Source organism: Crassostrea angulata, chromosome 2 (genome assembly GCF_025612915.1).
Source record: "Crassostrea angulata isolate pt1a10 chromosome 2, ASM2561291v2, whole genome shotgun sequence".
NCBI classification, from domain to species: domain Eukaryota; kingdom Metazoa; phylum Mollusca; class Bivalvia; order Ostreida; family Ostreidae; genus Magallana; species Magallana angulata.
In genome coordinates, this window is record NC_069112.1 from 6,461,667 (window position 1) to 6,525,887 (window position 64,221).

The 64,221-nt window shown below is 33.4% G+C and overlaps 3 protein-coding genes across 7 annotated transcripts; 2 read left to right on the plus strand and 1 right to left on the minus strand.

Annotated features, from left to right (window-relative positions):
• Positions 1 to 1,324: 1,324 nt before the first annotated feature.
• LOC128171298 (uncharacterized) lies at positions 1,325 to 4,885 on the plus strand. Of its 2 annotated transcripts, none has more exons than XM_052837066.1 (5): positions 1,325 to 1,537; positions 3,218 to 3,342; positions 3,727 to 3,824; positions 4,254 to 4,479; positions 4,738 to 4,885. In XM_052837066.1, exons 1-5 carry the CDS (start codon positions 1,427 to 1,429, stop codon positions 4,790 to 4,792), a joined length of 615 nt encoding a protein of 204 aa, XP_052693026.1. In that variant the 5' UTR covers positions 1,325 to 1,426; the 3' UTR covers positions 4,793 to 4,885. The 2 variants fall into 2 exon arrangements, with proteins under 2 accessions (XP_052693026.1, XP_052693025.1); XM_052837065.1 differs by having other exon boundaries at positions 1,336 to 1,537; positions 4,254 to 4,475.
• Positions 4,886 to 17,850: 12,965 nt separating this feature from the next.
• LOC128171299 (acetylcholinesterase-like) lies at positions 17,851 to 37,585 on the minus strand. Of its 4 annotated transcripts, none has more exons than XM_052837067.1 (5): positions 37,358 to 37,585; positions 20,752 to 22,033; positions 19,854 to 20,112; positions 19,257 to 19,423; positions 17,851 to 18,152 (listed from the first exon to the last, which is right to left on the minus strand). In XM_052837067.1, exons 2-5 carry the CDS (start codon positions 22,010 to 22,012, stop codon positions 18,034 to 18,036), a joined length of 1,806 nt encoding a protein of 601 aa, XP_052693027.1. In that variant the 5' UTR covers positions 22,013 to 22,033; positions 37,358 to 37,585; the 3' UTR covers positions 17,851 to 18,033. The 4 variants fall into 4 exon arrangements, with proteins under 4 accessions (XP_052693027.1, XP_052693028.1, XP_052693029.1 ...); XM_052837068.1 differs by lacking the exon at positions 37,358 to 37,585 and adding an exon at positions 32,950 to 33,589; XM_052837069.1 differs by lacking the exon at positions 37,358 to 37,585 and adding an exon at positions 29,134 to 29,351.
• A 9,085-nt stretch (positions 37,586 to 46,670) lies between these two features.
• LOC128173166 (uncharacterized) lies at positions 46,671 to 48,397 on the plus strand. The gene is made up of 2 exons (XM_052838882.1): positions 46,671 to 47,525; positions 47,783 to 48,397. Exons 1-2 carry the CDS (start codon positions 46,785 to 46,787, stop codon positions 47,834 to 47,836), a joined length of 795 nt encoding a protein of 264 aa, XP_052694842.1. The 5' UTR covers positions 46,671 to 46,784; the 3' UTR covers positions 47,837 to 48,397.
• Positions 48,398 to 64,221: the final 15,824 nt, after the last annotated feature.

A 64,221-nucleotide genomic window follows, 5' to 3' on the forward strand; every position in this document is an offset into this window, starting at 1 on the left:
TTCCTGTCAATAGTTAGTAAAATGTTTTAAACATGTTTTCTGATTTTTTTCGAATATAAGATATTTTATATTTGCAATTTCGTTTATTTTCCTTCGCCTGATGTAGGTTTAATATATGGTAAAAACAAGTTTCCTAAAACTTATTAACTAAAAACTTGTTATAAAACAAATCATTGGTTTCTTTTTAGTTCCGTGTGAAGCAATCTATCTTTATAACCACTATGTAATAAAATTTCAACTTGAAAGATTTTAACAACTTAGCAATTTTTTTTCCGACGCAAAGCCAATACGTGAAAGTCAAATCTTTCCCAAATTGACTTTTCACCTTTGAAGTAGAAATTTCTTGTATATATTTTTAACAACTTTTCCGCAAATTTAATCAAACTAAGTCATAAATTAGTTTGAAGGACTTTGACGAACTTTTCAATTTCTTTCACGTTACCAAACGAGTTTGTAAGGCGGTCTATTTGTGAGGTGTCTCCTAACTTAATTTGACTCCACTGAATCTTACAATTTCTGAAATCAATTCACAAAACACTATGTAACACAACGGATGTAAGCCTTGTTAAACAGTCAGTCTTTCTCAAAAGAGGGGAAAACACATACAACAACTTCTTATTTCGGTGAAATGATTCGCTATTTATAGTAAACAATACTGCATGTGTATATCTGCTTGTCCTCTACGAAATTCCAGGGACAACGTGAGTGCAATAATGCTTAAATGTTTCGTTATTTTCGTAGAAAGAAATTTTAACAAAGGATTTTTTCACATTAAGTGTCGTCATATAGTTATAAAAATGTGATATATTTTGTTATATTATATGGGATATTTTCCCAATCGGTTGACAGTGCATCAAGATAATATTGCTTTCCTCGTAGATGTACATTGGTTCAAAGAATAGCAACGTTTATTAAACGGTATTTTACATATATTTTGTTTCGTACTTTATTCCTAGTGTGCTTTCATTTGCATTTTCCGCTGAAACACCATATTCTAAAAAATAATATTCGTTGCAACGTTTACAAACTGGATTATAAATATAACACCGTGCATGTAATACAATATTGAAATATCAACACATTAAATAAAATATGTGTCATTTAGTACGTATATAGAAACAGATTAATACACATGAAACCAAAAGAAAATCTAAATCAAATCAAATTCATCAGGAAAATCAAATTAGGAGTAGGCGTGTCATCACAGCATTAGGTAATAAGTGAGTGACATGCATATTTTATGTGAATAAATCAAACCCTGTTCCCAAAAAGACAATTCCTAGTTTTTGAGACGCCCCAACACATTGGTGGGATTTTAAATCTCCTGTATTGAAGAGACAACCCCCCACGCCACGAATACAATATAAAGAGAAGCCACCATCTCAACAGCATAGTAATCTTGAAGGTACTTGAACTTAAATCCAACATGTATGCTGCTATTGTGGTGTTCTTTGCGAGTATTGTGGGAGTTAATTCTTTGTCCATACACAAAAGATCATGCTCAGTAACCATTGACTCAGACTTTGCAGTTAATAAGGTAAGTTATATTTTGTTTTATATCTTTTTTTTTAATGTTTGAAAAGTTATATTGGTTTCCAACGTACATATGGATTGCAGCATCACTTGCAATTCTTATGAAACATTTTCCTTAAAGAAGATATGTAAAATGCAAAATTAAGAATTTACAATACCAGGCGGAGAGGGGATCTAACAGTGCTAATAAGATTCACATACAAACATAGTTGACATTTAGCAAGACCACTACAACCTAAATTTATAGAAGGTTCTAACCTGCAGCTTACACCGACTCTAAATTTATATGACATGGTTTTTCCAGTTTTAAATGTTGTCACCACCTGTTACACTAATACGATATTTTTTTTTACAACATTTGCTATTACCGTTCATGGCACCAGGAAGAAGGGTGTTATATAGCTTTATATATATTTTAAGTTTGCTATTTAAAACAGTTTGCAAAAGTATTCATAACTTCGCATTAATTTATTGTTGATAATTTTAACTGCATTATGAGACACCTTGAAGGATTACTTTTATCAAACTGAACTTAAATTGTTTGTAGTCTGAAATTAAAAGAGAACCACTATTGTTGATGAATTACGGCGTGTTTTAATCTTAACATCTGATGCGGCTTCACCTTAATGAATGTGTTCCAGACAGACAAAACAGTATAGTTCATTGTAATATGTAGCTAACACCTGTGTCGACACCATTCTGGATAACCCGCTTCTTGGACAAATATTTTAAATATTTTTTTTTTCGTTATTAAATTTGGCACACTATGTTTAGGATGATTTTGCAATAATTTTGTTTCTTGTAGAGAATCTTATTCTTATTTTAGATTTACACAACTTTACACTAACATTACTTTTGAAATTATCTAACTGGTGAAATACTACCTGTAACACATATCACGTTTAACTAAATTTTAATGCACGAAAAGGCAGAGACATTCGTTTAAAGTAGTTTTTATTCCTCATTTTACCCTTTTATTTTTAGCCATCCAAATTAAATTCGTTGCCACTAATTTGGATGATAAACTGTGTTGTTAATTTATTGAGTAAGAAATGCCTCCATTGAATATAATTGGTTGTGATGCATAAACCCTGCGTAATAAAGATGTTAAACAATCTTCGGATATCTCCTGCTGACATAAGATTTGTCTTTGCCTCATTTACTCCAAGTCTAATTGAATTATTGTACCCTTTTTCTGTGTGTGTGTGTGTGGCTTTCCACAGTAAAGAAGCGTTAATGCCTTTTTTCTCTATACTCATGAATGTCTTTGTCACAAAATCTGACATTTCTCTGGCAATCTTGTCGAAATGTTTAACATGGTATTTACCTGTGTCTTGTGTAAATATGAGTTTTTATGTCAAAGTATCGTCTCTAAAATACGGTATAGTCTTTTTATATGATTCTTCAGATTTTAAAATAAAAACAGTCGATACTGTTACCTTTAAGTACCTTGCTTAGTGATGCCATTTTAGAGTTATTTTAATATTTTTCATAATTCACACTGTAACAGTACATTTCTGTAAAAAAAAAGAAGAAAACACAAACGTTTATTGACCAAATCTTTATTGGCATTGGTCGAGTAATAGCATTCATCAAAACTTATGACAAATTATACTCCTTTATTCTTAGTTTCATTTAAACAAACGATGTATTAACTAATATGAACATTATACTCCTTTTTCAGTTTCTAGGTGACTGGTATATGCTTAAAAGAAAACCTACAGGCGCAAAGAAGATTTCTGTTGATAAGTATGCATGGCACGTAACAAAAGGAACCGGAAATACTCTCAACATTAGACAGACAGGAAGGTGAACACAGATACTCATTATTAGGCATTTTTTTTCTAAATTGCATGCTTTGCAAAAAAAGTTTTTAATCAAAGTTTAAATATTCCCTTTCTCTCAAAAAAAATGCTAGATAAACACTTATTACATAAATCTTAATTAAACTTGTAGCTTTATGTACAGAACAAAATATATTTCATCTATTTTCATATATTATTAGTGTAAGAAACATGCTAAATGGAATTCCCTTTAATTTCTGCTATCAAAAGACACAATGTAGTTCTTTTGGACGTATTACTATCATTATTTAGCTCCCATGCACACTAATAATACGATGTTATAACCAAATATATTTGTTGCTGATCGTTCATCCAAAACACGTTTTAAGAAGACATGATCTTTTTTCAGACTGACAATTGAGGGAGTTTACAGACCATGCTTCAACAAGACGGCAACTCTCACTCCGGGCGTTAATAATGGTGAATTTCTCTGGAGGTCGAACACAGGTAAACCTCTGTCACTAATTTATTTCTCAGGTTAAGAGTGCTTACTTTTGAAGAGGGTTATTAAATGCACAACTTTATTTGATCTTGATTCGTCAACGAGTTATTAAAAACAGACATTAATCCAAGGTCATCAATTAAAAGGTCATTTTTAGTATGAGTACAGTACAACGATATTTGGTTGTAATAAATAGCATCGCTACCAGGTTTAAAGCATACCAATACAGAAGATTCGCATTAGTTCTGAATAACAAGTTCCATCAAATTTTTTAAATCATTTGAAATGTAATCAATATCAACTGTGCATTACTTAAGACAATGAATCTCATTATTTATTAACAACAACACTTAACACAATCTAAGTAATGGTTGAAATGTTATCAGAACAATGCAATTAATAGAATTAACCATTTACTTGTTTTCCATTTCTAGCTGTTTCCAGGGCTGACATTGAGGTTATAAAGATAGACGAGGGTCTAGCCTATATTGACATGTGTGTCCCCAGTAAGTCCCGGGGGAAGTGCGGGAGTTTTGTGTTATCACGTGACGACAGTCCGAGCGAACAGGAAGTTCGGACGATGGACGCCGGCATCAACTCAGAACTGTGTGAAGATAGCTCCAAGTTTGAAAATCTAATAAAACCGGACGTCGAGAGTAAGTAATATTATTTCTGTTTTGTTAAAACTGCTACCTAATGCATTGCCTTTTCGCTTTAATTCTTTAATGTATAATATTATCTAAACAATAGTTTTTTTCTTATTTGCTGACTACTAAGCCTCTCGTATTTTTATTTGAAAATTTAGTTAACATATACTTAAAAAAAACTTACACTTGTGCATGTACTTTTTTCTACCTGACAATTAAACACACCTTTCACCTTAAATTAATATTTTGAGTTTTTTTTTTTTTTTTACAGTATGTCCATAGTTTGGAGCCTGACCCAATTGTTCACTGTCATCATAGGATTGTAAATAGTTTGTTTTATGACCATATCATGTTGTTCTTCATTCACTGTTTTGTTATTTATATTTTCTATTTATTATATTTAATAAATTCTTATTGATTGAAAAACTCGTTAGTGATTTTTGCAATGTTATTTAACAATATATACAAATTTTGTTAAGTATATGGAATTTGATAACGACCATATTTTATTCAAATGGTTTAAATTTTTTAATATCCACCTATTTTGCACCGTGTTCTGGGTTTTTTTTTAAACCGTAGAATGAAACGTGCATATCATGAGCTGACAATTAATTATAAAGTTAGTACAACTTATATCTGTTTGGGAAGTATCAGTGAAGTTAACATTCATACTAGTATTACGAGCGAATGTTTTTACAAAGCGCGAATTTGCTTGGCAGACTAAGTTTATTGTAATTCATCATTCCCATTATTAGCTCTTCTAAAACAATTTATCTTTATTTGCAATATTTTAATGAGGCATGATTATTAAGCTTTTGAAGTCTTGAAAGACGAATTGCATAAAAGACAGTCAGCAGGATTCACCTAGATTCGGTCTGATTAGTTTTAAGTGTATCAGTCTAGTTTTTAGTTTTGATTTTGACAATTGAACAAAGTACAGTATTCAATTGACAAATGAAGCATGCACAATTTCATTGATTTGGGATCAATCTGACAAAACACGTTTGAGAAATTAGCTAGCTTAGAGGTTTTACTATTTCAAAACCATGAAAGAGTAAAGCTTTACGAAACCATTCTTTTTTTTTATTCATTTTTATTTTTATTCATTTTTAATACAAATACATCTATACCATCATTCACACCACTCCACTCACACACAGATCGGGAAAGTAAATATTAAAATAATAAAATAATAATAGGGTCTTACTACACATTATGCCACGTCAAAGAGGCATACGCATCTTGACCATTTCTTTCGATGTAATATATTTTCCAACATTAGTTTCTCTAAAGAATAGTAATTTTGTAAATATTTCACAATATTCTCAAATGCAATATTAGCAGATTTTCTGGATTGACTAAAGATATGTCTCTTAACTAACATGATAATTAATGTTAACTTTATAGCTAAGTATTTTTTTTCTGGAACACCAACAATAACAGTTTTGGCATCAAATACAGTTCTTTCATCAGACTTTCTAAAAATCCAATCAGACATTAATAACCATATCTGAAAAATAGATGAACAATAAAAGAAGAGATGTGTAATTGTTTCTGGTTCTAAGAAAATATTGACCATGAAAGAGTAATTCTTTACCACACCATTTTTACTAAAGCAGTTACTTCTTACATATATTGGATGGCCGTGGTTAACTTTAGGCCTTGCTATGAAGAGCCCTGTATAGAGATAACAAAAAATAATCATATTATCAACCTAAAATAGTTGGATTCTTTCTGTTAGTTTATGGCCAGAAATATCATACACTGTGGAATCATCATTGTTCGTGGCTTTCATGGGTTATCCGTTACCCGTAACCTACATCCCCACGAACGTTCACACAATTATTTGTTTGATATTTAATGATATTATGATCCTGAGTACACTACCAACGAAATTACATCCCCAAGAACCAAGAACATTTTTGCTACCAACATTTACCCCAACGAATAAAAAAGATTCTACAGTATCAAAGATTTAAGCAGATCTGACCCTTGATTTGTAGAACACATAGTCTCCCCAATGTATCCCATGGCTGAAAAAATACTTTAAAATGTCTTTCAAAAGACAGCGGCCTGTTGAAATACCAGATGCGCGATGTTCTGCATTATTCATTCTACTTGTTTATAAGAGGTGTTGCAAAGTTATTCATTATTGATATTTATAAACGTCTACTTACATGATAACATGTTTTACGGTGCGACCGTTGGGGCGAGCGCAGCAGGTGATCAAAAATGAATTATGATAAATCAATAAAAATAAAAGTAGTGACGTAAAGTACACCTAAATGAAGAATGCAAAATAAAATAAATATACCAATTTTCCATAAATTTTATTATTCATAATTCATAAGATTTTTTATTTATTTATATACCAATCTGATTAAAATCAGATCTTAATAACGCTCCGAAATTCTGATAGTCGCTGAACAAAGTGTAGCGACATCAGAATTTGTCGGAGCGGATCAAAAATCTGATTTTGATCAGATTGTTTATATACTGGTCGCACGCCAGTATAGAATTTATCTCAGAATAAATGTTGTTGAATAATAAAGATTTTAACATAATGTTTTAACATAATATTTCCTCTTTTCTTGCAGCAGACATTTTTCTGAAACAAATAAAAATTGACTTATCACAGAATCCCCCCACCCCCGTTTAAAAAGAAATCAAATTTACGTATAAAAAAATTTGTTGATCACATAAGGAAAATGGATCCCCCGGTAGCATGTAATACCGTAAAAAGTATTGAAAATAAAGACACTTTTGAGCAGCTAAAGAGCTAAAGGCATACCACGCACTCCCCATTCTTCACCCCGATTAGAATTTTCCTGATTTTGAGAATTTTATTTTTCTTTTTGCTTGTGAAGATTTTTTGAATGATGTTGCCACGCCCCGTTTAAAAAAACGTTCCTGGAAATTACCGTAAATACAGTGAATAAAATAAATGTGAGCATTCATCCAAATGAGAGCAAGTTACAGCTGTTTCCTATCTCTGAAGAAATGTCTCGATTCGTTAGCTCTGCAAGATTTTGAGAAGATTTTGGTATTTATATTTCAGCAGATTTACAATAACTACTTAGAGTTGTTTCCCCTTATTGTGACGTCAAAGTTCACGTCGGTTAAGTGTAGTCTGTCTCTTTGAAAACACACTAGAAAAAACTACGCGAAAAATATTGATTGTTTACTTAAAAAGCATGATGTTCTGGAAATTACACAATTTATCTGTTTCTCAAAAGTTTTACTTTGATTCTCGCGAGATGGTATCCAGTCTCGCTAATAAACCATTTCCTTCAATATACATGGATATTTGTGGGTGCTTGAAACCAAACCATTACCTTCTGTGTCTAAATGGTGGTATAAAAGGGATCATAGCATAACTGACATCTCCTCTTTTGATGTTAACAATTGCATAGAAGTATGTTAATTCTTAAAATGTTACTATTTACAATGACGACCTAGTTTATCCAATAAAATCGATATCCTATTTTATGTAATCATAATGATCTTAATCTGTGCACCCTCCCCCATTCTTCAACGTCTAGTTTGTATGAACTTATTATTTTGTCATGTAAAATTTTGATTAAAGTTTGTTTTTAGAATTCTTATTAAACTTGAAAGGAACGATGCAGTACAAATGAAAGCAAAAGTGTAATTTGTAGAAGACATTTTCTTAATTTCATTTCTGAATGTTGAGCTTTTCTTTTATAACTGACAAACTATAAATACATAACCATTTTACGAAGAATGGACAGTTATGCAATAATAAGACTGTTGCACTGAAAACCCCTTTCAAAATAAGAAAGACTTGACATTGCCATGACCCCAATAAGAGAAGCATTTTACAAACGACAGGTTGGTCCAATCTAATACTTTGCGTCCGTTACTTCATAATTAGTACATAACCTATTTATTTTTTCCCTGAAATGTTACAAGGTAAAGATGTTATGAATTTGCACGCCATTTTTCATTTGTTTTTTTCTGGAACAAAAGAAAATGTTTTTGTTATACACCATGCACCTGTTGATCTGCAGCAACTGTCTGTCTTTAGAATTGGGTTAGTGTCAGGGTCTTCATGCATTAAATGAAAGTCAAAGACAATGTCAGACCAAACAATTACTGCTGTAGCATGTGGCGAATTATCAATTAACTTGGATTGGATTCAACGCTATTAACATCGTGCCGTTTGTGAAAGAATTTTCCATAATCAAGAGTATTATGTCAGTTGCAACATTCAAAGAACATATGACTTGATAATATAAATGTAAATCAATTGTAAATCTATCAACTAAATTCAGGAGTCTTACGCAGAGAAGGAATCCTCATAGATTACTAGCAATTGACATGTAGAGTGCTTAGTGCAATTCAAGGACGAATATTTGCAGATGGTATTTCTAAGTGCACGCATTCATACTGTACCGGTTTTTAGACATGAAATATTTTAATTATCATCAGTTGAAAAAGTAATACTTAAAGAAATTAGGGCCATCATCACATTTTTGCTGGTAATTGATGGTGGCAATATTAGCAAAGGCAAAAATCAACACAATAATGATAATGGAGATACTGCTAGCTTTAGGTGAATGATGAAAGAATTAAACAATTGTTTATAAAGTACTGGTATATACCTATAAAAAATTCAAAGCATAGATAAAAATGTGATGAAACTTTATTTAAAAAAATGACACCAGCACAGAATGTTTATAAAATATACGCAAAATACATTGAAAAAGTAATTATTCTTTTTTTTATTGTTACTTTTGGATGTTACAAAAATACGAAAATGGGATTTTCATCACACAGTTTCATATATTATTTTTCTAACATTTTATTTGATGTTTAAAACGTAGTTTCACTTGATCATTTTTACGAAGAATAGTAAATTTGTCAAGATTATTTGAAAATATCTCCAGGGAGAAAAACTTCAAATCTAAAATGTCATGAACTTATTTTGTTGGGCAACATTCATTCAGCAAAAGAGAATCAAGTATACAACATAAACATATAAAATGACAACACAAACATGTACAAACCTCCATTTGTTTTCTTTAAAAGGAGGCAAAATAATCAAAATGTCATGACTTAAAAAAGTACATGTTATATCTTTATAAAAAGAGGTATAAAACAAAATGTTAACATGACGTTTCTTGATACGTGAAACGTCGTGGAACGGCTCATCGATGACGTCTAGAAGCGCGTCACAGCATTGTACTCTTATCTAAGTGCTTTCTGGATAGATCGACAGAAGCATGTTAAAACTAAACTACGCCTTAATTCATCTAAAAACGCCACGCGGGTCATGATCATAGTATATTTCTGTGTGTTTGGGGACTGCCACCTCTATCTCCTAACAACCTGAAAATCGTGTTAATTACAGCACTAAATACGGTCAAAGCAGGAAAACGCGCGTTAATTTCAATGGTGAAAGTTGATTTTATGAGGTGTAGGTTTCCTGCTTGCTGCCAGTTATTGCGAGAAGAAGAAACGTTTCTTCCTTTCTGTCTTCCAAAGGTGCCATAGCTATAAATCTCCGAGAAGTGACACTCTCCCTCAGAAGGTGGTATTTTTCATGGAATAATTAACATGGTACTGGCAATAAAGATAAAAGGAGGGTGATTTAGATGTGTGTAAATATCTTACTACTGTTTTGATGGGACGAGCACGTGCTAATACTCTCTGTCACCACGTGTGACTGATTTTCTCTCTCTCTTTCTCTCTCTCTCTCTCAGTAAAGTAAAGTTGCTTGTCTTTTTAATTTCCAAAATATTTTTAGTTATGGATTCTTTAATCTAGTGCACAAAAAATTATCTATCTATCTATCTATCTATCTATCTATCTATCTATCTATCTATCTATCTATCTATCTATCAAAAATACAATTTATAGTCCAATTTAACATTTTTTTTATTAAACAATTCTAATCTCATTAAGATGTAGCTAATAGTATCATTTTTCTGAGGAAAACGTACTTTACCATCAATACTGTTTTATCCTTTCTGGCTAAACTAAGTTTTCCTCAAATTTGGAAGTAAAAGAAATATTATAAGAATTGGGATCAAATTGAAAAATATCATCAAAAAAGAACACCCTGAAATTAATATACGCGATCAAAATCCTTCAGTACAATGGTACCTTGTTTTTCTTTTTCTTTTTGACAAATCTGCAAAAATGAGAATTCAACACAATCACAATAATATATAATACAGTTAATCAACGTGGAATTTAAAAAAAACCCATACAAAGACCCATAGTCCATTTATATAATTGTATATTTATTGACAACTTTGCAATATTCAGGATTAAACACAATTATCTCACGAATATAAAACACAGGTACAAAAGACTGTTCAGAAAAAAAAAAATGGAATGTGTCGATGGCAATTTAGAAAGCGCTGACAAGTCCTCCAAAGTGTGGTTAGTGCGGTTAGAAGTAAAAAGGGGACGCCCTATTTCATTGATGAATTTAATACCTTTAAAAAAGTATTCTTTCCGAAGTTTTTTTTTTAAATTTGTTTCCATAATACAGACATGTCTTAAAAAAGCTGGATAGGAGAGATCATTTTTAGACCAAATGATTCTCTCTTCTTTAAATTAAGATAATTTAATTTTAATCTTTGAGATTAAAATTTTATATTTTTATTTAAGGATTGAATTCAATATTTATTTGTTTAATACGATATAAAATGGTTTGGGGCATATTACGCTTTATAAACCGCTAAGCAATTTATGTAAATTGCCCCAAACCATTTTATATCGTATAAAACTGATAAATATTGAATTCATTGCTTATAATTTAATTTTTTTACTCTTCATTGTAGATAAAAAAACGGTCATTTGATCTTTAAGATGACGTAATATTGTACAAAATTCCAACGTAACGTCAGGTGTAGCCAAAATTAAATTATATAAAGATAAAGGAAATTATTCCAAAAATAAGCTAAAGTGTTAGGAATTCTTTATTTCACTAATGATAGTGAATAGCTGATGGAAAATTGGTTAACCCCCTAGCCTCATTTTGACACAGGTCACAAGTGGCGAACATTTTTTTTTTCATATTTGCCAAAATTGATGTACATATCTAAAATGTCATACTTTATATTTATTTTAATTTTGGAAATTATGCTGGTTGATTTCATATTTGTATGTTTTAACTTGTTTTAAAGTTACCAAACTTTTTTACATTTTAGATTTGACTTTAAATTTTGAAGCTCAATTTCAAATAAAAAGAGTCTACGAGAATTTCAAGACATTTCAATAGCAATTTTTAAGTTTCAAAGAATAAAATTATCATCCAGGGCGATGTAGCTGAATTTGGTTTCGATAATTATGAAATGGAGTGACTAAGAATAAGCAAGTTAACGGAAATAAAAAATTGAATTGATTCTAATTTAAAATTAGAAATTGTAATGTCAACAAAAAAAATATCAAGGTCAGACAGAAAAAAATTATTAAATGCCTGTCATATATTTATAAAAAACGTAAACTAGTATTAATAGTTATAAAGAATGTTCTTGTGCAAAAAAATGAAAGCATACAATTCAAGTGAATCTTTGTCATTTAAACTAGCAATCAAGTGCCCTCTAAAAGATTAAATAATTTCGTTCACCCCATTTCAACACTGGACTTCACGAATGAGTAACCGCTGTTTAGACTGAATTTAGATAGAACAAATAATTTTAATAATAATATAATTTATTTGTATATCATTTAACCTTCTCTGACGGATTTAATCAAATAAATTCATGTACAAATATATCTTTGATCCCTATTGTACTTTGAATTATCATTCATCTTCAAGGCATTATTCAGCAAAAAGTTCAAAATGAAACGAAATAATACCAAGTACTCAAAGATAAATCAAAGTTTTGAAAATTTAACAACGTATACAAATCATAAATTTCTTTCATACGTAGAACTAAGTCGTAAATCAGAGGCCTCAATCAAACGCATATAAAGAAAATCGGCATGACAGGAACAAGGCATGCTATTCAATTCCTTCTAAGAACATTGGCTGTCCAACGCTTTTTTGTTAAAATGAGTGTTTTTGCTTAATCACTAGAATTATAACTGAATTTTGATGATCACGAACAAAAGGCTATTTTGGGGGTTTTCGAGACTTTATTTTCTTGTTGATAACCATTTTGGAATCAAAAGTCTGAATAATTTATGACCTGATGTTAGCGCCTGGTTCACTCAAGATTGATCACCTGTCGTTCGTACATTTCAATCAGATTTTTTTTTCAATGACTTCGAAGATATTGAAATAAATTGATGGAATATTGACAACTTTGGAGCGATTTCCATATTTTCATTGATAATTCATTGGAACTATTTCAGAGAAAATCTGATACCTTGGCACGATATATATGTTGTAGAGATATGGTGACAGATGTTGGGTGTCAAGGTCAAATCAAATCACATATAATTAGTTTATACATGATTATAGAAGTTTCTCAGAAAGTGTTTCATCTAGATAATGGAATGCTGTCATGTATAACTTGATATGTGTTCTCCTAATGTCTTTGAACATCAGGTCATATCAAATATGTTTAGTTTATGAATGATTACAGAGATTCTCAGAAAATGCTTCATCTAGATAATAAAATGCATTTTTTATAATGTTTTTTAACATCAGGCGCTGCTTTCTTTTACATAATTATTTCCAATGGCACTATCTCACCTATGAAAGAAGCAGTCGCTAGTCTCTGTGTATATACCCATCTTGGTATTTTTTATCTAAACAATTAGACAATCCACTGTACGGTGTCTTCCACAATACAATGGTCGAAGACAAACAACCCCAGAATGATAAAAGAAAAATGCCAAAGGATGATTTAAAATGAACATTAAATCATCGAATGTTTGTTATACTTAAACTCTGACATAAAAATGTTTACTGTAGTTTCCTAATTAAACGCGGGGAATTAATATCCGCTTTTAATCGCGAGAAACACCCTTCGCAGATTTTAAAAACTTGCCATTATTTTTTTAGAGTTGAGAACAATAAGAGATATATAGAAAAAGGTTCCGCGCGATTTCATATTCTCGCGATTTTATACAAAACAGCGGGATCGCGGAATTAAGAACTCGCGTAATATAGGGAATTTACATTATATTCATTTTTGTCCCAGAGATTTGTTTTTCTTATTTACTCCATAATTTATTCTTACTTTATTTGATCACATGTTTTTACAAGATTTTTTTTTCTCATTATTTCTGATTTTTGACATGCATTTTCAATTTACAGCGTTTGCTTGCAATTGAAGCGTTAAGGAAAGGTGTGCCCAACGATAGTTCTCTTATTTTGAACATTAACCAGGAAATATCAATATACCACATGACCTCCCAAAATCCCTTAACGTCTAGGATTAAATCTTTTCTTAGATTTTGTTTTCCAAATGAAAAAAAAGACAGTTTGTAAAATGTCAATGTTGACAAAATGGCTGTCGATGGTGAGGTATCACAGTGACACAGGTTTATATAAGTCCTGTCATTGCTATTTTAGGTTATGTATACATGTGTTGATTTGTGTTAATTACAAGCAGAGCGGTCTCTATAAATATACGTTGTTGATTTGTGTGCTAGTGACACTATAAATAAGGTACACAAGAATAACGGAAGATTTTTGCATATCATAATCGACGCCTTACATAGGTAGTAAATTAAATTTGTGACGGCGGGGCAAAAGATACATATAGCACAAAATGTTTTCTTTTGGAAACACATTGCTGCCAATGCTATCAATTGTTAATCGTAAAAGAATGTGATTTACCAAAGTCTAAATTAATCAAAGTACTAAACATACTGAAAATCAGACATTTTTTAAATCTGCTTTCTTGTTATCGTGGTATTTTGTTGTCAATTTTATAATGTAAATCTTAAGGCAAAAAGGTTGTCGGGTAAATTAACACCTATTACAAAAACTTACAAAGCCAGGCTTTTTTCATATTTTGTTTTCAAGTTATATTGGTGTCAATTTGATTTATTATACTTTCATGTTAAATACTGAAATCTGATTGGTTTAGACGCAGTTGGTATTCCGTTCTATTACCCTCAGCGTTAGCAACACACTTGGCAACGGATAACACAACGAATTGTAACATGCGCGTAAATTATGCGCGTACGGTTCGCCGTGGAATTCACGTCATTTCTATGTAAAAGCAGTACAATTTCTCTAAGATGAAGACATTCTCAGGGTGTCAATTTGAACTGTTACCCTTCCAAACAAGCACTTTTTATATAATTTAACTGTATAATGGACATTTTAAGCGGTTCCACGATAACAACAAATAGTTAGGCGGAATAGGGAATCACAGTCATATTTGTTTTTACTCAATGACAAAAGAAATTACAAATTATATTTTAAACAGTATGAACAAGAGGTATATTCATTTCAAGGATTAGAAGTTGCTACATCGTTCCTTCGACGCCATATTTGACTTAAAGCAATAAAAGCTGTATTTTCTAGAATTTTATTTTGCTGCAAAAACCTGCTAGAATGATACGTCTGCCTGTAACTTAAACTTTTATAATAAATATGATTTGTAAAAAATATTAATTTCACTTTCAAGGAATATATAGTCGATCAATTTTTGTACAGGACGACAATAATTAAATTTTGCTCCCATTTAGACTTCTGAATGGCTTTTCCTACACAAATAGAGCTTATAGAAATTTAAAAACCATGATATTTTTTGTCTTTTTAGTAAAAAAATAACATTTTCTTTTTTAAAAAATTCAACATAAAAATTGCAGCTCATATTGCTTTAAGCATAAGTGAAAACGTGACAGCTGGTGCGAATCAAAATTAGCTTTCAGAGGTCATCATAGAAAATAATGACTTCGCCTTGACCAATCAGATTTCACAAAGTTATGTTATAAAATTATCATGATAAATATTCCGTGGCTAGAATGTGGAGAACCAGACCAGTTTAATCTAAACGACAGATAGGGCGCAAACACAATTTCCTTACACTACTTTTATTTCAAACAATTTGTCGTCTTTTGCAAAAAGACAGATTCTTCATCACTATACAAAGAGAAATGTGAAACTCTGAGGCATGCATATATAACAAAAGGAGTACAACCCTTTAATACCTAAGAAAAAAAATGACATAAAATTTGCATAAGATTGTTTAGGCTACATAGTACAGGCACGTAGCATCGTTTTTGAAAGGGAGGGACCAGGCCCCAAGACCATGAAGCAGTCTTAGACTTAAGTCAAATTTTATACACTGTCTTATTGTCTTGAAATGCAATTGGAAAGTGTCTCTATATTATGTTGATAGTTACAAAGTTTAAGGGTAATATTATGACATTTAATAATTTTATAAAAGATTGCAATTTAGACTTAAGTCTAAAAATGCTTCATGATCCTGAGGCCTGATTCATCCAAAAAATCTTGACAATCAAAATTAAAAAAAAAAGGAAATCTTCAAAATCCTAATCCGTGGTGGTGGCGGGTGTGGGGGTGGGGGTGGCGTAGTATATATGTAATACTTCAATTTCAATCCTAACTACCTTATTTTCACATCAATTTTTTACATGCTCCCAAAAGGGTGGGGGCCATCTTCATGATAATTCATTTTTTTTATATGTAAATTTAAAAAAAAATAGTTGCTGCGAGAAAAAGTGGGGAGGGGGGCAGGCTACCCCCTGCCCCCCCCCCCCCTGATGCTACGTGCCTGTAGTACGTGTTTGGAGATGTTTCCACTTGATATACTGAAACAAGCAGCAATAAATGGCACACTCTGCTCCCCGTACTTCTTTTGTGGATCTGATAAATCTTAAGGATAAAACAGTGAACAGTTTTTTTTTTTCATATTTAAACTAAAATTAATATTTGTGTCGTGTGATACATAAAAATTATGCAGGAAGGGAAAAAACATAAAAAAATATACTACGATTATTGTTTCCATAATATAGATTAATTAACAAAATCTGAATAATGCTTCCATAGTATAATACAATTAACAAAATCTGAAATAATGTTTCTATCATAGAATACAATTAACAAAATCTGACTAATGTTTTCAATAATATGATACAATTAACAAAATCTGAATACATGTAATGTTTCTTAAAAGTAATAAAAGCAATAAACAACCCTGTTTAGTGTTCCCTTATTTCCTAGGATAACCTAGTTCGCTATGAAATCTAATCACAAATAAATCCTAACTTCTGAAAATTACACAAACGTTACCCTAGATACACATTCTTGGAGAAAATAAAGTCCAACATGCATTATATTGATATTAAAAAGGACATGGTCACGATTTCGGTTTAATTTATTTCATCGTTTTTAATGTTATATAACAAAGAATTGCGATTTCTGTATCGTGCTTAAAACGCTAAATCTGATCACAAATTCTGTTTGATCTTTAGAAATGCCTTACTTAAGCATTGTAAGCAATAAAAATATAATAAAACTGAAAATATCGCGAGCATGCTTAATAAAAAAAAATGATTGAATAAAGAAAGATAACCGGGAACTGTTATAATAGCACTGTCCAAGTTTAAACAAAAAACAAAGAAAAACATCGCCCAGTTATAAATCGGGTAGAATTATAATATACATGTACAATCGTAATTTTCAGAAAAATTTTGTAAAACAACCTAACATTTAGAAGACTATGTTTGTTCTACTGTAAGTAGGTTTTAATTTTGATATTGCACAAAAGCAAAAAATACAACAAGTTGTCAAATTTTATTTACAAATAATAAGTACAAATGTACTGAAGAGGTTCTAAATCAAAATTGGGATTAAAAAATGGATAGCAAAACTAAAATAAACAGTTATACATTATGTTAAAATAAAAATGTTATAAACTGATGAACCTAGCAGTAGTCCCATGGATGTAGGATATATTTTTGTTTCATATTTTATGTGCCGACTGTCAATACTATACAAAACTAGTGATTAAGGCTTTGTAATAAAAAAAAAATGAATGAAAAATGTATTTCTTTTGAAAAGAAATGATTTTAAATATCTTTAAGAATGATTAATATCAAGCTGACAAAACAGGTTCAATATTTAAGAAAAAAGTTTTTAAGCGAAAATAAAACACAGATTAAAATATTTAAACAGATTGAGATACCAGAAAAAATGCAAAGATTATGTATGTGAAAAGTCATCAAGAAAAAAAAAGCAAATAACTATGACAATATTTCGTCATATGATTTAAAATGATTTTCTTAATGTAATCTACTAAGCAGATTTTATTACTCTGTAAGGGCAAGGTTTTTTTTTAAATTATCGTATAGGACATACATCACGACTCTCTCTCTCTCTCTCTCTCTCTCTCTCTCTCTCTCTCTCTCTCTCTCTCTCTCTCTCTCTCTCTCTCTCTCTCTCTCTCTCTCTCATGTGATATAACAATAACTAAATGATAAAATTAAAACGCGCGTGCGAATCAAAACATTAATGAGCAAAATCAGTTACTTATTTCTAATAACTCGGCAAACTCAATTCATAATATTGCTAATAAATGTCAATTCAAAGTCATATATAAAAATTTAAAACCTGAGTAATAAAATTTCGTCAAAACCCTATAACATGTAAAGGCCAGCATTATCTGATTAGGATCAGTAGGCTAGTACACAGTACCACCGTTATTATTAGTGCATGCATCACGTGACTCGTTGAGTTGCCGTTTCCGGTACTAGTGCCACACTCACATTTGCTCTGAGCTGAAATAAAAAAAAAAAGAAGTATCACGAGTTGGTCAAGGATACATGGACACAAATATTAGATTTAAAAGCCTAGATTTGAACTAATATGCTAAGATAATGGTTATCCTTGATCACCTAGGAAGAAATCGATTCAAACATTTTTCTTAATTATTATTTTAAGAATCAATAGGTGTCTACGATGTAAAAGCTTAATCGGTACAATTTTAATTTACCACATAAATATACTTATAGAATTTTTTAGGTCGGCTTCGGCCGATCACATTTGTGACGATATGAGGCATCCAGCAAATTTTACTATTTGCGCACGCATTGCGCATTGCACTTCTTTATTTACTACGCAACGACAGTTTCATGTAAATCTTTGATTATATGTACATGTTGAGAGTAAAACATTTATACAGTTACATACATAATGATTCAAAATACGTTTTCTGTACATGCGTAAGAGTATTTATCGGTAGAGCGATTCGCCTACTTAAAGTAAAGCTTATACATGCCTTGCTGTTTCGGAAATAAACAAAACAGTCCAATATATCTAATCCAGTGTTTTTATGGCATGCACCGTGATGCTTTTGGAACTGTTGCCGATCATATGTTATTAGAGTGTTATGTGGAAGCAAGGAAAGTGCGACAACTCGCGTGAAATAAGCGCGTGAAATGTTTCCTAATTCTTTAATAACACGAATGTATTCATCTGTAAACTACTTCAACATATCAGAAAGTTTGATAATTTGGAATAACTAAGACATGTTTAGGATTGATTTCATATATACTTTTATCATGTAAAATATTCACATAACAAAATACTAGTAATAAGATTTGAAATATTTCAATATCTCCTGGATTTTAAACCTTTTAGTTTTATCGGTTTAGACCACGTAAAAAGCAATTTGAAACACAACGTGTTTGTTGTAAAAGAATTTGTTTTTAAAACAATTAAAATTAAAACGTTGTGTATAGTAATAATGCAGTACTTTCCGGAGAGAATCAATAAACCATTTAACATAGCGACAGACATACCCCCCCTCCCCCCCAACCCCCCCCCCCCCCCCATTTATGCACTCTCAAACAGATGTGTTGACGTTTATCAACACAGCATACCTTGTTTAAGGGACTCCTTAAGTTTTGGCAGGAAGTCATTCCAAAACTGACAGTAGCTGTGTTTGAGCCCTCTTCCCAGAATGCTATCGTAAGGACCTATTTGCATTGTCAACTTCCGGTAACTCTCATCTTCGTGGGAGTATATATCCCAGTCAGCAGACGGCTTCCTGGCAGGAAAAGAAAAACAATATGGCGGCCAAATAATGAAACGTGTTTCTGGATTTGAAGTAACCTGGACTCATTGGAATAACAAACGTCGGAAAGATGCCTATGCGTTTTTGTTCGTCTATTGACTTTTAAATAACAAGTTATTTATCTTAGTAATATTTTCATAGCAAAAAAAAAATACAAATCATTAGCTGGAGAACTATAACTACTAACGTAAACTCGAGAAATCGGGTTGACAAACACTGCTCTAACATGCAAACAGATTAAGATGGTGTACAGATAACTGCGCGAGCTTTGTACTTCCTAACCGATCTTCCTGTACAATGATTTGTTTATCTACTTGTTTTTTTAACTGACAAGCTTATCTTCTTTCTTATATGTATATATGTGCTTGTTGTTTGTTAGTCTTTTTCTGTTTTATATGTTTACCCGGTTTTTGCAAAATTGGTCCAGTACTGCATCATGTCCTGACTGAGTTTCTGTTCATCCATGGTATACGCAGCTTCCGGTTTCAGCGTAAGTCCAAACAGGAACTGGACCTCGTCGCCATGGAGAGACCCCGACCAGGCGGGCCAGTCCGAGACGGACGGGCGGTGGTTGAACTCGTAAAAATAGACGGAACTTCCGGGGGACTTGGCGTAGTTCTGTGCAAGCTGTATGACTGGGCACTTAAATGCGAAATCCCCGACTATAACAGAGAAATATACGTAAATAACAGTATTACAGTTCTATATAGTATTATGAACCTGAAGGTCGATATAATGAAAATCGTGAATTAATCCCAAGTAACTTTCAGGAATAGATAATTGATCCCTTATTTTAGATTACAGCTATAGAAAATAATGGAGAAAAAAAATATGAGGGGCCATCTTAATTATATATCGTCCTTAGATGAAGTCAATATATCAAAATTACTGTATAGTTTTTCATTTTGAGGAATTTAATTTAAGCATTAGTATCATGATTTGTTCCAGAGTTGGTAATACCGATACAAGTACATGTGTATCTCATATAGACGATATTTAAAAAGAATATAAAAGGTGATAATGGACTTTGAGATTCAATAGAAAAAAAAATGAATGGAGGTAAGTGTTACTTTACCCAACACATTTAATGGCGAGGCTCTAGGAAAACATTTTAAGCAAGGGTTCGAACAGGGAAATCGTGGGTTAGTTATTATACTTGTCGTCAGACAGTTTGGTCATTTTTAGTATGCATTGTAAATCAATACTTTTAGCAATCGAAAACAAGTTCAAGTGGGTACAATTGGACGCAACAACCAGAAAAAAGAATGACTAGAAAGAAATGGTTTATACCTGTTACTCACTTATATCATCGAGAATCATCAGGTAGTCCCGTGTGTCCCCCGGAAGTAGATTACTCTCATATCGATCCAAGATGGCGTCGATCACAAGTTTATCCTTCTTAATTTCTAATTTTTCGAAACCATTTTTAGAAAGCGCTAACGGCAATATTTTCATGTAACTGGACTGCGACAATGTATTATTTGGCCATTCCATTTCTGCATAAATGGCGTAAAATAGAAAGTACAGAGCCTCGTTTCTGTTCACTCCTAGCAGTAATTTTTTGGCAGGGAAATGTCCCGAGTTAATAAACTTTGATGGCGACTCGTATATAAACTGGTTATCAATGGTTGGAACGAAGTTAAAAGTCACAGGGGTGATGGAAAGGTAGAACATCCGCTTCGACAATTCTCCTGCATCTACATCTCTCAAACAACTGATCATTGACTTCCGGTTCGGTGAGTCGCATTTAAACGCTTTAGCTAGGTTCTCTGCGTACTTGAGCGAGACTTCCGGGCTGTTGTAGGCCCAGTGAGCTAAAGAGGAACCACTTTGTAAAATGGCGCTGTGAAACAGGTCACGTGAATCGTTCGCCATCATATGATAGGCCACGCTAGCTGCGCCTGCGCTCTCCCCAAACAGCGTTAGATCCTGAGGGGAGCCCCCGAAGTAGACAACATTGGAATGTATCCACTGGAGGGCCAACTGTTGGTCCAGGAGACCCATGTTTCCCGGCGCTTCTTCCGTGTCCAGGTAAAGGAATCCTAGGGGTCCCAGCCTATAGTTCATTGACACGACTATCACGTTCTGTAGGGCCGCCAACATCGCCCCGTTATACACATCTAACGTGGAGGTCCCCGTCACAAAGCCACCACCGTAAATCCACACCATCGTCGTCAGTTTCGCACTTCCTGACACTTCCGGTACCCATATATTCAAATGTAAACAGTCCTCGCTCAAAGCGGTATTTGGATTCCAGGCATCCTCAGACTTTTTACCCTTCTTGTCTTGGAAAGATTCAAAGGGAATTTGAACACATGAGTTTCCTAGTGATGTCGCATTGAAGACGCCAGTCCACTTTTCTATGGGAACTGGCCGACGGAATCTTAAATCGCCCACGGGTGGTTGAGCAAACGGAATACCTAGATATGTGTAGACTGTTGTCCCTTCTACATCCTGGGTGAAGCCACGAATATAACCGGATGTTGTTTCGACCAATACGTTGGCAGTGTAAACCGGAAGTGAAATAATGGTGAGAATGGGTACCAGTAAATATCTCTGCATTTTTAAAAATTATTTGTTCTCCTGGAAGTAAAAAAAATGCCAAATAAAACAAAACGAAATGGAAATAAAAGTAACAAACTTACACATATAAAAATAATCAAGTAAGGAGGTATTGGTCATCACTAGGTCACGTTTCGCGTAACTCTTACAAGTACCGCCAGCTTTATTTTGTAGAAATGCGTATGTATCTCTTTCTAGGCCAACAACACGTGCTTCTCGGACAATATTTAAACGGGAACATTATTAATGATATGTATTGCTAGGTGATAAATCTTTCCGCCTACATGCATTCTTGCAAAAAAAAAAAGGAACAGATAAACAAAGGTCTTGGCTTTTTGTATTGTTAATTTTTCTCCTTCAAAAGCAATATCTTCACAGAAACAGCATTCAAACAACACTCCCGAGTGATGATGAATGGTTGGACGTGTGTATACATCTGGAGATATTAGCGATCCATGGTCTGAGTGGAATAATTGATATACAATATTCAAAGATGATAAAATAGCTGGCATAAAAGTTAAGGGGGTTAGATTTATGCATGGACCACACCAATAACTACTGGCATGTCAATCGCAACTTCTCGCGTTTTTTCGGCGAATCGCGTAAATGTATGCATTTTATGCAGCAAAAATATGTGAATTTGATTCACTACAAATAAATTGTATTGTTGTAAAGATGTATAGCTATAGATAATTAAATTAATATCGGCTATTGTACAATGATAATTCTGTCTTAAACGCAGAGCTCATTACAATTTTTTTTAAACATGTTTTTCATTACATTAATAAAACTATCAGTGGTAAGTCAAAAATACTTTTCAGTCATTCTCTCTCTCTCTCTCTCTCTCTCTCTCTCTCTCTCTCTCTCTCTCTCTCTCTCTCTCTCTCTCTCTCTCTCTCTGAATTAAATGCGGAAAATCATTGTTAATGAGTTTACAGGGGTTTAATACATGTAGGTATACAGACTCTAAAATATCCATCTACCTAATACACACTGTATTTTCTTTTGACAAGTAAACTTGGCAGATTGTAGCATAAATTGTATGATACATGTATATATACCTTGTATTAAAAACAGATACATGTTTAAATCAAAGTACTGAAAGTACTGTTAGACGGTGGCGTCGTTTGAAAGTGGCATATTACATGTAAAAATGAGTGATGTATGATAATTATTTTTGTCGAAAACCGCGGCCAGTATCGCATTCATGTACTAATACTTAACGCTTACTCGCACAACTAGTCGTGAGTTTCCTACATGGATAATTCTGTGGAAATCGTAGCTGTGATCTCACTCTACACTTTACAAATGCTGTGTCTCTTGGTCGTCATCTTTTGGGAAAGACCCAAAGATTTATCACAGTAGTCTTTGTCGTATAGAAGTTTGTATCTATATTTTGTATCAATATGTTTGTATCTATATCAGTTGACATTAAAACCCCGTTTGAATGGTTGCCACCACATATTGAATGAATAAATCAAATCCAAAGCGATTTCATCACAGTACGCCCAAATATTTGATTGTTTGAAGAAGGGGAATTTTGGTTTATTCCTTTTTGACCTTTGGGTTGGCCCTGCAAATGGGAACAACTTTTGAAAAGTGTGGATTGGACTATTGTGCTTTAAATATATTGTAGATTTCTCAAAGTAACGAGAACAAATAAAGCTTTGGTATGATAAAATACTTATTTTTACTAACTATTTGGGCATACATATAGTATATTAATTGTCCCTCTCGACAGCATTTTCCCTCATTTTCTTCACGGGGAAAAAGTTGCAGTCTTGTGGATCATCACATTTGCTTTTTTTTCCCTCATAGTCAGTTAATACATTAAGGTGTAAAGAAAACGGAATGGGTTTACAAGAACCTGTTTGATAAAACTGGTATTGCTTTTGGAATGCACGTCATCATGAAACAGAAGAGTAAATCAATATTTTATCTTCGACTTTAGAGGATTATTTCCATTTGCTCACAACGAAAGTGAATGAAAATTTTAAAAAATATCATACAACATTCGGTCGCGGCAGTTTCATTAATCAACGTTTTAAACATTTGTTCTATTGTATTTAGCTATAGATTTATTCAAACCATTTGAATGAATTCGGGAAAGTCACATGTATATTTTATCGCTTCTCAGTACACTTTAACACGCATAAATTACTTGCTACATTAAACTTTTTTAGTAAACTTACAACAAATATTGATTAATTATACAAAATAAGTTTTTAAAAACACCAAACAAACAAAATTCAAGCTGAACGCACGTTTTTCTGACCGTACAGCTGTGTATATAAAGAAGATGGGGGGATAAGATGGCGCAACTGCCCTTTTGGTTTAGTTGTAAAATACAATTTCAAATTTAGCATTTTTTCAATTAAATATATTTGATATGTTATTATGCAAGTTTACAAAATGGTAATTTCTAACTATATTCAATTTGAAATATTTAAAAAAGATAAGAAAAAAATAATAAATTTTTAAGTTTTGGTGGTATCGAACCCAAGTTCTATAAAGTTTCCTAATGGCTGGTGCTCTAACCATGGTGAGCCATTTCATTCACAACAAAGTGCGTTGTTTAAATGCTATATGAGACTATGACCACGAATTTTCGGACTTGTATTATATTTCTAAAACTTTCAATTGTTGAGCTACAAAATGACATTTTTGAACTGTAGTGGGTCATCTCTCCACATTTTTGTTGAGTCCAATCGGTTTATTAAATTCCATTAAACCACATTTAGACTGTAAAAAAAAAAATATTGAGCTCAGACCCACTCCATGAAAGAAAATGAATTGAAGTTATAAAAATTACACGATTAGGAGGTTTTGACACGCATACGCCAGTTTAAATCAATATATTGCAAGTATATTTAAAATATTTAAAGATTACAATCCGATGTTACGTTAAATATACATTGTTTTTAATTATTTTTTTAAAAAGTATCAGATTTAATGATATTTTAATTTTGCCGTATCTAATCATTCCTCATATGGGCATTTTACACGCCTTATTCGCCTATCTTCTTTGATTTTATTCTTTGCATGTACTAAACAATAGATCTAGGGTTCGCAAATCCCGGCAATATTTTCGGAAAGCTATATTTCTGTAGCTCAGCGGAATTCAACAGTTATCTATGAAGCACATTTTTTTGCCTTCATGTTTCATTATTTATCGCAAATATAGCATGAATGTATACGCTACGGCCGATGTAGCATTGTGTTAAGTGATGACACTTTCTAACCGGTGTGTATTTCAATTGCGAGTCGCAACAAACTGGCGCATTTATATAGGCCCGCCTATTTGTAAATGCATGTTGACAAAATGATGCTAACACTTGGAAACAAATGTCGAAGAAAGTTCATAATAGAGTTGTACTCGCGAATTAAGAATCATTTGAGAACAAACGGGGCGATGTTTACGTACATATGTAAATAATGTTATCTGTTAGTGAAAAAATGCCCCCAAACCAAAGAAAAGATGCTCTCTTACATTACCGTTCATTATGTACCATAAATGTATATGGAATATCGCATGTTTTTTCTCACAAAAAAGCTAGCATTTGCTGCAAATTAGAGATAGACGAGCTGACACGCCGTGAAATCCACAAGACGTTTTACAGCATATGTAAAAAAAAATCTGAACTAAAAATCTTTGAAACATCGTAAAATGTAGTTTATAAACATTTAAAATGGGGACTCGATTTGCACGTGAATTTTACAATCCGACGTCGATTAGCGTGTTTGAGAGAAAGTCAGCAGCAAGTAAAGCGTCAACATCTGCAGTAAATATTGTCTGATGAATATTGAGGTGCCTGTAATAAAATTTATGTTTCTACAGACTGAGTGAGGTACGAAATAAGGTACATTGTAAATCACAGGTCAGTCGAAAATTTAACACATTTGTATCGTAAATTTAAAGTTTTTGTGTGTTTGAAAACACATGCACACTTGTAGAAGAAACTGTGCCATTGATCGGTTGAAGTTCAATAAAATGTAATTTATGTAATATTCATTGTCAGTATCTGTTGTGAATTCTTTGGAATAAGCTTCAACAACAAAAAATATACTGCTCAACTAAAACTAATGCGTTGAAAATGGCTGAATTTATCGATGAAGCATAATTGCTGAAATATGAAATGGCAAACCAGTTTAAATAGTGTGTTTCTGACAATTATTTATATCATAAAAAACAAGAAGCAATTATTGTGAGATCTCTTGACCAATTATCGCAGTGATATAGTTTATATGCAGTCCTGATACAGAGTTAAACGTCAAAACTGGCAGTTTGAGCCTTAATTAATAATATTATTAATACCGCGTAAGCAGATAGGGTAACGGCTCATTTAAAATAAAACCCAATTTCATACATCATTTAAATGTATGTACAAAATAATTAGCAGCTATAATGCTTAAAATATCTGATAAGATTAAAATGAGTTCTCATACTGAAATCGACACGTAGATAAAACACTGCATACATGTACCTAACAGAGTTATCGTTCGTTATCCGCTAGGGTCCCCGTGAGAAATACCCTTCCGGTCAGGACCGTAGCAATAGACAGTGGCTATAAATAGCCACCGTCTAAAAATGAAGTACTAGTAATCCTGAAATTTTTTTTTCCATCTCGACTCGAACTCGAAAATATGCTGCGGGGAGACAAAATTCCTGAAAAATCATAGTTTAAACATCTCTTCGTTTTGAACCCTAAATCCCTATTTATCTTCCCCTTGTAAATTACGTATTTATACTGGCTAATATAGGAAATGGAGCTAACTAGATCCCCGTGACGTCTATGTGTAAATCAACACCTACTATTTAGAACCGGTATCGCTCAACCCGGAAAGTTCCAATAAAAACAATGGAGGATCGATAACCACCTGTTGCGGCTAGAAATACCTACTGACAAAACACATGATGAAGGAACAAGAAGTGTATCGCTCTCCTGTGTAAACAACAGATATTATTCAATCTCTTTATTTCTTTTTTTCCACCTTTTTGCCGACTCATATAAACACAATTACTCGGCCTGGAATGCTTTTGTATCTAAAAATAGATACCTGCAATAAATATCTACATTTTAAATATATGATGTGTTTGGAAAAAGTGCCCGTTGTATGTTTGTCCACAGAGGCGGATCCAGCAATTTGGAAAAGGGGGGGTTCCATTTGATGAAAATCAATATGTGCAAAATTCATCATTTGTCAATAAACAAGGACTTTTTGAACGTTTTCAGTGCGTATACAACTGTATTTAATAAAAAAAAAAATAACTCAGACTAATTGCGACAAACTATTATAGAAATGGATATTTTTGGGTATTTTGGGTTTTTTTTTTATGTCGTTGATGTTTTTAAATTCAGAACTATTTATCAATTTAGATTTCTATCGATTGCCTTCTTAAATCAAGGTCTAAATGATAGGATATGACAAAAAAAATGGGGATAATTTATCTGCTGAAAAGATGGTACGTGTGTAATACAATGGTAAAAGCAATTGTCGTCCCAGGGAACTTGATGTGACCTCTGTAATGAGTGCGCTAACATCATCCGGACTAGTACAGATGCGATTATATTTAGAAAAGTTTTTAAAAGTTGTGCATTTTCATAATGGTTAACCCCTTACACGATATTTTTGTAACAGAATTTCCGATTCATGGTAACAAAACAATACGAAATTCTTTAAATAAGCAATTTTAAAAGCATTTATTTGAGATAATTACAGTACTTCTATTATAAATGAGAAAAATTGCCTTTAAATAAGCATTAAACGTTTAAAAAAAATTCATATGTCCCAAAGAAAGGGGGGGTTCCGACCCCCGGAACCCCCCCTCTGGATCCGCCAATGGTCCATATGATAAATGGTTTATGATACGTTTGAGTGAGATCCGTTTTCTTAACTGAATATATTTTCTTTTTTGTTTAAACAGCAATACTGTGGGACCTTGTACATGTAAGTGGCTGTAGTAAAAAATACCAAACATATTTTCTGATATTTTTTAAAATGAGAAAACATAGTTTATTGTACAACATTGTTTTTTTTCAGATTTTTTTTTTACCTATGGGCACTTATTTCTGCGACGATATTCCGAGGATATTATTTTGATTTGTTCCTTGGGCATTTTTACAACCAGCGTCAAAACCTGCCATTATAGTTCTTACGCAGTTGTTTCTCTTTCGAAAAAAAGAAAAATGATGCATAACGATTCATTTTCATTAAATTGATTATATATTTTTACCTTTTTCATAAACAATCAAAACTGTTTTTGTTTATTTTTTTGTTTCAAAATGCTAACATTGATAAAGACAAAATTTTCTATCCATATCTTAGCTGAGTAGAGTTTCTTCTTTAATAGTATTTTTCATATTCTGTAAAACTATTCAATATACAATTTTATTTTGCAGCAATGTAAAGCCTTACTCCGAATTTAAAAAAAGCATACCTTTGATTATGTGTAAGATCTATGTTTATCTTTTCCCTATATATCATCGCAAGTAACTGAGAATACATTAACCCCTATGGTTGATTTGTAGCATACATTTAAAAAAATCTAGTTTTTTTTAAACTTCGTTCTAAATTGCTTACAAATTGCCTACCACACGTTTACAAAAGAATCATTTCACTGAAAAGATGGCATCATATCAGTAAAAGGCGTATATTAATGCGTTGCATTATCTACACAAGAAATAAGCTGGAAGCAGAGATATAAAACAAACAGATTATGCGGTACGATATATATATATATATTCCAAATAGATAATGCTGCAGACCATAATGACAAATACACAGTGTGTCTATATTGACAATAAATGTCAGCGCAAAGGTAATTAGATAAGGTTAATTGACCCCGTATACTTAATCAGCCTGGCATTAACTGATATGGGTTGCAACCTCACAATCTTAATTAGAGAGATGATGATGATAATGATGTGAGAGAGAGAGAGAGAGAGAGAGAGAGAGAGAGAGAGAGAGCAAGCACAAATTGATAGCAAGAGGGAGTAATAAATTTAGAGGAGAGAAAGAAAGGCTTAGCAGAGAGAAGAGATGTTTACGTTTTAAGATAAATAACAAAATAATTATTCATTGATTCACACAAATTAAACACACAGAAGATTGATCCTTACTTGATGTATTTCCTGAAGGTTTATTCATCTTAGTTTATTTGTGTGCTCTTAAATATCCGCTCAATGCGCGCATTGTTCTACCCAATTGAGTTTAAACCTTAAATCGCATACTTAAAGTTGAAAAGACGGCAGGTTTTTATTGTCTGCACAATAAAGAGGACAAGAAGCGCTGATGATTTCATTCATGTATACTTGAAATTCACATCAGGATATCCGCAGTGTAAGGAGAAATCGACAGTCTTCCCGCTGAGAAAGAGACAAGGGCAGCGCTTTGAAAACCGCGTCAGTTTCTCCTCATCAAAAACCCGCGCTTTCTCTATCTTTATTTTACAAGCGTTAATTGCACCCAGATGTTTGAGTAGATTGCTCTCTCTTGGCGATGTTGTAAATTTCGGGGCTGTTAAAACTATTTCACATCAACATGCTTTCTGACTTTAGCGTATCTTTACATCTTTAATTAGGGGCCCTGTATGAAATATCAGCGAGAGTTATTAATCAAAGTTAAGAAGGGGAAAAATAAAACAGGAAGATATATTACATCTTTGAAAACAATGAGCTTTTACTAATATCCATCCATGCACAGATTCGTTAATAGAGTGAGATAGAACTGGGTCAAAAATATCTTTCGAGAAAGAAGATCACTTGGAAATGTCGAAACGTATACATGAAAATTTAACTCATAAATTGTAATGTAAGCAAAATGCCAATAGAGGTCAGGACTTGTACCGTGAGTTTTCAAGTTTCGATTACAGATGACAGGGACCTCTCGACATTTCACATTTTAGTTTTGAATCTATGATGAATCATGCTATGATTACTTTAAATTTTCGTGGGATTTCTTTTTTTTTTGGGGGGGGGGGGGGTGATATAAAAACCCAACATATGATTTTTCTTTACTTAATAATAGTCTATAGCTGTAACATATTAGATAGTTTTTATAGGTAATTTGACAACCACCTAAGCCCTCTCAATGCCTTTAAAAAAACTGTATTTTGGTTAGATTGAATCATTATAAATATGCTGATCGTGGAATTGTGACAGACCTGACAATGCAGACACATTTTGCAGATTCTACGGCGCCTGCTTTCAAGATGATGTCGCTATCTTTTACTCTTTTTCATTCATAAAACTCGCAGAACGGGCATCGCCATGAATGAAACTAATTTGACATGGCAGAAACCGTGTCAGGCTATAATCCTATAACAATTGATAATAACTGTCTGACTCAACGCACTCCAGATAAACAGCAGATACGGTTTTCTAGCAAACAATAAATCCGGCCGATAATGCTTTGTACTGCATGTATGGAGCAGACATTTCCGCATTCTTAACAAGATTTAATAATTACTTGTTGCATGTTTCTGTCCTGTCTTCTGTTTGGCATTTCCCATGCTACATCTGCAGACCCATTCAGTAATTATTCACATGCCAAATCCTCAGTAAAGAATTCAATAAAATTAAAATGTATATTGCATTTTTATCTGAGAGAGAGAGAGAGAGAGAGAGAGAGAGAGAGAGAGAGAGAGAGAGAGAGAGAGAGGGATTGATACTTCGGTTATCCTTACGTGTATTAATTATATGTACAGTATGTAATTTGTATTGTATGTGACATGAAATCCCAGAAAGGAAAGTGATTGAATGCTTAAATATCGTACATTAGAATAATCATTATTTGCAATTTGAGGTTTCAATAATGATTTGAAGTTCCTAACGGAACCATTTAGCAATGAAAACATTTTAAATCAACAAGACCAAACTTCCATTAGTCAGCCATTCCTAGTTAATGTATTTTAGTATTTGATTATTCTTCGCTATTAACTGTAGACCTAAATTAAACGAAGGAAATCTCTATCTGTTCAGTTTAATTCATTGTGATTACCTCTCTCTATAAACTCGGCTCAGGTGGCACGGGATACTGTACCTGTCGATACTAATGTGGATGAAAGTACATTAAAATCAACAAGCATGGTTTTGGTCTCTGTGGAATTACAAAAAAAAAAACAACAACAACCGGTCAACGTTGACAAGATTCGAACTGTTCCAAAGGTCTCAATCAAAATGAATCGAGCGTTAAAAAATCCTTCTTTTTTTTTTTTACCAAGTCCCGCTTAATGGACTTTTACGTTACATCGTAGGATGAGTATTTTTTCTGCAATGTCGCCTTCTGCGTATCGCACATGGATCACCAATGAAAGCATTTCATTGTTTAAATATTACACGGTTGATATGCAAGCGATGCACAAACGATGGATTTATTATTATGACCTGATATTTATAAATAAATTGTATGAAAGACATACATATTGCTTCTGCTGAACCCCTTACAATCCATGGACATCAAATACTGCACAAACTTCTACCAAGAACGACATATTTCGGGAAGTGAAACTTATATTCATGGCAACGTGAAGAAGCGTATGCAATGCACGAGCGACCTTTATTTAATACTTTCGGGAGGTCATCCGGCGTTGTATCTTTGATTGGACAAGTAAATATTTACTCGCTGGCACGTTACCGTAAACCCGTCCGGATATAATTCAATTCCAAACCGACCCCGCTCATTTCCGGAATCTAAACGCAGACTCTGGGTTAATTGGATGTTTTAGTTAAATATTTATTCCAGCTTGCCCCTGAACTCATTAAAGATGAGGATCAAATACTGGTATCTCTCTCTCTCTCTCTCTCTCTCTCTCTCTCTCTCTCTCTCTCTCTCTCTCTTTCTGTGCATGAATCATGAATCTTCAATAATTAATCAAAAATTAAGCATGCAGTATCTATCAACTAGAGATATTTTTCCTCCATTGAACAAAGCAAGAATAATTGCGTTTAGGAAACAAAAAAACATCTTATACAATTTTACACAATTTTTGTAGATGGCAGTTTTCGTTGAAAATAAGTTAGAGAAACAGGGAGATAGAGAATGAAAGAAAAAGTATACATTTTATATACACGTATGCAAGTAATATACTTGTAGCGTCTTTCCAATAACTCTGTGTATTAAGTTCTAGATCAAAGTTAGCAGAAAAAGCAATTAAATATACCACACAGAACCAAATGCCAGAAAATGTTTAAACAACTCTCCTCTCTATCTTCGCTGGTCCCGCAGTTCCAAAATGGAGTTTCGATGTGTTAAATAGCAGAAACAAGGAAAACCCTTTTGTATCCAAGGCGGTATAGACTATTCATACATAAAAATAGCATACTTATAATAGAGGGATGGTTCTAGGTTATAGTGTCTTGCCTTGCCTATAACAGATGGGTTTTTGTGTAGAATCCATTCTCGCGTGCATTACGTAATATTTGCGTGTTTTTGTTACACTGTCCCCTCAATCATGGCCTCCCAGCTTTCCGTAATTGAGTTTTAAACAAATTCAGATAATTGATGTAATAAAATAATTTATTGGCCTCAAATTCTCGGGACGATGTGCGTACAAATGTACCTCGTCTGATTAAATTTCCGTCCAGACGATTCGATAATTGAACTAATAAAGTGTGAACAACGCTGAGATCCATTATTTTCAGAGTTTAGAGTTTGCTTCGCTCCTATTTTCCTCTTTCTCCATATTCATTGTAATGTCTAATTTTTAACGAACAACATCTCTCTCTCTCTCTCTCTCTCTCTCTCATTAATCGGCGAGATGGTGATAAGATACATTTTATTGATTTTATGTAATAAATATTGCGTACACACGACGCAACTCTCACGAAAAAGACATGAATCGCCGCAGGAGGCCGAGTAAATCAATAGCCGACATTAAACAGATATACACCATCAGTGATCAGATCAGTTAATTCACAACAGAAAGTTCAACTTACTTTTTTCCCCTTTACAGCATCAAGGCGGACAGATAAATCCAATTGCTTTTTTAATAATCAAAAGTCTTTACACAATGGTTGCTATATTTGTCACCATCTTATGTTTTAACCACCTGGTGAGTTAGGCAGAGAAAGGAAGTTTCTTCATTCACTTCCCCCGGCCAAGAGAAAAACCCTGACCGTCAGACGCACGAACAAGGAATATCCCCAAAAAGTCACGATCGCCGGCACAGTACCGAGGCCTTCCGAGAACACCCGCGGTTTTTTTTTCGGGAAGTTGGATGGGGAGGGAGGTTTCTGATGAATCTATATAGTTTGGACGTGAATTATTACTTCATGATTGCGAACCTTTGGGCGAAAGACGGGAGATAGCGAGCACTCACGCGAGAATCGTGCCTGGGAAGTACAGATATGTAATTGGGGGAATTGTGCGGTAATTAGCGGGAGCCTCTGATACGATCTTCGTTCCGGCCTTTTATCGTTCATCCCCCGTTATCTCTCGCCGAGTTTTTGTGTAATTAGGACGTGTCAAATTTACTTTCTGTTGATTGTACTGAGTAAGGGCGATGTTTATAAAACACTTCAAAGTTTTTTTAAGGTGTTTATTTTAAACACAACTGACGAACTTAACACCTATAAGCCAGACTTTAGCAGCTGATAACAATGTGTAGCAGCCGATGGACAATGTACAACAGTTTTTGAATATCAGAACGAGAAAAACATCCTAGATTGCATTATGTTATTGACTGCGAAAATGCACAATGGTAGCGTGAAAGGAATGTAATGGATATTATCAAAATAAAAGGAAGGAAAAAGAAAAAATAATGATCAGACATATTGAAAGGGGACATCATTTTTATAGTGATTGTTTCCGAATATAAACAAATATACTGTGAGCGTTTAGGGATAATAACGGGACCTTTTCGAAGCTTTATTAGATTAACTGAATGTAGGGTAGGGAGAAAGCTAATAAGACAATTTTTTCTTTTATTCTGTTTGTCTGTGCTTCTGTCTGTCCGTTTGTCTGTCGGTCTGCGTCACTCCACAACCAACGTCGCTTTCCCGTTTCCCTGTTTATCATCTTGAGATCTGTGATCTATAATGGGTACTTTGTTGGCCGCTTTCAAAAGAATATTCACATTTCACAAATAAACAATATATACGCATGTGGGGACATGTAATACCCAGGAATTTAATTTTGAGTTTATTTTCTGATTCGCCTAGCAATGCAATGGCAATCGTAAATTCAATCTGAACAATTACCCCGGCTGTTATATGGGTCACAGCATGAAGAGACACAGCCGTGACCTACAGGACGACCGCCCACTCTATTGTTGTTAACCTTACAATTTCACAGGCTTCTGTCACTGCGCCGTGTGATACTATCATAACAATACACAGATCCACCGGGAAGGAGATTTTTAAACGAGAGAGAGAGAGAGAGAGAGAGAGAGAGAGAGAGAGAGAGAGAGAGAGAGAGAGAGAGAGAGAGAGAGAGAGAGAGAGAGAGAGATTTGACCTATGACCTACGACAATCAGATATAATCGATGGGATTTTCCCCTGTATTTCCGAGCCCTGGGAGTTATATTTTGTAATGAATAAAAACATGTAAAAAAGTGTTATGAGCTCTGCGTTTAACACAAAATTATCAATGTACAATACATTTGTCTTTGTAGAGAATCAAATTCACATGCATTTGCTGCACAAAATGCATACAATTGCATAAAACTGCAAATATGAAATCGCAACTTATCGGGCCTTTTCGCCTAAGCTCGACAAAAACACGCAGCCTTACCGAACAGTTGTTAGAAGTTGCGACCGACATATATGCATTCCAGTAATAATGGTTGTAGTCCATGCAAAAATCTACCCCCCCCCCCCCTTAACTTCTATGCCAGTTATCATCGCTTAAATATTTTATATCAGTTATTCCACTCAGACCGCGGATCGCTAATGTTAACATTTTAACACTCCTTCTCTTTTCTCACTGCACATGGAGATCAAATTTCTCTTTCGATCTACGAATATCAATTAAATAGATGCATACCCCCCCTCCCCCGGGCAAAGGAAGATTCTCGTTAAATCCTTCTATTAACTATCGCTACCTTTCTGTTCCTTAGAGAGCGGTCTGCAATCTATATAGAAACTGCATGTCCGGGAGATAATCGCTGTTTATTTTTTCTCTCACAGACAGGGCTGTGTGGTATGTTTGTGTGGTATGTTTGTGTATACGGTGCTAATGAGTTTATTTGTTTCTGACACCATCGTAAAACACTGGGCCGATCTCTTGGACGATAAGGCAGTAAATTGTCCGAGACCAGTTAGAGACGAAAATAAGTTAAACTGGGTGTTAATGCCGCGGTAAGAAGATCATGCAATCTACCAGCTCTGTTTTAAAAGTAGTTTTCCAGGTGTGGGGGTGAAGGTTTGAAGGTGGATGTTTAATTAAATGAAAGTGATATTGGGCTGGTATGGTTATTGCTGATAGACAGTTCTCACCAATGTCAGTAAATACAGGAATGTAGAATCCTATTCCATACGGAAAGTTCATTAAAGCATTGACCAATGCCAGTGAAGCATAGAGAAGGAGTCTGACCTTTCATGTGGCGTCAAAGAATAATATAGATGAACAGATAGTCCTAGGTAAGTGATCAGATACCTGTGGAATTATATAAGAATTGTGTTCCATGCGACGGTACGACGGGAGTGGATCTACAAAGCCATACTGTATGAATTTGCAGACACCTAACATTCCTTTTAAAAGTGTCGTGGAAGGGGCCGCTTACTTATCCAGAAGTCTGACATAAAAAACAACAACAAAAAAACACCACAAAACAACAACACACGACAACAACAACACACGACAACAACAACATATGACAACAACAACACACGACAACAACAACAACACACGACAAGAACAACACACGACAACAACAACAACAAACAAATGTTTAAGATCTTTATCCATGGAGAGGGGGTGTTAATTAAAACTTTTAAATGGCATTTTATTTATTTCTCTATATATGATTTTAAATGTATTTAAAAACCCAAGCGCAGATATAGGTTAAAATTTGATGTGACTTCTGGTAGTAGATAATCTATCAGTTGGACTCGCTCAACGCCTCACGTTTATGAACATCTTAAACAGTATGTCGTATATAATCCTGATGGATTTAAAGACGTACCTCAATTCTAGATAACTTTCCTTTATATATTTTTCCTTGTTTGTTTGCATTTAAACCTGTGAATACCTCCAAAAGTCAGGGTACATTACCAGGCTAGTTTAGAAGTAACACAACGTTTTGAATGTTTCTTATTACAGCACGCAAAATGCTGAAGAATGCTTTATATATATAAATTCATATAATATATATTTTCAATTGAAACTCTTTTCCAAAAAGAGCCATATCATATAACATGAAAATTTAATTTTAGAATTACGAAGTGAAAATCTTGAGGAGATTAAAAAATTGAAAATAATGGAAGATAGGTCGCATCTGACCTTAAAGTAAATAAGCTTACACTAGTTCTGAAGAGAAATATGATTTTGTGCGAAGTTCAATCGATTTATTTTTTGTTAATCTTTTAATCTGCTTATCTTTTTGCTAGCGCTTTCGAGCGCTAGCAACTACGTTAGTCTTTTTCACTGGAATACGCATGCTCGACTCCAAAGTAGGGGATTCTGGGAATACTGTACTACTGTAGATAAACTGTACCATTTGAATTTCGTTTTATCATTTTCACATGAAGTTTTGTGTTTTATTGTAAATGTCAAAAAGCAACAGTAGCTTTGATCTTATAATGCAAAGTTATTTTCAATATTATAATAAATAGCTAGCTTTATCTTGAATTTCTTCAAGCTCGGAAAACAACTTCGGATGTGTTTTCCGAGCTTGCCGGAAAGGCCCGAGAAGATACGATTGCTACAAAACAGTACCAATGGTTCTTGAAAATTTACAAAATTACAGAAGATACATAATGATTAAGGCACAGTCAATGAGCTATGCCATGCGTTCTAAATTGTGACCACACTCCAGTACAATTCCAGTACACCATCGTGCCTACCTATATTTAATTAATTGATTTAGAAATATAAACCAATGTTTTAGAAATATGCTTCTGGATTTTATGATGGCTACAACGCTAGCTCACCAATCTTTTTAAAAGATAAGCTTGTAACAGATTAGTTTAATCAAAACATCGAATTCACTGAAGGATAACGGGCTTTTGAAAGGAGATTTAACAAAGTACCTGATCTAGAGAGCCCCATTTCCAAAATAACACTATCCTTAAAATGCTAGCGTGTATAGCCAACAGAAACAGTTCTATTTTATCTAAGTTGTATAACGGTATAGGCTGTGCAGCAGAATAATACACACAGGTAAATAATTAATGTTGACTTACCTGAGTCTCCCTGCAAAGGTATCAGACAGGTGAGAGGGATAAAATGTCGGCCATTCATTCAGCCATCCAGCCAAAATCCAATGACGGCCGCCAGCCTGACGGAGGCCAGTACGTGTACACAGTAATAGGCTGTATGTATGTACTCCAACCACCAGTACGTGTACACAGTAATAGACTGTATGGACGACTCTACCTGTATGTACTGTATGTACCTGTATGTACTCCAACCACTATTTTGTATGGTGCACATGTATGAAAGACAAATTGCATGGTTTAAGGTAAAAAACGTGCCCACAAGTGTTACGTCAAATTTAAATCGCATTTGTATCTATAATTAAAACATTTTTAGCCGGGCTCTGCTGAAAGCAGAGTCCTGGCTATAGGCAGGCAAATCGCCAATGTTACTTTAAATAGCACAAATAAACAAAAAACCAAACAGCGTCAAAGTAAAGCTTCCGCTATACCAAATAGTTACACAAAGAGCCACGTTTTGTCAAAAGTGTTGGCATTTTGTTTCTTTTTCTTTTAATTTCTAATGAATTGTCTATCTGTTTTAGTTTTCGTATTAATAACGTGTTTTTAAAACATTACTATGCATTTTGGACACATACAATGCGCATGAATTTCCATGAACTACTTTGCTGCGCGATGAAGAAACGGGGATTGAATATATAATGCTTGTTGCAAAATTCAAGGCAGCAACTGTTGAACCTTTTTACTTCTACTAGACAGACATATTTTTTGTGTATAGCCGCTTACAAAATTTGGTCGCTCTCTGATGCTTTGCCGACATTAAAAGCATGAGAGAGAAAGAGAGAGAGAGAGAGAGAGAGAGAGAGAGAGAGAGAGAGAGAGAGAGAGAGAGAGAGAGAGAGAGAGAGATTTTCAGTCTTTACTACACAATATGCATAAAGACACACCAAAAGAGCCCGGCTTTCAGTACTTCAGTACTTTGATTGTTATGTAATCCTTTATGTTTTTGGTACATTATTAAAACAGGTTTTAAATTGAAATCAAAGTAAAGGAGTACCAACGGGATTTTATTGACTATTATAAGTCCCCTACTGGTTTTCACCGGAGGGGACTATAGCTTTCCTCTGCGTCCGTCAGTCAGTCTGTCCGTCTGTCTGTCCGTCCGTCAGTCCGTCTGTCTGTCCCACTTCAGTTTTCCACACTTTTTTTCTTTATGCATTTGAGGAATAATATGAAACTTGCTGAACAGCTTCAACATGTCAAACTACAGATCAAGTTTACACTTTTGTAGCGTCTGAATGACATATTTTCGAGAAAATTAATTTTTTATATTCCAATTTTTTAATGTTCGGGTTCGTTATCGGGTTCGGAGTGTATTGAATAAACGAGGCCAGTATGTAGTCAGTAATAATATCGTGCGTTACTTGTACCATTCCTTTTATCATATCTAACAAAAAAAAATAAATTCTGTAAAATAGTGTAAAACATTGTGTTGTAAATTTAATCGGCAGGGGTTTTTAAGGTCTTCCGTTTCCAACGGAAGACCTTATAGTGATTGTAATGTTTCTTTTTATTAAGGTCTTCCGTTTCCAACGGAAGACCTTATAGTGATTGTAAGGTTTTTTATTATTTTTTTCCCAGTTTTTGTCCACAAGATTTCTCAGAGATGGCTGGATAGATTTACTTGAAGTTTTCAGGATTGATAGAAAATGATCATATCTCCAGGCGTTTTTTTCATTTTTTGAAAATTCATTTCCTGCCGTCCGTTTCCTGTCCCGTGACGAAAAGCTTGTCACCTCGAGATCTCAAAAATGGTAAAGACTTGAACATCCAAACTTTTTTGGGATGATAGAACTATAGTTGTAAATGTGTTTAAACATTTTTGTTTTGTTCGTCGTAACTTCCGGTCGTCACCGGAAGCTCTTCAAATTTTTTTGTTTTTACGTATTTAATTTATTTTCCATAGAATAAAAATATTAGTATAGATCCTTACATATGTCATCTATACAATGTTAAATAAGCAAAAAAATTCTACTTCCGGTGAGATATCTCGATTATCTCAGGAAGCTTTTTTAAAACATATTTTGTACCCGCAAGTTCTCAGGTACTGTACGTTGCCAAGACACGAAACTTTCACGAATCATAGATATTTGATTGAAGATGTGTTGAAACAGTTTCATTTTGTCTTCCGTCACTTCCGGTCCACAGCGGAAGAGTTCAAACAAATCAAACTGTTTATCCGTTAAACTGTTTATATTTGATAGTTTTAGCTACTTCGATGAATAATAATGTAAGATAGGAAAGTAAACAAGATATAAAAATTTAAATTTCATTAAGCACTTCCGTTTGACCGTTTCCTGTCCCGAGACAAAAAAACTTATATCGACGAGATCTCAAAAACGGTAACGACTATAACAACCAAACTTTGTAGGATTATAGACCTGTGTATGGATACGTGTTAAAACTATTTTGTTTCATCCGGCGTAACTTCCGGTCGTCACAGGAAGTACACCAAATTCTGATTTTTTAAAAATATGTTGGTTATTTAACATGGAAGTAATATTTTAGTTATAAAAATACAAGAGGTCATCCACACATGGTAAAAAACCAAAAAAAGTTCTACTTCCGGTGAGACATCTCAAATATCTCAGATAGCCTTCTTTACATAAAAAAACTACCCCCAAGATTTCAGAAACTGTGAGAGATCAAGACACAAAACTTGTATGGATAATGGACATTTGAATGAACATGTGTTTAACGGGTTCCATTTGGTCGTACGTCACTTCCGGTTTTCACTCGAAGTGTTCAAGCAATAAAAGGTTGGTTTTTTTAACATTATAATTTTTTCAACATTTAACTTAATGTGATGAACAATAACGTATCATAGGTAAATGTATTAAAATACGTATTTTCAATTTCTTAATCACTTCCATTCGTTCGTTTCCGGTCCCGAAACAAAAACTTTTTCTCAACGAGATACTACAACTAACAAAAACTTGAACATCCAAACTTTAAGGAAAGACAAGGCAATGTATGAATGTATGTTTATTATGTTTTGTATGATCCGGCGTAACTTCCGGTCTTCACAGAAAGTACTCAAAAATTGACATATTGTCTTTGTGTATTTGTATTTTTGGGGAATTCCTTTACAGTATAAATTATATCCATTTTCTGTTTACAAGAGAAATGGATCTTTTGTACAGATTTATACATGAAGAACGGAAGACCTTTTTGTTGCTATAGCAACAAGAGTCTAGTTATTATTATTTTTTTCCCCTTTTTGTCTTATGAATTTCTCAGAGATGTATTGATGAATTCTTATAAAATTTTCAGGAATGACTGAAAATATAAACATCTAGAGGCTTTTTGAAATATATTTTCTAAATTCACTTCCGTTCGTCCGTTTCCTGTCCCGCGACAAAAAGCTTGTCACATCGAGATGTCAGAAACGATAAGGACTTGAACATCCAAACTTTGAGGGATGATAGACCTATAGTTGTAGATGTGTTTAAACATTTTTGTTTTGTTCGGCGTAACTTCCGGTCGTCACCGGAAGCACTTCATTTTTTTTTTGTTTTTACGTATTTAATTTTTTTCCGTAAAATAAAGATATTAGTATAGATCCTTACATATGTCATCTATGCGATGTTAAATCAACAAAAAAATTCTACTTCCGGTGAGATATCTCAAATATCTCAGGTAGTTTTTTTAAAACACATTTTGTACCCGCGAGATCTCAGAACCTATAAGTGATCAAAGCACAAAACTTTTATGGATGATAGACATTTGATTGAAGATGTGTTTAACCGGTTTCATTTTGTCTTCCGTCACTTCCGGTCCACACAGGAAGAGTTCAAACAAATCGAACTGTTTATCAGTTTAACTTTTTTCCATTGATATTTGTAGTGTTCTGGATGAGAAACGAAGTACAAAAGGCAAGTATACAAGAAATATTAAATACAATAAAGATAGAGCACTTCCGTTTGTCCGTTTCCTGTCCCGCGTTGAAAAAGCTTGTATCAACGAGATCTCAGAAACGGTAAAGACTTGAACATCCAAACTTTGTGGGATGATAAACATATAGCAGTAGATGTGTTCACACTAATTTGTTTTGTTCGTCGTTACTTCCGGTCGTCACCGGAAGTACTTCAAAAATAACTACTTTTTCGGATAAAATTCCTTTTTAATAGAATAAATGTATAAGTATAAATCTATGCATAGGTTGTCTATGCGATGTTAACTTAACAAAAAATTGTACTTCCGGTGAGATATCTCAAATATCTCAGGAAGCTTTTTTAAAACACATTTTATACAAACGAAACTATAAGTATAACTCTCAGAAACTATAAGTGATCAAAGCACAAAACGTTCATGGATGATAGACATTTTATTGAAGATATGTTTAACCGGTTTCATTTCCTTCCGTCACTTCCGGTTCACACAGAAAGAGTTCAAACAAATCGAACTTTTTATCAGTTTAACTGTTTTCCGTTGATATTTGTAGTGAACTCGATGAACAATAATGTACAAAAGGCAAGTATACAAGAAATCTTTAATACAATTTACATCGAGAACTTCCGTTTGTCCGATTCCTGTCTTGAGACAACAAACCTTATTTCGACGAGATCTCATAAACGGTGTCGACTTGAACAATCAAACTTTGTGGGATGATAGACCTTTATACGTACATGTTTTTAAACTTTTTTATTTTGTTCGGCGTAACTTCCGGTCGTCACCGGAAGCACTACAAAAATTATGTTTTTTCTTTATGTATTTCTTTTACATGGAATGAATTTATTAGTATACAATCTTAGATGTGTCATCTTTATAATGTTAGATTTTTAAATCTAACTGTTACTTCCGGTGAGATATCTCAAATATCTCTATGTAGCTTTCCTTTTTACAAATTTGATGCCCGCAAGATTTTTGTCACTGTAAGTGATTGAGACACAAAGCTTTCATGAATGATAGACATTTGATTGATGATATGTTTAGCGGGTTTTTTTCTGTCAACTGTCACTTCCGGTTTTCACCGGAAGGATTCAAATAAATCATATTTTTAACAAGTTTAACTGAATTTCTTGGGTGTTTCATCTAGCTTGATAAACGTTTAGTGATGTACGCTAAGCAAATGTACGAAACATACCAGCTTCTTTTATTAATCACTTCCGTTTGTCCGTTTCCAAAACTATTGTTTCAAAGAGATTTCAGACTTGGCAGAAATGTGCACAACCAAACTTTGAAGAAAGATTGACTTATGATTGTACAAAAGTTTAACCTGTTTTGTTTAGTTCGGCTTTACTTCCGGTCGTCACAGAGATTTCTTTTTCAATCTCGTTGTTTTACATGGAAGTAACGTCTGCATATATCATTCACAATAATTATCATATCAACTATTTTCTCTATGTAAGAGAAGCAATGTCTACGGTTAAATTGATTCATTTATATCAAAACGGAAGACCTTTTTGTTGCTTTTGCAACAAAAGTCTAGTTTTTTTTGTATTATTACAATCGGGTTCGTTGTCGGGTTGGGCTGTTTAACTGTTTGGTTTGATTCGGGGTACAGAAGACGGTAAGAAATGATATTGTGCATAACAGTGCATTGTTTTCACAAATTTTTACCAGCGAATACAGAATAGACTTGGCGAAATTACAGGAGATGAAATAAGTATTACTTCACCTATTTTGTATTTAATTTCTATATCAACCATATAGTTTTAATTTCCTCTGTTCTTTTTTCTCTGATTAAAGCATGATATCTCGTTTACATTTTACAATAGCTCTGAAATAGTTGTGTGCTTGGAAGCTTTCATAGAATAATACAAACCGGTAGGGGACGTGTATTGCTTATGCAATACTCTCAGAATGCTTGTTGTTTCTAGCAAACAAATAAGTTCTGTAAAATAGTAAATCGGGTTCGTTATCGGGTTGGTCTGTTGATTCGGGGTACAGAAGACGGTAAGAAATGATATTCTGCATAACAGTGCATTGTTTTCACAATTTTCTGCAAAGCGGTAGGGGACGTGTATTGCTTATGCAATACTCTCAGAATGCTTGTTTATTTCAAAATCAATGATATGTAATACCACATGACAGCTAGTTTCTTTGCTGTATTTTTATATATTTTTTCCGACAAGTACATATGTAAGTCAAGCTATAGAAAAAAACCCCGCATATAAATCATGTTATATAACATTTAAAAATAGAATTAATGCCATTAAACCCGCAATGCATTATGTATGATAATCGTCTACTGTATACAGGCGGATATTCGCCCTCGTTTTATTTTCGCTCCTTTCGCTCTCGTTGTCAGCGGGCAAATTTAAGACTGGTCGAATTCTATCCTTGCAAATAATATCTCTTTTAACACAACTGCATCTAGGCGAATTCAAGAGGGGACGAAACGGTTTTCAAGTAGAGATAACGAAAATAACATTGGGCAAAAATAATCCTACATACAGGATGTATTATTTTGTATTCACTAAAACCTTAGAGACTGATAGAATTATACTGGAAATCCGACATGTATATAAAACTCGTATGGAGATAATCAGGCACTTAGCTTTGAAGGGTTGGTGGGGGTGGCCGCCCCGACATTTTTTCGCAGCAAACAATTGACTTAATTTTAATTTACATATAAAATTAAAGTGAACTACCATGGAGTTGCGGACCCTGACTCTTTTGGACCATGTAAAAATTAAAGTGAAAAAAAGGAAATGAAGTTAAAGATAAAGTATTCTAACCCCCTCCCTCCGGGGAATTTTCAAGATTGTTAGAATTTCTTTCCCCCACTTTTGTTTGTTTGTTGTTGTTTTTTTTTGGGGGGGGGGGGGGGTGAAAGGTGGGGGGGGGGGGGATTGGTAAGCTCGTCACGGATGACCCCCCCTACCCCTTCAAAAACGATGCTACATGCCCTGATAATGCTGGCAATGACCAATGAGAGAGAGAGAGAGAGAGAGAGAGAGAGAGAGAGAGAGAGAGAGAGAGAGAGAGTAGTTGCGTAACGCTGTACACAATGTACTTTTTCATAAAAAAATACAGAAGCAAAGAAGCAAAATAATTCAAAAACAAAATGCAGGATCATTGAGCCGTAAGGCGCATCGATCATCTCCGGTTTCTACACATACAATGTGTTTACCGTTTCCGCCTGTTGATTGTCTTGATTACATGAATTAAAGCTAACGTGGAAACCTGTTTCCTTTTTTTTGTGACTATATAAAAGCAATCTTTATACTTTACATTCATTCAATAACGATCTTTTAGATTTCTGCTATTTTAAGAAATAAACATTTATTTTTCTCTTAAAAAATCCACAAAAAAATCGTAAAGTTTGTGATTGTGATATCTCAGAAAATATCGATGTACCAAAATATCGATATACCAAAAATATTTAAAGAAACAATTGATCTGGTTTAAGAACTAATCTGTCACAAAACGACAAATCCAAATGATTGTATTCCGCCCTTTAGCAAGGTTATCTAAAGGCGTTTATGTGATAAAAGCCAGAGATTTTTTTTTATTAAAAAATAAGTGTCGATCACATAGATAACCTATCGCAATTTGATACATGTATATATCAAATCTTGTGAAACATTCTGTTGTATAACTTTAACGACACCTTTCTGTAAGTTTCACACGCGGGCAGTCACACCATTGGATATTTGCGCGATGTTTTATCACTTTGACGTCGCACAGATTAAGTCAATTTGTGCCGAAAATATAAACTATTACGCACTTATGGCAACAGCAGAGGTCAATGTGACTGTTTCCGGTATGATGGAGTAGTTGTCGGGGCATGGTAATACAATTGTCTCAATTGTGACACAATGAGAAAACCTATTCAAATATGTGATTTACCACACTAACTATACACGTTGAGACATTGTTGATAAATTAATTTAGTATATACACTGTAAGTGTATTAATACAAATTTATATTGATATCATAAAAATTATATTTCGTGGGAGGGTAAGAATTTTAACAACCAAACTAAGATATACTGTTGTACACGTTCAAAGAACAACTCACCACCACTGTAACACTGTACCACCCAGCTTAGCTTGTAATATATTGACCTAGGTTTTCAACGGAATGTAAACAGTGCATTATACCGTTCACCAACTTTACCTTGCAAACTGGTTTAAAGAACAAGTTACCATGTCATGTTTAGAAATATCAGAAGTGAACTTACACTTAACTACTGACAAGCTATAAATTCTTCCTTCTCTTTTAATTTGACACTATAAATTTTTGCGAAGACCGAATGCAGCTGTTGTATAGCGTTGCACCCCTTTATACTTTATAGTTTGTTTATATTTACACAAATATAATTCCTAATATTATTTTAGCCAATGTAATTAGAAAAACAAGTTATAAACATGAAAATATGTTTCACAATTCAAAACTAGTAAATTTGTTACGTTTCGGTCCTATTTCGCAATGCGTAGGTACAATGCTGGTGATGAGGTTCCACATTCGATTGAACAGGAACCCAGTTGCCAGCTATCGCTCTACGAGCAATCACCGGGCTTAAACTATACATTAGAGATTGTGAATGAATGTATTGAGAACATTTGGTGGTCGTGTCCATCTTAGACTGTTTTGATCTCCCGTAGAGGAACAGCTCTCAATAAAAATGCAGAAAAATACCCTAAATTTAAAAAGTCAAAATTTATAGTGTCACATGTTGAAGGTATCGTTTAAATTTCGTGTGTAAAACTGACAAAAAAATTAAATTCACTGTTTCACAGGGTATTTGTATTCATATGTGTTAAATTGTTCTTCAGCTTTGCCCTTTTAAATGGCATATGTCCCATTGTTCAACTCATTGGGTCATAGTTATTAAATAATTGTACATGAAGGTACGTTGCTTACTCAAAATCAAATTACATTAAAATTTCAAAAAGACAATATCGAGTTTACAGATTAAAAATAACCCCTAAAAAATGGAACCTGTCTGGCTACAGCCATTTGTATTTAAAAAAAAAACCTGCCACCTCAGGTTATTAATAAGGTAGATAAAGAAGAACACCACACGTAAAAGGCATTGTCTGCCGTGTATTTCATTGTCGCTCATCTTCTAACTCTTAAATTTGTCGCAGACCTCTGAACTACCGAATATTTTGGCTGTTGAAGTCTTAAAATGGGAGTAGGTTCATCTTTCACTGCTGTGTTTCTCAGTTGCACAAATGCGACACGTCTTTCCATGCCAGCTTAAAGGTGAGTACATTTCGGAGTCTATGATGTGTAATTCTTTTATACATTAACTATTTATACGGCGGCTTACTATTGATTCATATGGCACAAGGCGTTTGTAACCTCCTTAAATCAACAGCTGTTTGATACCGGTATATATCGTCTACAATATAACACAATAAAAAGGACCCAAGAGCTCTTTTTATGCTAATCATTTAAGGGTAGTGTAATTGTAGTATTCATTGACGAATTATTGAAATGAATGCAGGTAACAAGTCAGAGGCTAAAGACTGGATGCTGAATATTCTACTGGAGCTACAAAAGGGAAACTTTGACAGCGAACGGGCACTTAAAATAGAAGACTTGTATGGCAGCTGGGGGGCGACATATGTTTTTCATGTGGGCATCTACCTGTGGCCCATACAGATACTGGTGACTGCGATCATGTTCGTCATCTTCAGACGGAGGAAGCTATTAGGAGTGACCCAGAAGTTCATCATATTGATAATGACGATAGACCTATGTTTCACATTGACCTCAGTCATTCGTGATATTCTGCTTAGGGTGTTCCGATTGGATTACGGTTTCGTGGAGTACCGTGTTTGTCCCGAGGTCATGTTTACATTACGTTTACAAATGGTATTTCATGCCACTTCTGTGTGGCTGAACACATTGATGTCCCTACACCACTTCATACTGGTTGGCTACCCACTAAAAGCCCGAACTTTTAACTTGTCAGCTTTCTTTTTCACGTTTATCGTCACTCACCTTGTGGTATGCTGTACTGTTTTCCTATTTCTGATGTCAAATGATTACCAAACAATTCCTTTAATACAAAAATTCATACGCGGCCACCCTCTGAAGAGAATAGAAGGATGTGTTGTACATATTAAGGACATGTTTGGGGAGTACGGTCACTATAGTTGGAACCTTTTGACAGCGTATGCCATGCTTTCGTATGCTCAGCTCATTCCCTGCTGTCTTCACGTCATCAGTTGGGTAAGTCTTGTCATCTTCCTACAGAAACACATTCGGGCCATCTCTGTTTTGACCAACAGTGCATCTGTAAGACGTGTCAAATACCTCAGACTGATGGCCATCAACATTGGTCTTGGCTTGTCCTTTTTTCTGCAGGAAGCCCCCGTTATACTTGTTACCTTTCTTCAGTTTGCATTCCATGAGGGAGAAAGTACTCACCAAGGCAACTACTCTTCACATCAAGGTGTGATCACATCTGTAATCTCTGTTTCTTACAGCATCGGGAAACCCCTCAACCTTCTTATCTATGCCAGTCTCAGCACTACATTTAAGCAAGATTTAAAAGGTCTTCTGTTAAAAATCTGTTGCCTGTGTGGAAGTAAAGCTATCCAAACTAAAGAGCAGAACCAGAGCAAACCAATCCAGGAAAAAAAAGTAGAAGGTTCACAGAATAGCCAACCATTATATACTGTTATGACACAAAATACGTCATGTTCAGAAAAATTGATGTCATAATTCTTTTAAAATAGGCTAATCTGATATACTGAATTTTCGGCGTAAGATTGCATCTCTAATGCAAACAAGACAACGCCCCCTTTGGGTTTTTTTTGTATTAAAAATGCCTTCTATTGTCAATATATCATTTTTTGCATGAATATTAAAATAAGTTTTACACTGTATTTACAGGAAATGCAATTTAAGAAACCTACAATATTATGTTGTAATCATGTTTTCCTAATTCCTACTATGGATTAATCTTTTACTAAAGGTTGATCCATCAATTCTGATTTTGATACGGATTGAATGCTTATTACAAATGAATAGAACATTCAAATTCAGTGAAACGTATCGTATAAATATATAGGAAGTGCAGTTCTATACTATGTAGATTTTGACCCGTTTGGGCGCCTTACACAGCAGAACAGGGACATTACAAATTAATATTAAAAATAGCAAAATTACACCATATGATTTATTTGACGTTAGATATCTTGATTAAACCTTCTCTTTTTTTTTGAAATTTTGAATTTAGACATGTACGTTATATAACATTAATGTACAATACATTTTAGCCAAAACACGTGTATTATTGTTTTAAAGTAGATCCAGTGTTCTGTGATGTCATACTTTATTGTATAACTTTTAATTCTTTAAAATTTGTGCAAGATAGTTTTGTTTATGTGAAAATAATCACATGGATGTAATAAGAAATACTGTTGAAGCTTAATTTTATCCTAAATTTCCAATTTTTATACATTTAATGTATGCTAAGGGGAAATAACCCTTTTTCTGACTTTTCTCTCAGTTGTATGTCTAAATGCTATAATTTTCCTAATCCCAACAACTGATTTAAAAATGTGTTTCAAGTTTTAGTTTTCTAACACAGTTGACAATAAAATTAAAAAAAGATAAACAAGTTTGTGCTTACAAAGATTGTACTTTTATAAAAAAAAAAAAAAAAAAAAAGTACGGTTTTCTGATGCTAATATATGCTCTAGTTCATGTTTATCTGAAATCTCAAAATGTGTGATGACATGTATATTTTTTCTAATAATTGAAAAAATAATTGATTCTATTAAGTTGAAATCAATTCTGTTTTTCAACTTTCATCAGAGAATTTTACGAGTATGGAGTTACCTTAACAGAAGGGAATGTGCAAAGATTTAATAATTTTACTTTGTGAAGATTTAGTATAAAGGGGCATAACCGGTCTCATTGTGTTGTATAACGGCTAGCCAAAATTTAATGAATTGTATCTTTATGAAATATTACTTGTAATATTGACATGTAACAATTATATAAACGATTACTTACCTACTTACTTACTTACTTACCTATGTCATATTTTTGTTGTACAAACCATGTGTTACGATTCCTCAAGATATTGTATCATATGGATTGCACTGTATGCTACGTACGTTATATTTAATGTGATATATATATAAATGATGGATACATATCTGACCTACTTTTTGTTATCAATGAATGTAGATAGACGCATGGATCTTCAGAAAAATAACAACAACTTAATAACAATTTAATAACTTTAATTACTCTTTTGACTTTCTACATCGATATTCTGAGAGTATATACTCAATACGATGACTTCCTTAATCAGCTGTCATACTTTCACTATAGTTATCATCGATTGAAAATCGGCTTATCCCCCAATTCGGCTAGTCTAAGGATTTTTTCCTGAATTTTGTCTGAAAATGAGCAATTCGGCCTATGCCCCACATCGACATATGCCCCGAAAAATACGGTATATAAATGATGGATATATATCTAGCCTACTTTTTGTTATCAATGAATGTCGATAAACACACGGATCTTCAGAAAAATAATAACAACTTACGACCAAATTAACCATATGCTTATCAATATTCCAAATTTGTGTGTTATATGACTGACACAGGTTCATCACTGAAGAATGTTTTGTCGTCTGCAGACAATTGCGTTTATCTAAACCGAATAGAGGCCAATTGTTTATAAGGAGAGAGACCACATTTGTTTTTCCCTTTAATTAGTTTACAGAACAAGGCATGCTATAAGAGTAACATCTCTCCAAATAACCCTTCATTTGAATCACCGGTAAATGTAGGATAAAACTACATAAAATCACCCCTACCTACAAGACCCTCAATGTTTAGGAACACCAGCTAGAAAAGTTGTCATTGATATAAAAAGTGCCTGTTTGGGAGGGTAATAGTTGAAATTGAAACCCCTCGAAAACTATTGTTTTGGAGGGTAATAGTTGAAATCGACACCCTTCGAAAACCATTGTCAACCGACGCAAAGCGGAGGGGTTTTCATACAATTTTCCACTGTGTAAAATTGGAAAAACTGTGAACTTTTCATAGATCATTGCTTCTTGGGGGATAACAAAACACGTCTTAGGTTTGTTCCTGACTACAAAAATATATCGTAACCTTGTAGCTAAAAGTGTATGTAAACCAATGGTTAACACACACAAACTATTACTTACTCCTATTCTTTCTCATACAATGCAATATATTCTATAAATGGAGAAAATAGTGATGTTGAAGGACGAAACGAAAAGAATGAAGAATACGTTTATTGTAATGCTAATTGTTTAATCATTTAAAGTAAATCAATGCACAACATATCAACAAAAAAATCTCTGTAGTTTCGAAAATTTGGTGTGTTTAAAAAATATTATCCTTGGGCAATATAAAAAGTTTGTTTCCTTCCTTATCATATTGCGATATTAACATTATCGCAGTTTTAGAAAAATCTGGAAGAAGATGGAGTAATATTGCGTAACATACATGAATTTAACTTGTACATATTTAGTATTAAATAACTAATATTTACTACGATATGCATCGTTTGTTCATGTTCAATTATTCAAATTGATGGATCATTTAAAACTTTGTCATTGTAAATTGATTCGTATTCAGTTAAATTTCTATTTAAAAGCTTTTCACAGTTTGCCGATATAAACAGTTTTATATATTTGTTTATTTTCGAGGTGTCATATAATGCAGTAAGCGTATTTGATTACTTCTCACGTATTGCATCGGTCCTGATTATATGTAAATTGGGATCAATATCTCGTTGCACCTGGTATTTTATTACAGTCGATAAGAAATCTATTATAATATGCAAATTATAATGCAGTTTTCATGGCAAAATAAGTGCGATTGTTTTTCTTGAGACTGTATTAAGCCACTGGGTACCATTATATCGACTAAGCCTAAAACGATATGGACGAAAAGTTGATTTCTAAAGTTTGTTTGGTTTTCTGTATCTTCACAACAGTCTTTAAAACATGTGTTGGTAAGTGGGTTTTTTTCTTCACTTTTCTGTTTTATACAATACGGTGTTATTGTTATCTTTTTTATGTTTTACTGAAACTAAAATAAAATAGTATTGGTTGATTAATATTAGAAAAAAGACAATTAAAAAGAAACCACTTTTCTGTTGAAGAGAGTATCAAAGGAAAATAAATTTTGTTTTAACCATTGCTTTATAAATGATAGATGTAAAAAGATACTACTACTGTTTAAACAAACCATTTAAAAAAAGAGAACACGGGCCCAATCGATCAAATTTATGTAATTCTTTAGCTCAAAAAATAGACACACCCCCCCCCCCCCCAAAAAAAAAAAAAAAACCCACAAAAAACAAACAAACAAAAATAATTTAAAAAAAAACAAGAAAAAAAGAGCAAAACAAAACATTTTGCATGCATCTAAAATTAACTATTTGGTAAATCTCACCAACAATCAAGTAATTGTGAATATTTAAGTCAGTATTTTAATGTTTAGGCGGTGGACCTTTAGTCTCCAATACGGATGCACCTACCACGGCTACAGAGGTCTCCACCACACAGACTTTAAACTCCACCAACAGAGATAGCGGGGGACTATCCTCACAGTTAACATCGGGTCACGTGGTCATAATCGGAACGTCTCTCTGTCTGTCTTGGTTTTCTTTGTTCCTGTCCTCGTGAAAGAAGCAATCATCCTTAAACTCCAAATTGAAATACCTTTATGTGAGAATTTAGATGTAAAATAATCATGACTCCCTTATTCTTGTTCATATTGCATATCAAATTAAACGGGGAGTGAAAGAGAATGGTAGGAAAACTTTTTGAAAACACTATGATTATGTACTATGTCTTTTGATGGTAAATTAGCTTTTCAGCACAGTTTAGCCGCTCGTCAAATTGTTTTCAATTGAAATCATTTTTATCTATAAAAAAACTTACATTAAACTTATTGAAACTGAAATAATTAAAGAGATTATGTAATTTTAATTATGTTTTTAATTGTTTATGGAATATGATTAAAATGAGAAAAATTGGGCGAGTGATTTTTATACTCCTGTATTGGACAAATCCTAGAATTCTTTGTGTTATTATATGCACTTGTTGGAACTTTATGTTTCTTTTTTTCAAAATCTTATGCCAAATGAAGGGTATAAGATAAACCGATTTACGAACAGAAATAAAATGTAAAAGGAGACTTAAATGTAAAGCGCCTGCTTCTATAATTGGTGTATCGTCTAATTATGGTCGACAACGACGTATTTCGACATAAATATTCTCAATTACCCTGCAAGTTTTTAACGTTATTTCAACGCGGTTTTTTAAATAGTTCGTTTTAGGAGAAAAATATGCATTTTAATGTTGATTAAGCGATACTATTAAGTATGTTATATAAATCCTGAAATACTTTTAAATCTGCTTGATCATCTTCATTACAACAGATTCAGGACAGTTTTATACCGGGCCCCAATAATTCATTTGTTAATATTAATGAGTGTCTGAACAATTTGGTTTTTGAAAATAATAATATATCACAATTGGTGGAAAATTTCACTTCAGGGAAGACTGTTTCTGAATACCATGGTGCTTAGGTGGTACTTAGCATACATTCGTGCCAAAGTTTGATCAGGTTTTTGTACTAAAACTCATATTTATGTATTATTCATTCTTATTGATGAACTTTAAATATAAGAGGTTCAAAATAAGAACCAAATTAACATAGGAAATAGTGATCACTTATTTATGTAATTACTTAAACATATATTTTTTTTATTTATGTTCTCCACTATTAGATTATTATGACAGTACAGAATGGAACTAGAATATCTGTTTTGACTTTTACAGTCATTTTATGCATATCGCTTACATTTTAATTCTATGTTTTGAAATGCAATTTTTATTATTAACCATGAGATTTAATCCAATGCTATGGGATTTGTATGCTATTTTATGAGAAATTAAAATAAAAATCTTCATGATATGGTATGAAATCCTATGCTATGGTATGCTATAGTATGCTATGCTTTGCTATGGTATGGTATGATATGCTATGGTATACTATGATGAAAAAAATGACAATAACAAACCTTCAATCATCTTAAAAATCCATAAAACGAAATTCAAAGCAGAGCAACACGGACGTTCAAATAGATTGAGGTAGGATCAGGTGCCTAGGAGGAGTGAGCGTCCTCTTCTGACCGGTCACACCCGCCCTGTGCTCTATGTCGTTATTGGAAAAAAAACCCACGGAAAAGTCCGTAGACAATTAGGTGATTAATTATGTTCTAACATTTAGTATGTAAAACGTCAGTCAGCATGCGACCCAGTGGAAGATTGAATTTGCTGACGAGGTCGTTGTATCGACCATAGAACTAACGAAAAGATGACTTCAAACGGGACTGTTGGTAGTCCTGTTTTATCAACTTGTTTGTCAGTAGCTTGTATCGTCTTAAAAACTGTTCATACGAAAAGCACGCCCTTGCGTATCAATGAACTGAGAGACAAAAACACCGTATGCAGGTGATGAAGGTATATTGCTACATAAGTAAGGAAAGTTGACTATAGAAAAATTGATGTCATCGCGTTTATCATTACTAGTATATAAATGGTGCCTGTTTGGGAGGGTATCTGTTGAAATTGACACCCCGGGAATACCATTGTCAACCGAAGCGAAGCGAAGGTTGACAATGGTTTTTGGGGGTGTCAATTTCAAGTCACCCTCCCAAACAGGCACTATTAATTTTATTATACTGAATGTCTTATTTTTAATGAACATTTTACTGCTTTTATATAGAAATGAACTGAATTCTACGGCGAACCGTACGCGCATAATTTACGCGCATGTAACAATTCGTTGTGTTACCCGTTGCCAAGTGTGTTACAAAGCTGAGGGTAATAGAACGGATTACCAACTGCGTCTAAACCAATCAGATATCAATATTTAACATGAAAGTAAAATAAAATGTTTTGTTGCTAGGTTACCATCAATGTCCATTTCCAGTAAAATATCCAAATATGAAGCAGATGACGCAGACTCTGTGGTATCTTTTATTTCAAGTTCACTGGGGTATATCGAGTCGACATAAGTATGGAAATAACATTTGTTAATTGATAATACGTCGTCGATATACCTGAATGTTGAGTTGAAGGCCACAGCGAGTGATTTATTTTTTTTCACGTACAAGTTTTCTAATAAATTCTGCTTCATAAGAATACAAAAATAGATCTGCTAACAATTGGGCACAATTGGTAACCATGGGAATGATATGATATGGTATGTTACGCAACTTGAACAAAAACTTTTCCGCATACAGATTAGTTCCAATCTATCCGAAGTAAAATGATAATAAGGCAATGTTTACCACTAATCTGTAATGTAGACATTTATTGTTAAAAAAAATCGAGAACAATGGTATGCTATAGTATAGTATGACGAATGAGAATCAATTAGAGTATATGCTTTGGAATGAGATTTTTAAAGCTTTGGTATGAGATTCCAATACTGTGCTATGAGATTCAAATTCTAGGCCTTAGTATATATTGTAAAAGCTATGCTATAACCTGAATGTATCAGAACCAAAAAATAACGAAAATGAAAATAATCAGCCAAGGAATCCCAGTTGATATTGAATATAACGTACCGGTAACACTTTCCTGCTTTGTTTAGTCTAATTGACAAAAATCCATCTTATCCCCTCCTAAGAGGAAATATTTGAAAGAGGTTGTATTTTTGTGAATTTATTTTTCAAAAGAATTATGATCCAGAATTTTTAAAAATTGATAATGGTGAAAAATTCTGTTTCACATTCATCTCAGTACTTTGAAATACCCAGTTTGCAGACTACATGTTTGTTCCGGGTGATGTTCTCATTACGTCTACAGATGGTAGTCCATGCAACCTTTGTCTGTATGAACACCCTGTTTTTACCATAGAAGGTCAACAGGGTATCTAGTTTTCACTACACCTTGTGGTATCATGATCTTTAAATCCTTTCACTTTTTCACTTTTTCCCTCGAAATAGTGTTGTTCAATATGCGTAAACATGATAAACAGTGAAATGTTTGACAAAAGATTAGAAGCAACAGTTGTCGAATTTACTTCAGCTTGACGCATTAAGGCCACTCAAAATATAATAGGCTGGAAATGTTGCACTTACCAACCATCGTATGTTTTAGGTGTTAGCCATGTGGTGTTTTTTTTTCAGGGCTTTTAGGTAAGAAATGTCCTTTTATAATAACTTTTGACAATACTTGTCTAAAACGACGAAAGTGTAGACGATCGAAATTGATTTTTACACCCAGAAATAAATAAGCCGTGTTATTTGGTAAGTTTTTAATCTGTCTGAATGATGATTAAAATAGTAAAGTTTCATTTCCATAGATACTAGTTCTTAGGTCTTGACACAGGGGCCAAGCCCGTTTTAAAATTAATTTCAATGTAACCATAAATAAATAAAAGGGGTCCAACTCTGACCCAGATAAAAAATTACCAGCTCGCATCAAAAGCCTAATAAATCAATTATTTTTTACAACACCTGCAATATGCATGTATTTTTTCAGAAAAGTAATGTCTAAGATACACTTATGCCGAATTTAAAGTTTGTTCATGAAAAATTCATCAAGTTTAGCAATAGGAATATTAGTAATTCAGTGTCTATGTCAATTTTTTCACCTGTAGCAGCCATCATCACCTTCAATATTGATCGTAGTTTAAAAGTACAATAGATAAAAACAAAATATTAATTTTAAAGGTTTACATGTAGTTGGAAGTTTATCTTTCAATCAATAAAACATCGTATTTTTTTCTTTCATACTTGTTTATTTTTAAAACTGGATAAAAGAAATGGATGACAATCAAGGTAAACAATATCGAAATGAAATTGAAAATCGGGACCATCAAAAGAAATAATAGGCTTTAGAATACATCATAGAACCCAGATGAATTGAAAAAATATACGATATAAGATAGGCATTTGCTGAACAAAAAATTATTTAAGCAATGCAATCTATTAACCCTTTTTGTAATATTGATGATTCAATATTATATGTACCTTCTGATACTAAATAAATCTTTTATCACAGAATAAGAAGAACCGGTTGTTTTTATTTTGTTAATTGTATTATTTTATTCGTTAAAAATTATCATGACCATCATAGAAAATTGATGCTTATCTAGTATGTTTGATTTTTTTTTCAGTTTATTAAGTTTTGTTGTATTAAGGTTACATTCAGGTTATTAATGAAATAGCTGAAGATGGACACGACTCCTAAGAAGGCAATAACTTATCTCCTGCTAAATCAGAAGTCACGTAGAGCCCGTGTGTATTCCATAGACAGTACAAAAATTACCCCTCTTTCTTAGAGTCTTATGACGTCATACCAAGATTTAAACTTGTAATCTTGGTATAAAACTTTTTTTTATTGTTTTATTTATTATTTTCTATCTATACCAGGGGAAAAATCGGTAAGATATAATCTTGAGGTTTCGACTGTGTGTATATATCTCACATGAAATTTATGTATCTACGCACTTTTACAATCGAGAATAGTAGTATCATATATGCAAGTGTGCCCTCGGATAAAACCAATTCAAAGAGTTTACATACATTTGACTTATGTGACTGTGCTTTCCTTCCCATGACTCGTTATGTGCTTTATTAAAACATATTTTTTTAAAAATGTTCAATGTAGTATTTGCCTCTATACAGATGAAAAAAGAGAACCATATTTTGCAAAGTTAGACCTAACCGTTAGGCACATTGCATCATAGAGGGTTCAGTCCCCCCCCCCCAACTTTTTATAGCAGGAAAGATAAGTGTTCCTTAATTTAACTTGAAAAGATTGAGTCTTTGGTATACTAGCCCCCCCCCCCTCCCCCGCCACGGATTAGGATTTTCATGATTTTTGGAAATAGGTTTTGTCAAGATTTCTAAGGATAAGTCTAGCCCCCCCCCCCCCCACACACACACACACACATAACACATTTTAAAACGCTTTCGTCGCCAATGAAAGACGTGTTGATGGGTTGTGCTTTAAACGAGAGAAAGCATACTCCAACTTTATAAAAAAAAATGTTTAAAGAGTGAATACATATCCGAGTCGATACTTCGAAGTTCTCGTCGATTTCAATCATATAAAACGGGTATAAATGCATTATTGATTTATCCTGCACAAGGCGTGTATTACCACCTTTACTCAACAACTGCGCTTTGACAACTGTCCTAGGCATTTCAAGTCTGCATTTTAAAGAAAGAACCAGTGGGCCTCTCTTCCTGCAGAAAAACGTATACATCAACTGTGATATTTATTGGTAAAAAATGGAGTCAAAGAATAACTCCGATCCTACACAGTTGATGCTGAATTTACTATGGAAGCTTCATCAGGGGAATTTTGACAGCGAAAGGACTGTTAAGATAGAACACATCTTTGGACGATGGGGTATGACTTATGCTTTTCAAGTCGGAATCTACCTGTGGCCCATACAGCTATTAGTGACAACAATTACGTTTGTAGTTTTCAGACGGAGGAAGCTTTTAGGAGTGACTCAGAAATTCATCATATTTATAATGTCGGTAGACCTGTGTTTCACATTGACTTCAGTGATACGTGATACCGTGTTAAAGGTGTTTCAGATGGACTACGGTTTCTTGGAGTACCGTGTTTGTCCCGAGGTCATGCTGTCATTACGGCTTCAGTTGGTACTCCATGCCACGTCCGTGTGGCTGAATACATTGATGTCCCTACATCACTTCATACTGGTTGGCTACCCACTGAAAGTCCGGACTTTTAACTTTTCTCCTTTGTTTTTTACGTTTTTATTCGCTCACCTGTTGTTCTGCAGTACGTTTTTCCTTTTTCTTATGTCTAATGATCACGAGCCAGTTCCTTTAATTCAAGATTATACACCGGGCCATCCTCTAAAAAAGATTGACGGATGTATTGTAACTGTCAAGAAGATATTTGGGGAATATTTTAAGTCTGATGGGGCCATTTTGACAGCGTATATCGTGTTTTTCTACACCCAGATAATACCCTGCTGTTTTCATGTCATCAGTTCGGTAGGTCTCGTCATCTTCCTATATAAAAACGTTCGGGTTCTCTCTGTTTTGACCGACAATGCAATTGTCAGACGAGTCAAATACCTCAGACTGATGGCTATCAACATTGGTCTTGGCTTGTCCTTTTTACTGCAGGAGTTACCCGTAATAGTAGCCACCGTTCATCTGCTGGCATTTTCCGAAGGAGAGAATACCAATGGAGGAAACTTTGCAACTCAACAGGGATTGATAATTTCCGTAGTATTGATATCCTACAGCATCGGAAAACCCCTCAACCTTCTTATATATGCCAACCTGAGCTCTACATTCCAGCAAGAATTAAAGGATCTCCTTAAAAAGATATGCTGCCGTTGTAGAAGTAAATGAATTGGAAGTACATCGAAAAAAAGTTATACTTAATCGAAGGAACAAAAAAAAGCCGGAATAACACAGAAGAAGGATATCTGAAAAAAGACATTATCTACCGGTACATATACAACACATTATCTACCGGTACATGTACAACACATTATCTACCGGTACATATACAACACATTATCTACCGGTACATATACAACACATTATCTACCGGTACATGTACAACACATTATGTACCGGTACATATACAACACATTATCTACCGGTACATATACAACACATTATCTACCGGTACATATACAACACATTATCTACCGGTACATATACAACACATTATCTACCGGTACATATACAACACATTATCTACCGGTACATGTACAACACATTATCTACCGGTACATATACAACACATTATCTACCGGTACATATACAACACATTATCTACCGGTACATATACAACACATTATCTACCGGTACATATACAACACATTCAAGCTATACTGTTAAAAAAATTGCAAATCATTATTTAATGTTAATAAATGAATATCAATTACAAAACAAAACCCTTTGCACCCGATAATGTGAGTTACATGGTGAAGTGTTACAATGTTGCTTTCTTTGTGAAAGTAAATATTTAATCAGTGTCATATTGTATATCAAAGGTCTGATTTGTAACGGAAAATGCATAGTTACAAATGTATTGTTACTGATTGTCTTAATCGTACATGTTTCATGCATATCTGTAGGAGTGTTGGTTTTAATAAATCTAACATGTATAATCATGTAAAGCAAATATTATCTGTAAAACTAAATAGTGTTTACCTGTTTGCAATCTTTCAACAAAATGGATATTAACACGACGTTTTTTAAGAATATTGGTATTCTCCAACAATTTTAGGTTACACAATATAACAATATTACATAAAACAGAATTATTGTAAATGATAGCATTTATGTAAAATGTTGTATGTAATATTTATGCCAGTACCAACAAATAAAAGTCTAGTCAAATTTAATGGTAGTTCTAATTTTTGATTATTTTTGAGTACTTAGCTGGTCGTCTTCAATTGTATACATCAGCCAATCAGAGTGCGACATTTAGTCGCGCAATGTTTTGACTACATTATTTTAGCTGTCAACTGTCAACAAGTTTGTAAATACCGCAATCAACCCACCCTCCTTCCCCTTTATCACCTTTTTAGTAACAGATTCATGTTGCATTGAATTATACATGTTTGTTGCTGTTGATGTGTGAAATGCTTTTTTTTGTTCAACAGTATTTTTGTTGTCTATATATTTGGTACATATAGATAATATATACATCTTTGTTCAATCCTTGGGAGGTCATTTGTTCACCTTTTAAAATTTACGTTCAATGTCTCGTAGTTAATATTATGACTGTTTAAAGACGTCCTCTTATCATATGATTTTTTATTATCAAAAATAAATAGCAGTATATACACACTACCATGTTTTATGTTTTTTATGTCAGTCCTAGGCAGATCAACACTATTAAATCAATTTCATTACACATACATCATATGTATGCTTCTTTTTGTTTTGATTTTTTTTCTCTTGGTAATGTATGGAATTATGAGATCCCACGTATTTGATGTTAATATTGAATGAAGGTAAAATAATGAATTTATATTCCATATATTTTTTGCCTGTAAAGTGTGTTGAAAGCTACGACAGTTATAACACTGACATACACCCATGGTACTCAAAGGTTAAAATGACGAGTTTCAGCGAGCTGCAACGTCACAAGCAAGAATCAAAGTTCACGCTTGTGGCTGTTACAGTGGCTCTTCCAAATACATAAACTTACCCATAGGATAAGATAAAAAATTAAAAATCCCAATTGCAGACAAGGCAAAAAATTAAAAAAAACTGTAAATATAAGCATTAAATCATGTTTGTTTTAAACACGCGTTACTCAATTTGAATGCACACATCGCAGCAGTTATAAGATTGTATCTTTCAAAAACTCATTATTTGAAATTAAAAAAAATTAATGTCTTTCTTTATTTCTAAGAGTTATTTAAAATCTAATCCTGTAAAAAAGGTCACGGCGCACGGTCAAACTTAGTGTTCTGTCAACAATAAACCATATTATGATGAAAGTAATAACTCCATTAATTGGGCCTAAAACCAAATAATATTGAAACGGGATATATAGATTTGTTGAACAGATATCAGTAGCTAAAGACATTAAGTCGTCCTTAAAATTGACCAAAAATGTTGACGTCGGCGGACGTCATGGCGCAACAAAAAGTATAAACAGTGTGAATTTAACTCGAAAAAAGGCCGATTATAAACCGTGAAAATGCTCAATGGTGGGAAATATAAGTAAAAATTATTTTCACATTTGTGTTTAACTCTTGCACATCTTGCAGGGGTTGTGGTAACTGTATTTTGGACATCAAACAGACTGGAAGAGAGTAGAATATCTGTAAATATTTTGTCAAAAGAATGAACGTCATCTGACATTTAGGGATTTTCTTAATGTAGACTAAAAGACATTCGGTAAAATATAAGAAAACTAGCTTCGAGGAACAAACTTATATTATTTTCGAACAGATGTGAACAAATTAGACGTCGTGATACAGTGCCGATTTAAATTGTATTGTGAAGAGCACAAAAGACTAAGCGTGATATAAGGATTGGATATTTCTGTTAGCTGTACGTACGTCACCTTGACGTCGTGTTTTCTGCGTTACCGTGCGCCGTGGTGACGAAACATGTAAAATCGGTTAACTGAAATACGTTTTCATAAAATGTTATAAAACTTCGTATATCAATAAAATATGTGTTGTTGCATAACATAATCTGTTAGTTATGACTTTAATGAAAAATTTATTATACACAGCCAAATTTTCTTTGTATTATTTGAATGACTGTCGTAAGAACATTAAATTCACAATTATAGATAAAACTTTGCCATATAACAAGTATATGCCATAAACAAAAGATTATATTTCAATACATAAGCACTGTTCAGCATATTTTCTGTATTGTAAATCTGGTTGATATGAACGATCAAAAAGGGAATATATGTTCCAATAAAAAAAACCCTGAACTTTAGAATCAGAAAAAAACATGAAAAATTTCAGAACGAATTTGATAATACAAACCAACTCATCAAAATAAAACAAAAATTGAATAAAAAAAAATTGGTAAACATTGGACAACTATGAACTTTGAACGTTTTAAGTTTCCATGCCTTTACTGATTTTCAGTAAAATCAGAAATGCATCTGTATAATGGAACTGGAAGCAGAAAACACATTTACACCCGGGTCCTTATGCAATGTCTTATCTGTGTATTACTTAAGCATTACGTCACAAAACCTTAAGGAGTTAAGAAGCATTTCTTTTTATAACTTTTTGGACAATTTTGTGTTATGTTTTGTGTTATTAATTTTAATGGACTTTCTCGGAAATTTTAATTAAGTGTATCGCTGTGCCGGTTTATTTATGGAAAAAGTGCAGCATAGTTTACAAAATTAACAGTTCTTTAAAAAGCTGAACAATTTTTTAGATTCACCTTTAGGTCTGCCAATATACACCTCTACATGTTTTAATACAAATACTCTATGGAACAATTTGGTCTAATTTTCAATTTAAAACAAGAAATTCACACATATATAGTAAAGCACATATGTTTGTGCAAAGAACCGCAACTATATTTTTCATTGCACACGTGTTATTATCTGCATGCCATCATTGATAACACCTTTCTTGAAAACAGTTCCTAGGGTTTTTTGTCCTGTTTATGACTGTTTCTTTTCTTAAACGGAAAATAAGTCAGATTTGCTGATTAAATGTCATCGAGTCCTGTTTTTACGTATATTTAAAACTAAAAAAAGATATTTAACCATCTTTTTTTTGCATGTCAAGGTTATAGGTTTGCATAAGAAAGACTTTACACCGAATTTGTATTTGTGGTTTTTTTTTTTACCAGAAATTAAAAAAAAAACACCAAAATATATATGTTCTATGTGCAGGTACAACTTGCATTTAATTTTCTAATCGCTGTTATACATCCAATATTCCCGTTCAATTTTGTATGATATAACGTGATTAATGCTTCTTTGTTAAGTACAACTGATTTTTGTTCAATTGCGGAATAGGTAAATAATAAGGACAATAGTATCGAAGTAATCAGATATAACTAAAATATAGGGACGTCTAAATAGTTGTGTTAAAAACCGAGAGATCGCACACTCCGATATTTCATTGTGTTTAAAAGAGTGGATGAATTTCGCGGTCGATATTGTAAAATGTTTACTGACGTTTATCATGTCTACACGCATACTAGGGCACTGAAAGTAATACACATATTCTGATAGGAAAGTGCCATGTTTTTTATGAGTAGAGCTGGTCAAAACGTAAGAGACAAGTTAACCAAAGCAACTACAAAGCAATTCGCATGGTGACAAAGGAAACAACTAACCACATTTAACCAAAGTTTTTAGACTGTATCACATATCAAAGATGTTTACATCCATAATTGGGGGAATTGGGAAACATTGAAAGTAGACCTTTTTGTTCACACAGCAGTGTATGTGTAAAAAAAGAAACCAAATGTATTTGTTAACAATTTGTAATAAAGATGTAATATCTTTTTATTTGCCATTTGTTGTGATGAAAATGTAAAAATGATGAGTTATACAAGATAATGCTTATATCTTATTTCCTAATACTCTATTTTTGTTGCGTAATGTCTCACTTGTATGTCTATCTCGAAAGTGTTTTTAACCATAGAAACTCACCATCAGATTACTCAGTATCCATCGCTATAAAATTGAGATAGACGATATAATTATTGCTAAAATGTTCCCATCCCGTGAAACAGTTTTATATAAATATATCCCCATAAGCCGATTCGAACGATATTAATAACTCATGTTTTGTAAATTTGACACTTAAGACATTATAATTCCCAGGCGACTATCGTCAGGTTTGTTGGTATCCACAGCACCATGTGATATTTTCTAATCCCTTGACGACTTTTAGGTGACAACCTTCACTTCTTTTCACAACATATTGTGGTTCAATATGTGTTAGCATCAAAATGATAAAATGTTTGACAAAGGAATTTTACCAATATGTGTCATTTACTTAAATGTGACGCATATGCATGTATGCCACTCAAAATAGAACACGGCGATATGTTTGCCCCTTCTCATAATTGCATGTTTGTGGTGCAAATGTTAAGTTTTCAGCTTCATTGTGTGTAATTTTATTAAATTAAAGCTGTGTTTGTTGGTAAATGGTGCCATTTAACTTAAACTTTGTTTTCTAATTTAAAAAATTTGTTAAATCACTTTACCATAATGTTACTTTTTTCCGCATGTTAAAGGTGAACTGTGATCGTTCCGCGAGGCTCAAGGTAATGGTCATATCATACCTTTTTCGTAAAATCTTTGTTTAAACCATTTGATTTTTCCTCTGTCTTGTTATACTCCCACACAATTCATGTTTGATATAAGATGAGTTACAAATGA

Excerpts from the sequence above, each read along its gene's own strand:
- LOC128171298 (XM_052837066.1), top strand. The coding sequence starts at position 1,427 with ATGTATGCTGCTATTGTGGTGTTCTTTGCGAGTATTGTGGGAGTTAAT. Across the intron at positions 3,825-4,253 it reads TCTCTGGAGGTCGAACACAG|CTGTTTCCAGGGCTGACATT; the intron begins GTAAACCTCTGT and ends TTCCATTTCTAG. Across the intron at positions 4,480-4,737 it reads AAACCGGACGTCGAGAGTAA|TATGTCCATAGTTTGGAGCC; the intron begins GTAATATTATTT and ends TTTTTTTTACAG.
- LOC128171299 (XM_052837067.1), bottom strand. The coding sequence starts at position 22,012 with ATGCAGAGATATTTACTGGTACCCATTCTCACCATTATTTCACTTCCG. Across the intron at positions 20,113-20,751 it reads GATGATTCTCGATGATATAA|TCGGGGATTTCGCATTTAAG; the intron begins GTGAGTAACAGG and ends TCTCTGTTATAG. Across the intron at positions 18,153-19,256 it reads TAAGGAGTCCCTTAAACAAG|CTCAGAGCAAATGTGAGTGT; the intron begins GTATGCTGTGTT and ends TTTTTATTTCAG.
- LOC128173166 (XM_052838882.1), top strand. The coding sequence starts at position 46,785 with ATGAATGCAGGTAACAAGTCAGAGGCTAAAGACTGGATGCTGAATATT. Across the intron at positions 47,526-47,782 it reads GTCTTCACGTCATCAGTTGG|CATCGGGAAACCCCTCAACC; the intron begins GTAAGTCTTGTC and ends TGTTTCTTACAG.